This window comes from Amblyraja radiata, chromosome 1 (assembly GCF_010909765.2).
Source record: "Amblyraja radiata isolate CabotCenter1 chromosome 1, sAmbRad1.1.pri, whole genome shotgun sequence".
Taxonomy (NCBI): Eukaryota; Metazoa; Chordata; class Chondrichthyes; order Rajiformes; family Rajidae; genus Amblyraja; species Amblyraja radiata.
In genome coordinates, this window is record NC_045956.1 from 19,372,683 (window position 1) to 19,428,204 (window position 55,522).

General features: G+C 42.8%; 2 protein-coding genes across 3 annotated transcripts; one reads left to right on the forward strand and one right to left on the reverse strand.

Moving 5' to 3' along the window:
* Window positions 1–6,117: 6,117 nt before the first annotated feature.
* Window positions 6,118–42,225, reverse strand: etfdh (electron transfer flavoprotein dehydrogenase). The gene is made up of 13 exons (XM_033018405.1): window positions 41,979–42,225; window positions 36,227–36,373; window positions 28,278–28,507; window positions 27,021–27,102; window positions 26,690–26,808; window positions 22,266–22,343; window positions 20,372–20,518; window positions 17,976–18,116; window positions 16,624–16,767; window positions 15,978–16,146; window positions 15,602–15,784; window positions 12,773–12,994; window positions 6,118–7,155 (listed from the first exon to the last, which is right to left on the reverse strand). Exons 1-13 carry the CDS (start codon window positions 42,010–42,012, stop codon window positions 6,992–6,994), a joined length of 1,860 nt encoding a protein of 619 aa, XP_032874296.1. The 5' UTR covers window positions 42,013–42,225; the 3' UTR covers window positions 6,118–6,991.
* Window positions 42,226–46,522: 4,297 nt separating this feature from the next.
* On the forward strand, window positions 46,523–54,080 carry c1h4orf46 (chromosome 1 C4orf46 homolog). 2 transcript variants are annotated; one of them, XM_033018466.1, is made up of 3 exons: window positions 46,523–46,588; window positions 46,650–46,735; window positions 52,426–54,080. In XM_033018466.1, exons 2-3 carry the CDS (start codon window positions 46,670–46,672, stop codon window positions 52,579–52,581), a joined length of 222 nt encoding a protein of 73 aa, XP_032874357.1. In that variant the 5' UTR covers window positions 46,523–46,588; window positions 46,650–46,669; the 3' UTR covers window positions 52,582–54,080. The 2 variants fall into 2 exon arrangements, with proteins under 2 accessions (XP_032874357.1, XP_032874366.1); XM_033018475.1 differs by having other exon boundaries at window positions 46,531–46,555; window positions 46,620–46,735.
* The last annotated feature ends 1,442 nt before the right edge of the window (window positions 54,081–55,522 follow it).

Here is a 55,522-nt window from a genome sequence, read left to right on the forward strand (position 1 = left end):
TTGAACAAAAAAAAACACTTTTTTTTTTTAACAGGCACTACGTTTTATTTTTTCCTTTTCCCACACTTTTCATACAGTCTTAGTGTGGAAACAGGCCATTCAGCCCAACCTGCCCACACCGGCTAACACGTCCCATCTACATATGTCCCGCCTACTTCACTTGGTCCATATCCCTATAAACCTGTCTTATCCATGTACCTGTCTAAATGTTTCTTAAACCTTGCGATAGTACCTGCCTCAACTACCTCCTCCGGCAGCTTGTTTCATACACCTACCATTCTCTGTGTGAAAAAGTTACCTCTCAGGTTCCTATTAAATCTTTTCCCCTTCACCTTTAATCTATGGCCTTCTGGTTCACGATTCCCCTACTCTGGGCAAGAGTCATTGTGCGACTACCCGATCTATTCCTCTTAAGATTTTGCACACCCCTATCTTCTCTGCACCCTTTCCAGCATGATATGGGAAAATACCTAGGGAGGTGGTGGTTTGTTGTGGGAAGGGAAGAATTAACCAGTGAGTTGCGGAGGGAACGGTTTCTGCGGTAAATGGAAAGGGGCAGAAATGGGAAGATGTGGCTGGTGGGATCCCGTTGGAGGTGGCAAAAATGTTGGTGGATTATGTGCTGTATGTGACGGCTGATGGGGTGCAAGGTTTGTTCCTGTTGCAACTAGGGAAGGGGTAGCGGAGCTGTGGGATACCGAGGAGGCCATTGTGAGGGCCTCATCTATAATGGAAGAGGGGAACCCCCGTTCCCTAAACAATGAAGACATCTCAGATGTCCTAGTATGAAACACCTCATCGTGAACGCAGATGCGAGGTAGACAGAGGAATTGGGAGCAGGGAATAGAGTCTGCAGGAGGTAGTGTGGGAAGAAGTGTAGTCTAGGTAGCTGTGGGAGTCGGTAGGCAGTCGATAGTCTATCTCCTGTGATAGAGATGGACAGATCAAGAAATGGTAGAGGGATATGGAAGATGGTCCAAGTGAATTTGAGTGCAGGATGGAAATTTGTGGTGAAGTTGATGAAGCCCATGAGTTCTGCGTGGGTGTAGGAGGTAGCCCTGATGCAGTTGTCAATGTAGCGGAGATGGAGTTCGGGGATAGAGCTAGTGTACGACTGGAACAAGGATTGTTCGACGTACCCTACAAAGAGGCAGGCATGGCTGGGGCCCAAATTGCTGGATTTCAATTTAAGATAATGGAGCAGTATAGTCACTGGCACTAATTCCTCAATAGGGGAGAAAAAGAGAATGACCAATGCAAGTTGCAACAAGGATTACGCTTGTATTTACATGAATCAACATGCGCTTTGGCCAGCATTTTAGGGCTGCTGATGGCAAATCACTAACCTATTTTGCTGTACATTAAATGTTCACATTTTTTTATGGAAATGGGAGTAATGTGCTGAATAAAATGATGTTGAGATCACCTTTTGCCCAGTTAGCTTCACTAACAACAGAAACATTTTTTTAGTCTTTGGGACTGACAGCTAATATTGCTCTTTTATCATCAATACTTATGGAATAAATCCTTACCTTGACTCTAATACTTAAGTATTCATCTTTTCTTGAAATCAATATAGCTGATATAGATTGTTATTTAAATGGACCAGCTTGCGACTAATGTTATTCCATCAATTTTGGTGGCACGTCCCAGATCACAACACTCTCTAGATGCATAGGTTCTTCCTCGGATCGCCTTCAATCCTTTTACCCCTGATCCTAAATCTCTGCTCCCTAGTTTCATACTGTCTACATTCCCTCAAATTGTTGCATATAGATATCATTGCCTCCTCGGCCTCTTCCACAGCAAGGAAAACAATTCCCGGCCCATCCAATCTTTCCTCATAACTGAAATGCTCCAATTCAGGCAACATCCTGGAGAATATCCAATGCACCCTCTCCAGTCCAATCATGCCCATCTTTTAATGCAAAGACCAGAACTATACATCGTATTCCAGCGATGTCCAAACCAATGTTTTATAAATGTAGCATAACTTCCCTGATCTTATTATTCTGTGCTCTGGTTGATAAAACCAAGTATCCTGTATTCCTTCTTCACCACCTTATGTATTTCACTGCCATCTCAGAGGAAGGTTGTGTGCGAAAGATTTGTCCGAGATTCTAATAGTTAGGGGACAGATGTTTCTGATGACTTGATTCCAGATGCTATGATTTTATCTATCAATGAGCAGCTACAGAAAGTCCTGGAGGGAAAAGATGAACAGCCATATCTGTATCACAACATGGATTCGATAGAGTCGAGTGGTGGCGCCATAGAGTGTGGCAGCCTCGCCTGCAGCTGTTTGTTCTTCACCCTTTTTTTAGTTTGTTAAAAAGTTTTGTTCTGGAGGCCTTTTAGTCTTTTTATGTGGGGGAAGGGGGAAACCGTTTTTTCCAGTCCCTACCTGGGTGAGGATGCGTCCTTCCTCCGAGCCGCATCTTCGCCCCCTCCTCGCGGCCTACCATTTGGATTGGCACGGTCTTTCCTGTCAGAGTTGCAGCTTCAGCACTGAGGTACCATCGCGGAGCGGGACGATGCCTTACCCGGGTCGCCGTGTTGGAGCTCCGGAGTGCTGGCCCTGCGGACTTCAACATCGTGGAGCTGTGGTCTGCGGAACTTCCAGCCACGGCAACGCTGACTTTATCAACGCGGAACTTGGGATCTCTCGCCGAGGTCGGACGGTGGACTGTGGGAGCCACGGTCTCCGGGAGCGGCCGTTTCGGAACTCCAAACCGCTGAGTGTTCTTCTGTTCCGACGCCGGAGTTCCATCATCCTGGCGAGAGGGTCTGAAACATCGGGCTGCCGTAATGGCGACTGCAAAGGCCTCAATAGGCCCCGACCACGGGTGAACATCGAAGAAGTGGACTGAACTTTGCTGCCTTCCCTCACAGTGGGAAACGTTGATCCCGCTGTGGGGGGATGTTTTTTACGTTTAATGTTAAATTCTATAAAGTTGTGTTTATTTTATTTGTGTGCTGCAATGGCAACTCAAATTTTACTGCACCAATTGGTGTACATGACAATAAATGTCCTTTGTACTTTGTCAGGAGTGTTTTATTGTCATATGTCCGAGAGAGAACAATGAAATTCTTACTTGGATAACTTAAAGGACAAGGTCTTGCAGGCAGATGCAGGGAAGAAGCAGAGTTAGTAATCCCGTGTCATGCGCCAACAATCATCAGTATAGTTGAACAAAAGAAGAAAGGGGCAATCAGTGTGGGTAGTGCAGAGTGGCTCTCCAAACACAAGCTGGCAGTGAAGTGGGAGATTTATATTATCCTTATATTAAGAGATACAGTCAATATGAAAGGGAACGGGATTGCTAAATTGTGTTCAGAATAATATTAGTCAGTATATAGCAAGAAAAACAAGGAGTGCAAGTTTGTATTTAGTTTTAGGGAATGAAGCTGAACTGATGGAAGAAGTTTCAGTGGAGGAGCCAATTTTGGGACGAAGAATCCCATTACTGTTATGGAAAACAACAAAGACAAAATAGGAAGTAACTGCTCTGAGGTGAATTTTAATAATTCAGTAAATATGCAATGGAAATAGCTGGAAAATTAGGAAAGCAAAGGGAGGACATCAAATATTGGAATTGAAATCCAAATATATTTTATAAACATAACAAGCATGAGGTAATTAAGGGTAGGGCATATTGGGGAGGGGAAGATCGTCTGGGTACAAGTGAGGGTGTGGAGGCAGTGTGTGATTCTTAACAAATATTTTGTTACCACCTCATAAAAGGGGGAGATTATGTATATGATGTAGTTAAGGTGAATGGCATGAAATGGGATGTTAGTAAGTGTAGAGAAGCTTAGCTACACTAATTGGAGAAAGCAATAGCAGGAGAGACATAAATAATAGGATATGAACAAAATTCAATGGATTAGATATAAAAAATGATAAACAATCCATCACGCTAATAGATCGCTAAGCAGTGGAAGAGAACTGTAATACAAGAAACTTACAACATTCTTAAGGGGTTGTAGATGCAGGAAGATTGTTCCCGATGTTGGGGAAGTCCAGAACAAGGGGTCACAACTTAAGGATAAAGGGGAAATCTTTTAGGACCGAGATGAGAAAAACATTTTTCACACAGAGTAGGGAATCTCTGGAATTCTCTGCCACAGAATGTAGCTGAGGCCAGTTCATTGGCTATATTTAAGAGGCAGTTGGATGTGGCCCTTGTGGCTAAAGGGATCAGGGGGTATGGAGAGAAGGCAGGTACAGGATACTGAGTTGGAAGATCAGCCATGATCATATTGAATGGTGATGCAGGCTCGAAGGGCCGAATGGCCTACTCCTGCACCTATTTTCTATGTTTCTATGTGTACACAGATAAATAAGTAAAGGACTGACGATAAATATACTGGTGTCAGGAAACAAGCTTCAGGATCGCAACCCATAATTAAAGGCTGCTTAAGGTGTAGGCTTTGAGCTCAAATCCCATTTTATGTTTTCAACAATCAACTGGCTGATGTGGCACAATTGTAATAATTCACCAAACCCAACATCTGTGACTGTGAGGCTTGAACTTTTGATCTTACCGCTGCTGAAAGTGCAAGTCATGTGGACTCGATGACAGGGTGGTGAAGAAGGCCATTTGGTACGCTTGTCTTCATTGATAAAGGGATTTGAGAACAAAGGGTGGCACATCGTGATGGAGCTGCAAGCCATTGGTGAGACCACATTTGGAGTATTGTGTGCAGTTCTGGTCACCCGGCTGTAGGGAGGATGTCATTCATTTTGAACGGGTACAACAAAAATTCACCAGGATGTTACCTGGGTTTGAGCTCCAGGGAGAGGCTGGATAGTTGAGACTTTTTTCTCTGGAATGCAGGAAACCTGCAAACCTGTCCTATCGGGTGGCGCGGCAGCCTCGTAGCAGTCTGTCCGTCCTTTCACCCTTTTTGTTATTTTTAGCCTGTTTAACAGTATGATCCTGGAGGTTTCTTTATCGTTTTTATGTGGGGAGGTGGGGAGGGGAAGGGGGAAACCATTTCCCAGTCACTTCCTGGTTGGGATGCTTCCATTCTCCGAGTCGCATCTTCGCCCCCACCCCTCGCGGCCTACCATCTGGATTGGCGCAGCCTTTCCTACCAGTGACCAACCAGAGCTCCAGCGGCGGCGCAGCACTGAATTAACATCGCGGAGCCGGCGATGCCTTACCAGGGATCGCCGTGTGGAGCTCTGGGGTGTTGGGCCAGCTGACGTGGAGCTGTGGTTTGCGGAGCTTCCAGCCGCGGGCGGCACTGACTTTGCGGAGTCCTGGGATCCTTTGCCGGGGATCGCCAGTGTTGGAGCTTCTTCCAGCTTGGCCTGTGAACTTCAGGAGCTGCGGTCTCCGGTAGGGAGCGGCCAATTCGGAAACGCCAAGCTGCTGAGAGGGTTCTTCCGTTCCGACATCGGAATTCCGTCATCCCAGCGAGAGGGCCTGAACATCGGGCCGCCATAGCGGCGACTGCGGAGGGCTCAAAGGCCCCGACCACGGGTGAACAAGAGGAAGATGACTGAACTTTATTGCCTTCCCTCCCAGTGGGAAACGTTGATTCCGCTGTGGGGGATGTTTATGTTAAACTCTATCGTGTATTGTGTTCTTTTTATTGTATGGCTGTATGCTAGCTCAAATCTCACTTGAACTTGAAGAACTGAAGAAAGACCATGTCAAGATGTACAAGATCACAAGTGGCATGGATAACGTGAACTCTGTCTTTTTTCCAGAATACAGGATTCTAAAATTAGAGGCTATAGCCTTAAGGTGAGAGGGGAGAGATTTAAGAGAGACCTCATGGACAGCTTTTGACACTCGGAGGGTAGTCTGTAACTGGAATGAGGAACCTACAAAAACGATACGATTCCGACTTTCTAAAAACATTTGACAGATGATTAGGAGCTAAGAGGGATATGAGCCAAGTACATGCAAATGGGACTATCACAGAATGCATACTTGGTCAGCATGGATAAGTTGGGCCGAAGGACCCGTTTCCATGCTATATTGCTATTCTATATAACCCCTCTAACTGATCGTCTTGCAGAGAAACCTATATTTCAAAGGAGGGAATTTTCACTTTGAGCAAAAGGGCCAATCTAGAAAATAGATAATCCCAAAAATCTTGAACAGATGATTTTATTAGAAACTGAATATTTACAAGTTCATATTTACATTCTGATAACACAATACATATTTAACTCATTTGAATGGTGCAGTCAGCACAAAAAACTGCTATTATAATTACACTGGAGCAAATTTTATAATTAAAACATGTCTAATTATTATCTCCCCATACTATTAAAATGTTTGCATTGGTGTAAGTTGATATTCAGTCACATTTTACGAAAGCTCATTTTAAATAAAAATATTTTTGCTAAACAATATCGGTTTGTAATATATGAACGTAACAATCAGTTTGTCAAAGTTACTGACCATATTTGAAAGGTAACACTTTGGATATAAGGCACAATGGAACTGTTTTCTAGTTGTATTCCTTTTTTCCTTGATTGCAGTACTTAGTGTTGAAGTAGTTTTATGGTAGCATTTATTTTACAAGAATTATTTCTCGTATTAAACTAAATGACATCAAACAACTGCACAAAGCAATTTCAGCCAACACACTGCCAAAATTAAATCCAATGCGAAGCCAATTAATAATAAAAATAATTTTCACTCAATTACATTTGTGGATTAACTAAAATTAAAGGCTTCTCATTTTGAGGTAATGATTAATTGCCATCTGATGATGTTGATAAAAACAATCTAGCAAGGTTACAGAATAAATACTGGCCACTCTTTTATTTGTATCTGCTCGACTGACATTTCTCCCGAATGAAACCAGAATGAAGCATATATTAATTAGAAAAATGTAATTCTTCCATTTTTAATTTACATTTGAACAATTAATATGAACATTGAGTTCAGACCTAACAATTCCAGTAATATACAATAAGCCAGAACACAATACTGTAGCTAGGCTGTTGGATCAGGTTGAGTGTTTACATTCCATTATAAGCAGGGCCACCACCTCCTTCAGGCACCACCCAGTTGATATTTTGGCTGGGATCCTTAATATCACACGTCTTGCAGTGAACACAATTCTGAGCATTAATCTGCAATCTCATTCCGTTATCATTTTCCAAAGGAACATACTCATAAACACCTATGGGTGGGGAAAGAAATGATTCATGTAGTAAAGTATACGCAGGAACGAACATATGAAAGATAAATAGTAAAACTCATAGGCACCAAAATGCAAAGAAATCTCCAGAACTGACTGAACTGATCAGTAGAAGCAATTGGGAAGATAAATGATGGTGATGGGATTCACTCATGGAATCCTACATGCATTCCTTTCTATTGCTGAGAATGGGTGCACACAAAAATCAAATACAAATCAAATGTCCGTCTTCAAGAACACAGATGAATAGGTCAGAGAGAAGCGATTTTGACTAATGGTCATTGTGTAGACATAGTTGTATAGCACCTGAAGGAGAACCATGAAAACTATTCTCTTGTGCATAGATTGTTCCAATTGGAAAATGGATGTTGATTTGACCATCTTCCATTCAGATGCCCTATTCAATAGGGCCTCTGTCGAGCTGTGTTCTATCACAGTTTCTCCTCTCCTCGTGTCAGCAGTTTTCTGGAAATGGTGAGCTGTTAGTAAGACCCTGGAATCAGAGGAGGGAGCTCCATGTCTCTGTGTTCAAAAAGGAACTGCAGATGCTGGAAGATCTAAGGTACACAAAATTGCTGGAGAAACTCAGCGGGTGCAGCAGCATCTATGGAGCGAAGGAAATAGGCGACGTTTCGGGCCGAAACCCTTCTTCAGACATGTCTCTACCTGGTTTAAGGGGTCGGGGGAGCGGATATGTTGGAGAATACGTACGCAGGGGCAGTCAACCGGAATATTTGAACGCAAATGACTGAAAATAAGTCATGGAAATATACAAATGGAAATTGGACCTACATCTATAACTAGCGGGCATCCATCAGTATTAATCCCATCTTTCAGTACTTGGCTGATAGCCTTATATGCCGAGTTAAATGCTCGTTTTACATGCCGTCAGACACTCTTTTTCCAGCACAATCACCAGCAGAGCATTCCAGTTACTCACCACACTCTGGGTGAAAACTTCTGCGCACAGATCCCTATTCTTAGCTATGTGAAAACATTTAATGAATTTATTTGAAAATTATTTCATATATTTCAACTCAACGGACATCAAATATCTAATTGGCTGAAGCAGCATCATTTTACACACTTAGGACAAGTTTTAGAACTATCTGAGCAACCTCTGAAATGGAATACAAATTCACAGCCTTCAAACACAATAGAACAATTAATTGCATTTTACTGAAATGCAGGAGGAGGAGAGTGGAGATATTGTAGAGGCTACAGTACAGAACCAAATATCATGGTAGTTTGAGATTTTGAATGAGTCTTTAAAAGCTGAAAACAGCAGGCTGGTTTCAGTGAAAGTGATCGTGAAGCCGGTTCGCTAATGTTTATTTGGGAAGGTAAACTGCCGTGTTAACCTGGTCTGAGTCAATATGTGATTCAATATGCTGATGAGATTTACCAATTTCACAACTTGCTGTAAATAGATCTTTAAACAATCAGAAAATAAGTTTATTTGTCTGTACATGGGCAGAAATTGATAGACGGACTGGCCACCAATGGTCACCACCACAGCTGGGAGCTTTTGTAAACAATTAGGGGCAGCACGGTGGCGCAGCGGTAGAGTTGCTGCCTTATAGCACTAGCAGCACCAGAGACCCGTGTTCGATCCCGACTACGAGTGCTGTCTGTATGCTGTGCGTACGTTCTCCCTGTGACCGTGTGGGTTTTCTCCGAGATCTTCGCTTTCCTCCCACATTCCAAAGACGTACAGGTTTGTAGGTTAATTGGCTTGGTGTAATTATAAATTGTTCCTAGTGTGTGTAGAATGGTGTTAGTGTGTGGGGATCGCCGGACAGTGCGGACTCAGTGGGCCAAAGGACCTGTTTCCACGCTGTATCTCTAAACTAAATTAAAATATGTCGATATTAAATGTCTGGTTGCTCAAAAAGACAAATTATACTAAAAAAAAAAGTACTTGTGCTATAACTCCAGGATAAGCGATCAACTAAGAAAACCAGGCCAAAAGCCAGAATATTATCTAACTATCTAACTGAATATACCAACTTATGCAAAGGACAATAAATATCTCCGAAAGCAAAAAACAGCTACCTACATGTTAACTAGCTCTTTAAAAAAACTGATCATATAGATGCAAGTATATCATTGGGGTTATCAAGTGGGCACCTCCCTTCACTGGTGTTTCGTTGAGTTAGACCCACGACACCTCGAGAAGGCTCAACAGTTGGTTCTAGTGTCCCAGAACAAACCTCCTCAATACCTGCTCTCAACACCTATGTTACCAGTATCTACTAAATAAAGGAAGCACCAGCCAATTAGCTTACTCTAACAAATGCTAAATACCTGCATCTTATCTTCCATTAACCCTAGCTCATCATTAAACTTGTGACACCACAAATGTCACCTTTGCATCAGCCACTTCCCCAGACTACAATCACAAATAAATACACTTACTGCATGTCATTCGTTTTCTTTCTGTCCCCAACTGACACTATTTTTTCTCCACCAAATCCACCCACTGCCTTGCTCTGCTGCCTCTGACATCTGCTTTACGGCCTGATGTAAACTCTGTCCACATATTCCGAGCTCTCCAAATAGCTGTGAAACCTCTACAACCCACCTTTTGCTTACTCTTGCTCTTCATCCTCACTGCACAACTTCTGCCGCCACGTCTACATATCTAAAACCTTTTCCTTTCATAAGCCTCGTCCTCTAAGTTCTCCCAAGGCACCATCAGTTCTGTAAATATACTATCTGCTGACTAACTGACCATAACACTGCCTCAAACTAGTACTAATTATTTCCTATGGAACAACAAGCTTTCCTCCCAAATCTAGCTGCATCTCCCAAGCATTGGCTCCCCGTAACTGGCCTGACTCATACCTGCCCGAAAACTTTCCTCCTCTACTTTTCTCTCCCTCACGGACAAAATGAATCGCTGCACTCTCAGTCCTGATGTCTACTGAATTCACCTGTGCTCTCCTCCTCTCAACTGTTGCAGCTATGCACTACAAGATCTGGTTATGCTACCAAGTATAACCCTGAGAAAGATTAGTCCTACATCCTGACAAAATATGCCTTAATGTTGCCACCTCTGAACACAAGGGACATGCCGGGTCCCCACCTACCTATTGTTTGAGGTTTTGTGGTGATGGCAGCACATCATGAACAGCCCTTATAAGGAAACTTATTTGACCCTCCTCCATACACCACAGATCCCTCCAGCTAAACCTCCTCTGTTGTAAACTTTCCCAGTTCATCCACTGTCCTTGCTTTACCTGAGCTACTGCCCTTGTACATCTCACTGCTTCCTCCTGACACCATACCTGCTCTTCAACCAATTTCCTCCTCTCTGTTGGACCTGCCGTACTCCACACTGGTTTCCCTGTGCTGAGCCCTAAGCCTTAATTATGATTTGGATTACATTTCCTTTTTATTGGTTGTATTATTATTTTATGCTTAAATCAATCTAATAGAGGTGTGCTTTATCTACGGGCTAACCATTGTACTTCCTTTTATCAATGGACAATCCCTGCTCATATCAAACCTTTCACAACCTCAGGTTATTCAAAAGAGCTTAAGAGCTAATGAAATATTATTTGTGGTGCAGTCAAGTCCGGAAACAGAGGGCTTCAGATTGCACCTGAACTGGAACCAGTTTGGGAGGTTTGCAAGTGCTGATAAGAGAAGACTTGGTTTATTATTGTCATGTTTCAAGGTTTTAAGGTCAGTTTATTGTCACAAGTACCAATTAAGGTACAGTGAAAAACTTTGCTTTGCAAGCTGTCCAGGCAAATCAAAATGCTTATGAGTATAATCAAACTATACTTCAGTACACCAGGTAATACAGAACATTGCAAAGGGTAGGGGCTAGTTAAATACAGAAGGAAAACAAAGTTTGTCCAGTACAGATTGCAACTATTTTAATGCAAGATGCCATTGGACCTTGGGCAGATGAAGTGAGAATATTGATCAGCACAAAAGAGAATGATATTGTTGCTGTCACAGAGAAAAAGGGGCAGGAGTGGTAACTCAATGTTCCAGGGGAGAGAATTAGGGGAAAGAACTAGAAGGGGAGGAGGCATTCTAATACTGTTTCAGGGGTTCATCGCTGCAGCAATGAAGGAGGATCTCATAGAAATCTCTTCCTATGGAGCCATAATTATAGACCTTGGAAATAAAAGGGTGATTAATTTACTGGGGATTAACTACATTCCTCCTAACAGTCATTACAAAATACAGAGGCAGGAATGTAGGCAAACACTATGATAGTGTTTGAATAATATTAAAGTAGCATTGGATTTCGACTTACATATCATTAAGTAGAATCACCTCAGTATGAAAGCCTTAGAAGGGGTGTAATTTAAAAAAAAAAGTGTAATCATGAGAGCTTTATGAGCCAGTACATAGTTCTACTAAATAAGGCGCAGTAATATACCTGTTAATAGGGAATGCAGCCATACAAAAGGATGGAATGAATACAAAATGCTGGAGTAACTCAGCAGGTCACGGAGCATATCTGGAGAAAAGGAATAGGTGACGGTTCGGGTCGAAACCCTTCTTCATAAATTTATTTTTAGAATTAGAGATACAGCACGGAAGCAGGCCCTTCAACCCACCGATTCTGCACCGACCCCAGCAATCCTCGTACACTAGCACTAATACCTGCAGCATTATATGCAATTATGGTCTCCTAAGTTGAGGAAAGACATTATTGCTATTGAGGGAGTGCAGCGTAGGTTCACCAGGTTAATTCCCGGAATGGTAGAACTGACATAAGATGAAAGAATTGGTTGACTTATATTCACTGGAATTTAGATGGTTAAGAAGGGATCTTATAGAAACTTATAAAGGATTGGACAGGCTAGATGCAGGAAAAATGTTCCCGATGTTGGGGGAGTCCAGAACCAGGGGTCACAGTGTAAGAATAAGGGGTAGGCCATTTAGGATGGATGAGGAAAAGATTTTTCACTCAGAGAGTTGTGAATCTGTGGAATTCTCTGCCACAGAAGGCAATTCGCTGGATGTTTTCAAGAGAGTTAGATTTAGCTCTCTGGGCTAAAAGAATCAAGAGATATGGGGCAAAAGCCAGAACAGGATACTGATTTTAGATGATCAGACATGATCATATTGAATGGCAGTGCTGGCTCGAAGGGCCGAAAGGCCTACTCCTGCACTTATTTTTTTATGTTTCTATGTTGTTGAATGCTAAAGACTTATCAGGAATTGCCATGACGATATTAACCAAATAAAATTTAATTGCATAAATTAATTGCATAAACTCGTTAAGTGATGCAATCACCAAAAACCACAAGATTTTTGCTGTACCTGGCTCGAAGGGCCGAATGGCCTCCTCCTGCACCTATTTTCTATGTTTCTATGATTGAGTTCAATTTTGCTTGAGCTTGAGCTTTAGCATCTCTATCAGCCCTTGATTCCCAAAAAGGTAGGACAAATATACTTTAAAATATTAAGTGAACAGCACTGCAAAAAAAAATCTATAATAGTTTGTTTTTCAATGCATGTCAACTACATGAAATATAATTACTCCAAGTCATTGAGATTATGTTGCAAGGATTTACGCCACGACCTCATGTCTGAAAAGATGACGATAAAATATATTAGTTAAAAATACCTGCAGGACAGAATCTTTGTTCTGGTCCATCATACACAGCCAAGTTCCTCTTTACCGGTACACTGTCATCCAGAAGTGTTAAATGTGTTGGCTGATTATCTGCGTGATTGGTTCCACTAAGGGCCACAGAGGACAGAAGGTCAAAGCTGATATTTCCATCTGGCTTGGGGTATTCAATTGGCGTGCAGTCCTTGGCTGGCTTTAATTGAGAAAAATCTGCACCTGCAATTTGACAGATATGATTTTAGTCAAACCAGTGCAACATCAGCCGCTTGTCCCATTGAGAGTCAGAACTCTGGAATAATGAAGAACTATCAGTTATTCATCTGCTGAAGTATTTTCTTGGAATTGAATTCCTGGCTTAGAATGGGCGAGAATTAGTGCAAATTTATAAGCATCTAGTGGCTAAATAAAGATTATTTTAACCAGTGGCAGAGCAACTAAGATGGTTTGCTGGAGACACAAGAGACTGCAGATGCTGGAATCTTGAGTAACGCACACAGCGCTGTTCCTAAGTTATAGGAGCAGAATTAGACCATTCAGTCCGTTAAGTCTACTCTGCCATTCAATCATGGCTGATCTATCTTTCCCTCTCAACCCCATTCTCCTGTCTTCCACTCATAACCCCTGACACCCTCACCAATCAAGAATCTGTCAACCTCCATCTTAAAAATATCCATTGATTTGGCCTCTACAGCCTTCTGTGGCAATGAATTCCACAGACTCACCACCCTCTGACTAAAGAAATTCATCATCTACGTTGTAAAGATACATCCTTTTATTCTGACACTATGGCCTCTGGTCCCAGAGACAGCCAATATCCATGCAGGAAATGCATAGGTGATGTTTCATACCCAAGAACACAGTTTGCGTCTGTGGGGTTGGAGAAAAACTGAGTTAACCTTATAGGTTGATGATCCTACATCAGAACTGGTCAATCTTTATGTAATTTAAAATCTTGGTTATCTAAAAATGTTGAACTCTATGTTGAGTCTCGAGTGTTGTACTGTGCTTGGTTGGGATAGTCATGAAGAGATGCAGCACAAAATTAGGCCCTTTGATTGTAGTCCACTATCAACCACCAATCCTACATTAATTTTTTTAAATTCTCTCCACATTCTCATCAATTGCCACAGATTCTACAACTCACCTACACAAAAGAGGCATTTTACGGTGACCAATTAACCCACTAATTTGCATGCACTTGGTAAGTGTGAGGAAGCTAGCGCAGCTGGAGGAAGCCTCTGCTGTCAGAGAGAAACAAGCAAACTCTATGCAAGGTCAGGATTGAATATGGGACTCTGGCGCTGCAAAACAGCAGCTCCTCTAGCCCTATCATTATGTTACCCTAGACAAATGTGTCATTAATTGTCCATCTTATATTATATTTGGTCGTAAAAGACCATTGCTTGCATTTCAGTTCTCACACCTCTCCTCCTACCCAGAAGCAGGGGAGAATACCCCTTGTCCTTCCCTTCTGCCACATTAGCGGCTACACCCTTCATAATATCTGCTGCCTTCAACAAGATACTGCCACCAGGCACATCTATCCTGCCTTTTCCACATTCTGAATGGGCTTTTCCCCCATGATCATTTATGTTCACTAATCTCTTTCCCCTGGCACCTTCGCATACAACCACAGGAGATACAACATCTGCCTTTTTATGTCTTCCCTTCCTAATATCCAGGAATTCAAACATCCTTTCTAAGTGAAGACACAATTCATTTCTACAATATAGTATCATCTACACTGGCAAAGTCAATTGCAGATTAGGGGAAAGTTTTGCTGTATAACTGTGCTGTTTGCAAAAGTAACCTTGTACTTCCAGTTGCCTGTCTCTTTAATACTCTAGCTCACTCGGTCTTTGGCGTTTTACACTGTTCCAAAAGTCCCAGTGTAAACACGAGGAACAAACTCTCATCTTCTGACCACGCTCATGGCTTTGCAGCGCCACAGTCCTCAGGAGAGATTTGGATCCAACAGTTACAGATGACCAGTTTGTGCAAAACTGGCCCATTCTGATGAAGTGTTATTAACTTGCAATGTTGACTCCTGTACAAAGGAAGCTCAACCTGCTGGGCAGTTCCAGCATTCCCTTTCATTTGGCATTTCCAGCAACTGCGGTGCTCTATATATCATAGTTCCAGCACTGTTTTCTCCGCTGTCCTCTTCCCACCCCCTCAATTTACACTGCATCCAGTAGCTCAGCAGAGATTAACAAACCAGACTATCCTCTCGCTGTAAGCGGCAGCACAATGTACATCATTTAATCTCTCAGTCTCTACCTGATCACACACCTCTCTTCATTCTCTCCGTTCCTCCCCCTTCATTGCTACTTACGGCCTTAATTTACTAATTTTTCTCGCTTTGATAGAAGGACATGTATCCAAAGGATTAAGTATATCTCTTTACAATTGTCTGATTAATTGAACTTTCCGACGTTTGGTCTGAGCAATCATGGCTCATTTTCAGTTATTGATGTTAAAGCAATTGTACAGGAATCAAAATTGTCATTTATTTTAAAGAAAATCCAAACTAAAAACTACATGTGCTGGATCTTTGAAGTAAAAATGCTAAAAAGTCAGCATGTCGGGCAGCATCTACGGAAAGAGAAACAGTTAACATTTTTTCTGGTATTGATTTTCTAGATGTATTAATCACTACCTTTAAAAAAAAATCACGGTTTCTGCTCCAATTCATGGGGTCTTTATCCTGAAGAGATAAAATGACATTTCCCAAGTTAAATGTCACACTTCCGTTTCATCTTCACCATTTCTACTCAAATATCCCTATTGTTTATTTCACATTCTAACTCAGCGCTAAATCACCTTTGTGTTTCAGTGTCCAAGGTTCGAATCCTCGAAAGATCCAATAAAATATCCCAGTATAAATCATTCCTCCATAAACACCTAAAGGTCCATGGCAAGAGGGTCGGATATTCCTCACAGAATAAAGTTCTTTCCAAATCCAGGAGTTTCTTAGGTCCACATCGTACTCTGGTACATGAAGGCCTAAGTTCAGGTGAAAACAATATTTTACTTTTGGAAAAGGAAACAATTTCCCAATAAACAATGACTTAAAAATTATTAACAATGTGCGAAGAAGTTGGAATAAAAATCTAAAAATCAACATTACATGCCTTGGACCGCGAACTTTGAAGGATTGTTATCAGGAAAGTTTAATCAAAGGTTTCCAAATCCGTACCTTGAGTTACAGGTTTGTGATCATTTTGAAATAATTTCTTAAAGACAACATCTGCAGCAATCATGCCACTCTTCATCGCAGTATGTGTTCCTTTAATTTTTGGGACATTCATCAATCCCGGACTGCAGCCAACTAGCAGTCCTCCAGGGAAGGAGAGTCTAGGTACAGACTACAAGATAATATTGCTTAGGTTTCTTAAGTAATACATTATCCTGACAGATCTGTGACAGCATTCACTTTGCCAATGATTCTAAAACAATCAATATTGTTCAATCTAGCAGCTTTATAAAAGGTAAAAAAAAATCTCTAAAGGTTTTCATCATAACCAAAATACACATATTTAAATGATTTATGTTTCTTCATCATTTTCCATAGTCTGGCAGTGTTAGGGCAATGGGAGTACATAAAAACAGTGGAAAGGGTTTATTGTGAACTTAACTATGATTTGAATTTATTAATTTTGTATTGAGATAATTTAATTTAATGGAAGAGGCAGGCAGAGTAAAGGATTAGCTAAAGCCATTACTATAAGTAGCATTAGAAACAAATGACTAATAGGAACAACAAATTTCTATCTCTTCAGAAAAGTATCTGCATAGGCTAATATTGCACATAATCCAGGCACTGAACTGGCATTTTACCATACCTGCAAACCACCTTCATTTAATGCACGGGCTCCATAGGCGATCCTTTTGCCTCCTTCCAGAGTTGGTGCTATTGAAGGATGATGTTTCCACCGCTGGAATTCTTTAAATGGATTCAGATATGGATTTTGATAATCTAAACCTACCTAAGAGCAAAACAAACAACAAATATAAACTCCGATTTTGTAATCGAGAGAAGGAAAAAAATGAAATGCGAAATCACCAAGATATTGTGTGCCAACAATACTGAAGATGACAATGAAATAAACTTCACTACCAAAAAGAGTTTTCTTTTTGCTTTCTTGAACAAGGATTGCATTATAATCAGTCAGTACATGTAACAATACAAACATCATAGATTGACACCAAATGCTCGAATAACTCAGCAGGTCAGGCAGTATTTCTGGAGAACATGGATAGGTGACATTTCGGGTCGGGACCCAATAAAAACATCATGGTTGACCAGTTAACTGTATGAAATAATGTATCTTTGAGTTTTGAAGTATGACACACAAATTTTATTGACCAAATCAATTGTTTAAGAAAAACACATAGAGCTCTGAAAGTTTCCATCTTAATCAATATTTCATAAATAATCTGTGGGGTCTTGGTCATGGGGTAGGTATGAGGTGTCCGACAGCTGGCACCTGCCTGCCTCAGAATGATAGAGGTCAGTCTGCCAGATACATGAAGGAATTAAAAAACAGAAGGTGAGATGTTTTCATTTGGGGCTTTGCAGATCAACAATGGGGAATGGATGAACAGCATTAAAGAGGATAAAGAGAGCAGACATTTTGATTGGATCTATTTATGGGGTGTGGGCCAAGACTGCATGGTACCATTTAAGTAACACAACTTTCGATAACTTCAGCAGCAAAGAAACAGAGGCAGGGTATGAGACATGCAATATTACAGAGACTGGAGGGCTGGAAGCTCAAGAGAAGTTCAGATCAAATGCTCTATGAGTGACCTAACTGATTCATGTGTGCTTATACTTGTGAAACTTGTGATATTTGTGTCAAGGATAGGTATAGTCAGCTACAGAAAGAAATGTAACTATAGATGACACACTCCTCACTCCAAACATTACAACATCAAACCCGCACCATCATCTCCCACAGATGGACGTATGGCAACAAATCACACTTGTGAAACTATCCCACCATTTCACCAATTTGCTGAGATTTATTTTCCGGAAAAATATAGTAAAGCACTTGGAATAAACTAAGGTAGACACAGACTGCTGGAGTAACTCAGCGGGACAGCGGGACAAACGAAGACCATTTTATTCAGCCTATACAACAAATAAGTCAGCAAACAGTGATAGAAGTGCAGCAGTAATTAATACACTTACCACAAATCCTAAAGCCACCAAGGGTTCCCCTTCATTTAAATGATAGAGGAATGACCCACCATATGTGTGTCTGTCCAGGGGCCACCCCACAGTGTGCTCCACTCTACCAGGTCTCCATTTTGCTTCATCAATTACCCAAATCTGCCAGTAAAATGCAAATAAGAAATGCATTAAATATTACCGCAACGACTGCTTTAGCTGGGAGTTACAGTTGTATCCAAAAAATGAGACTTGATGAGTACTGTAAAACTAAAATTAAGAGTTAATCTGGCTTAAATCATTAAAATTGTTTAAAAAATTGCTAATATTTGCTAAATTAAATAAATGGCTTTTTGTGATTGCGAATGGGAAAAACTTCAGGAAGAGTTGGATAAATATGGCGAAAAAATAAAACATTTTTTGCCTCAAAGGTATATATAAAACTGAAATTAAACAAGTATAGGGGAAAATATTTAAAATAAAATACAGGTTGTTTAGTTTAGTTTAGAGATACAGCGCGGAAACAGGCCCTTCGGCCAACCAGGTTGGCATCGACCAGTAATCCCCGCACATTAACACACGAGGGGCAATTTACATTTATACCAAGCCAGTTAACTACAAACCTATAAGTCTTTGGAGTGTGGGAGAAAATCGAAGATCTCAGAGAAAACCCACGCGGTCACGGGGAGAACAAACAAACTCCGTACAGACAGCACCCGTAGTCAGGATTGAACCTGGGTCTCTGGCGCTGCAAGCTGTAAGGCAGCAACTCTGTTGCGCCACCATGCCGCTCAGGTCCACAGTATAAAATTGTGTAGCGAAACTTTGGCTATAAAAAGGTTCAACATGAATGGATCAGCAATTAAAACAATAAACATTTGGAATTATGCCCAGAGCCTTAAAATACAATAGCAAGGTGATGATGTTTAAATGTGCATGACGTTAGTTAATGTGCAATTAGGACTATCATATCTGGTTCTGAAACACCTATTGAAGGAGACCTATGATACAAGTAGAAATGATTTTGGTACAGATGATTTGGTATCAATTTTTGGTTATTCAAAGAGTTCAAACATTTTTTCCAATAAAACATGCTGGTGATCCATCTTCTTGAACTGTTGCATTTTTTTGATGATGGCATTCATATATTTTCAGGAAACTGGGACTTCCAGAATTCAATGTTAGCGACAATGAGGAAACAACAATAAATTTTCACATTTTATTCTGGGACAGAATTAATTGACACTTAACAGTCTGTTAAAGGAAAGTTATTTTTGACTAGATTGTTCTTTAAATAGTAGGTAGATAAATGAAATAGAGTTGATATAGTGAATGCTGATGTTCGAAGAGCTTTTGATAAAGTGTTACATAATAAACATTCGTGGAACTGAAGTCCTCAGAATTAAAAAGGCAGTGACTGCATGGAGTAATCAACCATGTTTTCTTCCGACTGGGTAGAAGTGTGAAATTATATTTGGGGGTAGGGGAAGAATGGTCAATAGTGGGATTATTTAACCTTTTCATGAATATTAGCAATATGGACTTTTATTATTTCCAACTCAATGTAAATGACATAAAACTCGGAAACATAATAAACAATTAGACGAATAAGACTGCAGAGTAGGGAGGCTGACGAAATAGGCAGACATAGCAGGTAAAAATTAATGCAGAGAATTGCAAATCAATTTGTTTTTATAGGATGAAAGAGGCAATAGAAACACAAGGGTATAACCTTAGATAGACACAAAATGCTGGAGTAACTCAGCGGGACAGGCAGCATCTCTGGAGAGAAGGACTGGGTGTCGTAATCTTATGGTGGACCCAGGAACAGAGAGATTTTGGAGATGTATTTGTGGAAGACTTATAAGATTTGATGCTGTTGCTCACATTTTATGCATCTCAGATTTTTACTGCAAGTAATCCTTTTAACATTGTTGTTTTTAAATATTGTTTCTCGTACTCAAATATACCCCATGTATTCAAATCCTTTCCACCTTTGTAACTTGCCTATGACACAATATGCTTCTAAGATTTCCATTATGTCCCCCCACCCCAACTCTGCTAAAAGATGGGACAGTGCAAAAGACCATCCTTCCATTTTGTCAGCTGTTTTCACATGGCCAGGCCACAAGTGGAGTTTTCCTGAATTCCCTCTCGACATCTCCCTGCCTCCCTTTCCTCCTCCAAGCCTATGAACATCTATGCTTAAAACGCCCAAATCAGGCTTTGCTCCACAATTCTCTAACCAAACCTTTTTATTAACATTAAGAAATATGCTTCTTTACTACACTTAATTTAAATACTTGTGATTCCACTTTGTGTTAATCAATATCTCATCATAATCCAAGTTGAAGCCATGATATGAATATACAAAGTGGCCAAAAATGCAATGGGAGAGGAATGCAAACCACATTTACCTCTTTCAAACCTATACCATAGGTCTGTGGTTCACAGGTCTCCCTTAGATTGAAATGTTTATACAATTGCTTAGCAAGGTGTCCATGGCAACCTTCACCAAATATTGTCACTTTAGCATGTAGTTCCATTCCTCTTTCAAATGTGTCCTTCAGAAAAAGCGTATAGAAAAGTATTTCTATTACTATAGGGAAAATCAGAATGCAGTTTTCAATTCAATTAATAAATGCCCACTTTACAACACAATTTACAACATCTATAACTCTACTTGATTTTAGCTAAATTATCTCCATACTATTTGAAAAAAATATATATTTAAAGACGAAAATTAATATAATGGGATAACAAAAAATTATCTTATTTACAAAATCACACAAAATGTAAATAAAGCTCAAATTTTAAGCGATATGTCTCCAGTTGCTGCTTTGGCAATATTTTCAAAGGAGCTTTATAATGTCACAACAAAGGAGAAAAATGGTTATCATGTTAAAAAAACATAAAAAACAATTCCAAATTGTACCCAGTGCTATTTTGTTGAAAGGGCCTCCAGAAGCTTCCAACCTTATTCAATTCTTTAATGGTCCTGTCCCACTTAGGCGACTCTATAGGCGACTGCCAGGGACTAGTTTTAATGGAATTGACCTACGACACCTGGCGGCAATCTATGACAGCACCTACGACAACACCTACGTCAACCTACGACAGAAAAAATCGTCACCACTGTCGCCAAAAAATGTTCAATGTGTTGAAAATGTTGTGGCAGTCGCCTGTGGTTGCCCCAAAAATCACCTAAGTGGAACAGGCCCATTATAGTGCAGCATGTAACCTGAAAATGAAATGACACTGAATACCTTTTATCCCCCTGTGATTACATGTTTCTAGTGTCATAGAGTGATACAGTGTGGAAACAGGCCCTTCTGCCCAACTTGCCCACACCGGCCAACATGTCCCAGCTACACTAGTTCATTCCATTCTCAACTGATCCTATTATGGTATCATACCCCATGACCTGGGCAATGCTCAAATATGAGCTATCAACCACTTTGTACTGATCATCTCCATTTAAGTAAGATCTATCAAATTAGGAGGTTTTGTTGAAATGTAATCAAAACACTTCTCACACGATACCGGATGAGTATTTCTAGTTCTCCGTTTGCAGGACCTTAAAAATACCTTTGTATTTCCCTTATAAAAAAGGGGTAAAAGCATATACGGAGATCTCAACAAAGGAACCAAAGAAACAGTGGAGAGTGTAGAAAAGGTTATTTCTCACATCTCAAATTCTCCCAATATTCTAAAAATCTTAAACCAGGAATAATATTGCTGGACTATTTGCATGGATAAATGCAGCTGCAAAAACTCCCATTGAGGCAACCTGTTGAGTGGCACCTCTGCTGCTGATCCCCAACATCAATTTCCTCTATCAATGATGCACTCTTTCTGCCATATGCCCAAATTACCAGTTGAAATGCAGCAACTCACATTGCTTACTTCCACAGCACATCTCAAACCCACAACTTTATCAAAAGATGAGCAACAAAACAATGGAAACACCCATCAACCCTTTATTACAACCTTCTAGCACTAGACATGTGACAAGTTAAATTTTGTTTGGTTAAAAACGTGGTAGGGCCTAACTAACACTTATCATAAGGACTACAGTGGCACACGTTGTTTGCTGCTGGCTTCCAAGGACAACTAGCAGCAGGCATTAAAGAAAATGGTGTTCTGTACATTCCAAGAAAACCTTTTTTTTGCAAAAGTTGTAAAAGAGAATGAAAATAAATATTTTGGAATAAAAAAGGAAACATTTCTTCTTGCAAAAAAATATATAAACTGGAATATTTTGTCCTTTTGAACAGTAGCATGATTTAATATATGATTTAGTAACCCTACCTTTGGTGAACCATCCTTATGAATACCAACATCATTGGTAGAAATTCCTTTTATACTCCCATCATCATGGAATAATAACTAGATTTAAAAAAAAAAAACTTTTAATAATGCAATCGTTTAAATCATAATCGATGAAACAAGAAATAAAGTAGGTCTGGTCACCATTTATTGTGATCATATAACCATATAACCATATAACAATTACAGCACGGAAACAGGCCATCTCGGCCCTACAAGTCCGTGCCGAACAATTTTTTTCCCTTAGTCCCACCTGCCTGCACTCATACCATAACCCTCCATTCCCTTCTCATCCATATGCCTATCCAATTTATTCTTAAATGATACCAACGAACCTGCCGCCACCACTTCCACTGGAAGCTCATTCCACACCGCTACCACTCTCTGAGTAAAGAAGTTCCCCCTCATGTTACCCCTAAACTTCTGTCCCTTAATTCTGAAGTCATGTCCTCTTGTTTGAATCTTCCCTATTCTCAAAGGGAAAAGCTTGATCACATCAACTCTGTCTATCCCTCTCATCATTTTAAAGACCTCTATCAAGTCCCCCCTTAACCTTCTGCGCTCCAGAGAATAAAGACCTAACTTATTCAACCTATCTCTGTAACTTAGTTGTTGAAATCCAGGCAACATTCTAGTAAATCTCCTCTGTACTCTCTCTATTTTGTTGACATCCTTCCTATAATTGGGCGACCAAAATTGTACACCATACTCCAGATTTGGTCTCACCAATGCCTTGTACAATTTTAACATTACATCCCAGCTTCTATACTCAATGCTCTGATTTATAAAGGCTAGCATACCAAAAGCTTTCTTTACCACCCTATCTATATGAGATTCCACCTTCAAGGAACTATGCACGGTTATTCCCAGATCCCTCTGTTCAACTGTATTCTTCAATTCCCTGCCATTTATCATGTACGTCCTATTTTGATTTGTCCTGCCAAGGTGTAACACCTCACATTTATCAGCATTAAACTCCATCTGCCATCTTTCAGCCCATTTTTCCCAAATGGCCTAAATCACTCTGTAGACTTTGGAAATCCTCTTCATTATCCACAACACCCCCTATCTTGGTATCATCTGCATACTTACTAATCCAATTTACCACCCCTTCATCCAGATCATTGATGTACATGACAAACAACAAAGGACCCAACACAGATCCCTGAGGCACCCCACTAGTCACCTGCCTCCAACCCGACAAACAGCCATCCACCATTACCCTCTGGCTTCTCCCATTCAGCCACTGCTGAATCCATCTTGCTATTCCTGCATTTATACCCAACAGTTTAACCTTCTTAACCAACCTTCCATGAGGAACCTTGTCAAAAGCCTTACTAAAGTCCATATAGACAACATCCACTGCTTTACCCTCGTCAATTTCTCTAGTAACCTCTTCAAAAAATTCAAGAAGATTAGTCAAACATGACCTTCCAGGCACAAATCCATGTTGACTGTTCCTAATCAGACCCTGTTTATCCAGATGCTTATATGCTTCACTATGAAGTTCCACATCAACTCCACACCCTAACCTACAATTCCCTAGATTCCTTGACTATTCGTAAAATCTACTGATGCAAATTGAAATATACCCAATGATTGAGTTAATATAGTCATTACCTTGTTCTGAGAACATGCCCTTTGGTCCTTGACTCTCCCATGAAAGGACACATCCTCTCAGTTCCTTCCTACACCTCGCTACCCCATACCCCTCCCTCCACGAAATCTACATGTTTCAACCTTTTAAATACCAACGAGTAGAAGCCCAACTTGTTTAACGTTTCCTTGTAGGGCAACCATCTATAACCATAGATCATTCTAGTGAACCTTCGCTGAACTGCCTCCAATCTAACAATCTCTGTTTCTAGGGGGACCAAAATTGTTCAAAGTACTCTTTATCTAGTCTTATTATTGCTTAGTTGTAACAGTTGCAGTGAGGCTTCTCTACTTTTATTTTCAAATCCCATGAAAAAAGGCCCAAAATGTCATTAGCTTTCCGTAAACTAGGTACTAGGGGTGAATAGAATGTTGATCCTTATTTCTCTCCCAGATTTCCATGCTCTGTACACAAGGACCACCAAATCTGTTTTCTGCAGTTATTCTCCATTTACATAATATTTTGCAATTCGCCTTTCCATTGATCCTTGTGTTATCCACAAATTTGTCTAACGTACATTTGTTCGTTCTTCCAAGTTGTTAATCTATATTATTAAATCTCTGATCTTGGCTGCTTTTGGCCGACTATGCTGCGATTTCCGAGAGAACGCTGCCACCTACGGCCGTCATTCTTGGCCACCTCGCTCAGAGCCCCCCTCCGCCGTATGAGTGCGGAGGATATTTTCCGTCGATGAAAAATGAGAGATATATTAATGTTTTTACAAAATTCCCCATTCTCTCTGCTGCCCCCACTGGCGGCAGGGGGAGGGACTATAAAACCAGGAAGTGTCGTGTCTCACTCAGTCTCTGCCAGAACCAGGAAGCGAGAGGGTCACGGCTCACGGCTCTCTGAGCTGCGAATAACACTGAAGGCACGTCTACTCCACGGTGAGTCCCCTCGATGCGGCTGTAAAGTGGTTGCAGCCCTTTTTAAAAAGTTTGTGTTCACAAAGTGAATTTTGGTTGTCGGATGTCTGCAGCCCAATTGTTTGCCTCGCCTTTTTTTTAACAGGTTTGTGTTCACAAAGTGAATTTTGGTTGTCGGGTGTCTGCAGCCCAATTGTTTGACTCGCCTTTTTTTTTTTAACAACTTTGTGTTCACAAAGTGAATTTTGGTTGTCGGGTGGCTGCAGCCCAATTGTTTGCCTTGGCTTGGCTTTTAAAATCGTTGCAACAGTTGGATGCCTGCCCAAGCATCCATACGGCCCACAATGTCTATACTAGCCCTCTGGAAACCAGTACCTTCGGCCCGCAACACCCATACTAGCGCAACAGACAGCCCAGCCCCCCCCTCCCCACTGGCTAACAGTATTGGTGACCAGCCCTCCCGTGTGATGCTGGGACCCAACGGGTCCCACTTAGTCTAGTATATACTGTAAACAGTTGTGATTCCAGTGTTGATTCCTGTGATATACCTCTGGTCATCAGTAACCATCCAGAAAATCACCTCTCGCCCCCTCTTGCCGCTACCTGTCTTCTCTTAACGAATCCTAAAACCATGTCAGTACAACAGCTCCAGCAGCATGAAATCTTATGGATTAATCATTTTTTTGAGGCACTTAGTTAAATAGTTTAGACTTAATAAACTAGTTTAAGGCATAAACTATGTTCTTACAATCCACTCTGGTTGAGACATCGTGAAAATATTCTAATAAATTAATTAGACATGATTTCCCCTTTATGAAGGCTCTGCTTGATTATATTATATTTTCAAAATGTGCCTCTATTACTTTCTTAATTATTAATTCTGACATTTGGGCAGTCTAATTCTGGCAGTCATGGTGGCACAGCGGTAGAGTTGCTGCCTTACAGCAAAAATGCAGTGCCAGAGACCCGGGTTAGATCCCGACTACGGGTGCTGTCTGTATGGAGTTTGCACGTTCTCCCCCTGATCTGCGTGGGTTTTCTCCGAGAACTTCGGTTTCCTCCCACACTCCAAAGGACAATTTAACATTGGCTCCAAATTGGCTTGATAAAATGTTAAATTGTCCAAGTTGGCGATATGCCTAGAGTACTGCCCTGCCGACTACAAAATTCAGAAGGTACAGAAGGTTTTTCCAAACAGTAGACTTTAGGCTAATTGGCCTAATAATATCAGTATAATATTTAGAGTACTATTACTGCGACTAACCATGAAAATAAAGCACCCGTGTACATTGGCCCATTGCTACCTCAGACTGGACTTCGACACAAATCAAATTAGAGAAATGAACCTTCGGTATGCTGTCTAATTCCATAAAATATTTTGGACAGTTCAAGTAGTCCATCAGGAAAACACATCAACAATTCAGTTTCGTTTTTTTAAAGTTTAAAGATACAGCGCGGAAACAGCCCTTCAGCCCACTGAGTCCGTACCAGCAATCCCTTAACATTAACACTACCCTACACACTAGGGACAATTTACACTTATACCAAGCCAATTAACCTACAAACTTGTACATCTTTGTAGTGTAGGAGGAAACCGAAAAGTTTGGTGAAAACCCACGCAGGTCACGGGGAGAACGTGCAAGTTCTGTACAGACAGCACCCGTGGTCAGGATTGGACAGGGGACCCATGTTTCTGGCGCTGTAAGGCAGCAACTCTGCCACTGCGCCAGTGTGCCTCCCCCCACCCCCAGTTATATTGTAAAACACCTTAGGGCATCCAAATCCTAATGTAGCATGATACTAAACAATACGTATTATTACATAAAATATGTTCACAATATATTTTTAATAAGTACATATTTTAAACTTTAATTGCTACTCACCTCAGAAGCTGCATATCCTGGATATAATTCCACACCAAGTTCTTCTGCTTGCTCTCCTAACCATCTGACCATGTGACCCAAACGGACAATATAATTTCCATGATTCCTCATGGGAAGACCTACAAGAATTGGGAGACAAATCAATATTTTAACCAAAGAAAGTTATTTTCAAATGCATACATTGCGAGGTGGTGCAGGAAGGAACATTTGAGATGTACAATATCTGACCAATAAATACATGCTTCCAGATTTACAAACAATATGAAATATTTTAAAAACCCTTGTTCCACTCTGCAAATTGACGTAAAAAGGTTACAAACGTTTACTATACCTGGTAGCAATGGAACAGGAATTCTGTATTTTTCTGTCAAAATACCAAATACATCCTCCTTTACTGGAGTGTTCAGAGGGGCCTGTTAGGTGCATGCACATTAAAAAATCAATATGTTTCATTATAAATCTAAAGATATAACCTTTAAATAACAATTATGATTCTTAGGTATTTCTGAGCTGAATAACAATGATAATATTGATTTTGAGATTTCAAAACCAGCAGCAAGATATGCTCAAATATTTTTTCATAAATCATATTCAATTTAACTTACTGGTGATTGTTGTTAAGGAATTAAAACATTTTATTGACCCAACCAAACTTTATGGGGGAAAGAGTGTAGAAAATTAATAATTACAAAAAATTCTGGTTGGCCACAACAAATCAGCATGTTCAGAAAGTTAACTTCATTTGCTATCACTACTCAGCATTACCAAATCATGTTAATCTCTACAGAGAGAAAATGTTCCTACATGATTTGCAGCATTACCGTCTGTGTACAAAAATGTGCTCTTCAGATTCCCATTAAATCTTTCCCCTCCTATGTTAAACCCATGTCCACTGGTTCTTGATTCCCCATTACAGATTAAAAGACTCTGTACATTTACCCCGTCTATTCCCCTCATGATTTTATAGACTTCTAGAAGATCACCTCTCATCCACTTCCAGCGCTCCAAGTCCTTGCCCACCCAATCTCTCCCTATATATATCTCAGGCCCACAAATCCTGGCAATATCCCTGCAATGTCCACCGGCTGGCACCAGTAATGTCTGCCACGCCAACTGTCTGACCTTTCCTTCTTTGTGTCTGTTTTGATGTGCTAAATGTATGTTTTTTAGTATTCTTTAGCTTGTTTTATGTGGGGGGTAGGGGAGGGGGAGTTGGAGGAAACTTTTTCTCATTGTTTACCTCGACGGAGATGCGATTTATTCCGTATCGTATCTCCGTCCTCACTGCAGCCTAACATTGAGGAGTTGGAGGCCTTTGCTGGAGATTGACCGAGAGCTCCATCACGGGATCCTGCGGACTTACAATCACGAAGTTCTAACTACTGAGTTGCCTCAAAATTGCAGTACCAAAATCAAATATATTATCTGTCATATTATACCATATAGAAACTGTACCCAACCGCTCTATTACAAGTAAACCTTTGATATTTTCCACATCAAATCGATTAGTATTGCAGCATAATCTAGAAATTGTAATTTTTCAATAAGCCAATAAAAAACTTGCAATAAATATAAACAATTTCCTCACCCCTCTGTCCCTCCAATCAGGGAACAACTCGTCCAGAGCTTTTGGATCCAGACATGCACCTGAAAGGATATGTTCACCAAGCTGTGCAGACTTCTCCACCACACACACTCGTATTTCCTTGCCATGTTTGTCAGCCAGCTGCTTCAGGTGGATTGCTGCAGATAGGCCAGCGGGACCTCCACCAATTATTACTACATCAGCTTCATCAGCGAATCGCTCCATGCTGACCCCTTAGAAAAAAGATGCAATACTAGAATAAGAAATATGAAATCATCCTTATTTTGAATATTTGCAAAAATATGACGAAACAAACATGGCAAAAAAAAAGATAGATACAATAGACTATCAACTCTGTAGAGAAGGAATGGTCGATGTTTTGGGTCGAGATCCGGGTCGGGTCATTCCTTCTCTCCAGAAATGCTGTGTGTTCAGCTGAGTTACTCCAGCATTTTGTGTCTATCTTCAGAGTAAACCAACATCTGAATTTCTTCCTACACTGACTGCTGTCTTTGTTAAATATTGTTTCTCTCTACGGGATGCAGCTTATCTCTATTACTAAAAGACTGATCTTGACCGCTTTTGGCTCGCTGTGGTGTGATTTCCGAGAGAACGCTGCCATTTTTGGCCACAACGCTCACAGCCCCCCTCCGCCTTCTGGGACTGGAGGATTTTTCCCATCGATGAAAAATCAGAGAGATATTAATGTTTAAAAAAAACTCCCCATTCTCTCTGCTGCCCTTGCTGGCGGCAGGGGGGCGGGACTACAAAACCCGGAAGTGTAGTCCCTCATTCAGTCTCTGCCAGACCCAGGAAGCGAGAGGGTCACGGATCTCTGAGCTGCGAATAACACTGAACGCAAGTCTACTCCACGGTGAGTCCCCTCGATGCAGCTGTAAGGTGCCTGCTGCCCGATTGTTTGCCTCGTCTTTTTAACAAGTTTGTGTTCACAAAATGAATTTTGGTTGTCGGGTGGCTGCTGCCCAATTGTTTGCCTCGCCTTTTTAACAAGTTTGTGTTCACAAAATTAATTTTGGTTGTCGGGTGGCTGCAGCCAAATTGTTTGCCTTGGCTTGGGTTTAAAATCGCTGCAACAGTTGGCTGCCAGCCCAAGAATCCATTCGGCCCACAATGTCTATACTAGCCCTCTGGAAAAACCAGTACCTTCGGCCCACAACACCCATACTAGCGCAACAGACAGCCCCCCCCCACACTGGCGAGTAATATTGGAATTGGTGGAGAGGTGGAATATTGCGTTGTTGACCAGCCCTCCCGTGTGATGCTGGTACCCAACGGGTCCCACTTAGTCTAGTACTTATTAAATATGTTCTGCTGATAAACAATCAAGCTATAGCTATTATTGTTTCTGCATTCATGAAAGAATCTTCTCAGTTAAATAAAAAGTTGAATATTGAAAGTAAATTAGAATTAGCAGAATTTTGTAACTGCAACCAAATGAGATCTCATTAAAGAAAAATAAACTTGCCATTACATTTTCTTATGACATAGAAGGCTCTTCAGCCTAAGGAGTCTATGCTGGCTCATAAAGCAATTCCCTTCCCACATTAATTTTCCCTGTAACCTATTCTCCCAATGTATCCCCCTAATTACACGCCCCCCCCCCCCCCCTCCCAACTTGAAAATAATCCTATCACTCAACTACACACTAGGGATCCTCAACAGGTTTGCCCCAGTCGCTGAACCAACCATCATCCCTCAACAAGCTGGATTCCGACCTGGCAAATCGACAACAAGTCAACTTCTGAATCTCACACAGCACATTGAAGACGGGTTCCAGAAAGGACTGGTGACAGGAGCCGTCTTTGTTGATCTGTCTGCCGCGTATGACACTGTGAACCACCGCCTCCTCCTAAAAAAGATCTTGGAGAATACCAAAGACCTGGCACTCACGGACCTCATCGGAGCCCTCCTGAAAGATAGGCGCTTCTATGTTGTCCTTAACAACAAGCAAAGTCGCTGGCGACGACAACGGAATGGCTTGCCTCAAGGTAGTGTGCTGGCTCCACTACTATATAACATCTACACCAATGACCAGCCAATGGACCAGAACACTGAGCGGTTCAGCTACGCCGACGACCTCTGTGTAACATCCCAAGAGAGTACGTTTGAAGCTGTAGAAGCGAATCTCACCTCAGCCCTAGATGAGCTACACCTCTACTACGAGCGCAACCACCTACACGCAAACCCTGCGAAGACCCAAGCCTGCTCGTTCCATCTCAGGAACTGGGAAGCAAACAGACCCCTTAACATCACATGGTCTGGAACACCTCTTGGGCACTGCACCAACCCTGTCTACCTCGGTGTAACACTGGATCGCACTCTCTCCTATAAAGAACACGTCAAAAACACCAAACTGAAAGTTAACTCCCGAAATAACATCCTCCGGAAGCTGACCAACTCCAAATGGGGAGCCACAGCACACACATTAAGATCTACTGCTCTGGCCCTGTGCTACTCCTCTGCGGAGTATGCGTGTCCTGTTTGGGAGAGATCATCCCATACCAAGAAATTAGACCCAGCGTTGAATAACACCTGCCGCTCAATCACTGGCTGCTTGAAGCCCACCAACATAAACAACCTGCACCTCCTCGCTGGCATTGCCCCTGCTGATGTGAGACGGGAAGTCGCCAGCCGAGTAGAGATGACCAAGGCCACCAGTGATGAACGCCACCTCCTCTACGGACGTGTACCCCCGGCCCAACGGCTGAAGTCCAGGAGAAGCTTTCTCAGCCATGTCCAGCCCCTAATAACATCACGGGAAGAAACCAGATTCCAACTATGGACAAAAAGGCTTGAGGACGACCCCCCTCCTACTGACATGGGTATCCCTCCTTCTGAAGCCCTCCCTCCGGGCTCAGAAGCACCATGGGTCCAGTGGAAGACGCTCAACCACCTGAGAACAGGAACAGGGCGATCAAAAGCTGCCATGGCCAGATGGGGCTATGAAACTGGCCAAACCACCTGTGAATGTGGAGAAGAGGACCATACAATGCAGCACTGCCTTGTCTGCCCCCTACTACCCAACCAGTGCAGCTCAAAGGATCTTGCAGTGTTCAACAAAAACGCAAAGGACTGTGTAAAGGAATGGGAAACTGTCATATAGTCAACCAGCTTCAAAGACACGAAAAGAAGAAGACTAGGGATAATTTACATTGGTCAATTGATCTGCTAACCAGCCCACCCCTTGATATGGAGAAGATGTGACGGGTGGGGTGCCGCCAGGTTCGGTGCTGGGACCCCAGTTATTTAGAATATATATTAACGATTTAGACGAGGGAATTAAATGTAACATCTCCAGGTTTGCGGGTGACACAAAGCTGCATGGCAGTGTAAGCTGCGAGACGAATGCTATGAAGCTGCAGGGAATCTTGGATAGGTTGGGTGAGTGGGCAGATGCAGTATAATGTGGATAAATGTGAGGCTACCCACTTTGGTGGCAAGTAGGAAACGATTTAGACGAGGGAATTAAATATAACATCTTTATGTTTGCGGATGGCACAAAGCTGGGTGGCAGTGTGAGCTGCAAGGAAGATGCTATGAGGCTGCAGGGTGACTTGGATAGGTTGCGTGATTTGGCTGATGCAGTATAATGTGGATAAATGTGAGGTTATCCACTTTGGTGGCAAGAATAGGAAAGGCAGATTATTATCTGAATGGTGTCAGATAAGGAAAAGGGGAGGCGCAATGAGACCTGGGTGTGCTTGTACATCAGTCACTGAAAGTAAGCATGCAGGTACAGCAGGCATTTAAGAAAGCTAATGGCATGTTGGCCTTCATTGCGAGAGGATTTGAGTTGAGGAGCAAGGAAGTCCTACTGCAGTTGTACAGGGCCCTGGTGAGACTGCACCTGGAGTATTATACACAATTATGGTCTCCTAATTTGAGGAAAGACATTACTGCTTTTGAGGGAGTGCAGCATAGATTCACCAGGTTAATTCCCGGTGATTTTAGATGATCAACCATAATCATATTGAATTACAGTGCTGGCTCAAAGGGCTGAATGGCCTACTCCAGCACTCACTTTTCTATGTTTCAATGTTTCTATGTGAGACTCAGAGGAAAATCACCCAGAGAGAACACATAAATTCCACACAGGTGGCACCCAAGGTCAGGATTGAATCCAGATTACTGGCATTGTGAAACAGGAGCTCGACTATCCAAGCCATTGTTAACCAATCAACATAGGGTGCAAGTCACAGACAGTTGAGACTGGCTTGGCTTCACAGAATCAAGAAAGCAAATTCTCTGGTGAACACAGATCATGGCCATCGCATTGGATGATTCAGTGAAGTTAGAAAAACTTTACAATGTCCCCAAAATGGGGTTGATCATGGGCAGTCTCGTGTTATTATTCAGAGGTAAAAGATTCAGCACAGAATGAAGCAACATGGAGTTATTGTATCAGTGATCATGAGGTATCCTGGTGATGATTACGGGCAGGAAATTAAAAATCACTAGGTTTATGGATTACCATATTGCTTACCTTCATGTTATGTGTTGCCTTCAATACTGCTGTCATTTTCCAGGAATTTAAAAATATGATATATAAATTTAAAAGGAACCAGGCAGAAATGTGGGGTAAAGAATGCCTGTTTGGTGATGAAAGAAGCTGTCAAGCAAACTTAACAAGTGGACCACTCATTATACATCTTTTAGGATTTTAAAGTTATATTTAAGTTGTAGAAACAATAGTAGCAGCGACAGCAATAAAAATGACTCCATCTGGGCACTGAAGATGTGGGAGATGTTATGCACGACCCAGGAGGGTGTCCTCATCAGAAGTTGGAAGATTGACCTCAATTATATAAATAATAATAAAAACTAATTGACGTAGTAGCATTAATGTTCTAGATTCCTAGAAAGGTGTATTGGTGTGAATAAGGGTCCTGACCCAAAACATCACATCCATATTCTCCAGGAACGCTGCCTCAACTGCTGAGTCACTGCAGCACTTTGTGTCCTTTTGTGTAAACCAGCATCTCAGTTCCTTGTTTCTACAAGGTGTATTGGACTGTTTGCTTAGGCAATACTTGGGTATAAGCACATTAAAAAGTTTGCATGTGTGTTCTATATTAAATCACCATTATGCTGACAGCTGAATGCTATTAATACCTAGCCGTCTTTCTGTTGTATGAGATTCATTTCTGTTTCTCATATCGTGTTCCTCTCACCTTAAACAAATATTGTTTGGTTTTTGATTCGCCTATCCCGGGTAAGACTATGCATTTACCCCATCTAATCCCCTCATGGTATCTTGTTTACAAATAAATCTAAAGGAATAAAGATTAAGTGAGGATGCACTCATCTGCCCTTTTGACAAATAATCTCTCAAAAACACATTATTTCAGCTGGAATTAAAAGCAGCTACAACACGTTGATGTAAGATGCAAAATCTAAAGTGTCAATGTTAAGGAGGAAATACTGCATTGCTTCCTTCGAAAGCTGTGACCATTATGGTTATTGGATATACAATTAAATTTCGATACGTTGTATTTTGACAACCAAAACCGGTCATAGGATGGAAAACTCTTCCGGCAATTGCTACACATAAACAACCGTACAAATGTAAAATGCCACAGTCTAAAACTGAACTACTCATTACCCGAGAACCTTAATTAATTAAAGACATGTCTCCCAATAACATGACCACACTGTAGACTAAGGGAGTTCTATTAAACTAAATACAACTCTAGAAATAGCTGGCATACTGGTGGGACAGAAGGTTAAATATAAAATATACGTTGCATTTTAGAATAATTTACACAAATTGGATATAAACCCATTTATTTGTTTTAAGCTCCTGATGTGCCAAACAAAGCTCAATTATATTTCACGGGAAATAAGGAAACATGGAAGGTATCCTTATAGAAAACCATAGGATGAGATATTCACATACAAAGTGCCTCATCCATATAGACAATTGTAGGAGGCAGCCTGAACCAATCGTGCATTGCTATGAATGTATTAGCTTAAGTACTATATAGAATACAAACAGGAAATATTGGAAGCATTCAGCAGATCAGGCAGCATTTGCGGGAACAAAAAACAAAGTTAACATATTAACATGTTAACAAAACCCTTAGTCAGAACTATGAATGGAAATAAGAGAGACAACAAGTTAATTTGAAGCTGGTGAAGAATGGATAGGATAAGCGTATATCTTGATAGGGCCAGTATCTCTGATAAGACCGGCAAATTGTAGAGGTCATCCACTTGATGGGTTAATTGGGGCAGTGAAAAGAAAAGTGGAACAAAATGCTATCAGACAAAGGACGATTAGAGAGTATGAATACAAACATTTAAAAAGGGGTGAAATGTATGTCTGCAGGTCATGCTTCGCAAGTCAGGCTGTGCTAGTGAAGCGAGAAAAACTGGGTCAATATAGACAACTTGCCGATGAGATGATGCTGTGAGAAAAAGTGAGTTAACTGAAGTTATAGAATTCAACATTGGGTCCAGAAGGCTGCAATGTACCCAATCAAAGGATAGGTACTATTCCTTAAACTTACTGCAGCCCTTGTTTTGCGAATGAGACTGAGAATTAAAATGGCAGAGAGCAGAGAGATCCGAGTCACCCCCTCAGACAAATAGCACATTCTCCCCAAAGTGATCGTCCAATCTGCATTTGGTTTCTCCAATGTACAAGATACCACATTGTGAATGCTGAATGCAGTTCCCAAGATTGGAGGAAGTGCAAGCGAATCGCTGCTTTTGCAAGGGCTGCTTGAATCCACGGACGGTGGCAAGGAAGTAAGTTAGACAGGCGTGGCAGTTGCAGTTAAATGGGAAAGGGCTGTAAGAAGGGGAGTGGTTGGTGATACAGAAGAACAGAACAGGGAGTCAATGGAAACATTCCCTTTTGAAATACTGAAAGGAGAGGGGTGACAAGATCTTTTAGGTGATGGAACCCTGATGGAGGTGGCATGAGTGCAAAGAATGATCCATTGAATGTGTAGGCAGGTGGGTAGAAGACAAGGACCAGGGGTACGCCATCCTTACGCGGTCCAGAAGACCAAAAGTATAGGAAATAGTTGAAATATGGTCAAGAGTAATGTCAACTGGAGAAGTCACGACTTAAGAGAATGAAGACATCTCAGGCATCAATGTGAAAAGTTTTGTCAATAGACCAAAACTGACAAGGGTGGAGAGATATTCTTATCAGAAGTTAGGGTGGAAGATAGTTGAGATATTGTGAGAGTTTATAAACTTATAACCAATGTTTATTGTTAGCCAATCTCCTGCAGTTGAGATGGAGAGAAAGGGAAGAGTCTGAGATTGGGTACCTGAAGGGAAGACTAAGCCAAGGGGTGCTTTTTTTGTGCGACTAAAGTTACTTTGGGTAGTTGTTGTGGTATTTGTCTTACTGGCTCTCCATTTCTGTCCAAAACGGAAACAATTGTAGAAACATCAGGCAAAATGCAATACAAATAATTCAGTTTATAAATAGTGACTCCATCTTATAGATACATTATTTATTTGATGATATGGGTATTTTTATGATTATGAAGAAAATGGAAAATAAATCTTTGTACATCAAATCAGTTGTATAACTATATTCAGCCAGTTATGGTGTTGTATTCCTGTAGTAACAAATATAAGAAAACAAATTCGCACTGTAGATGCTCATTGTTAGTTATTCTTCATGTTTGTTCTCATGGTGACATGATCTGCTGACTGGATGATGCACAACAAATAACTTTTCACTGTACCTCAGTACACATGACAATACACCAAACCAAACAAGAATCTATATCCTGAATGAAGGCAAGGATTCACTGTTCTTTTACTATCATCTGTTTAAATATTAGGAAAGCAAGCTTAATTTTGCATTGCAGAGGGATACAAAATAAATTTAAAATCATAAATCCTCAAAGCTAGCATGAAACCGGACTAATTTTCCCAGCATACAATTCAAACTCCATGACAATTACCTTTCCATCGTGGATCTTTATCCCGTGGATGGATTGTGTAGTGTGTCGTGACATGGGAAACTGAAGAGGAAACATATCTTTCCGCATGAACCAAGGACAGAAGAGATCCTCTCTGTACTGTGTTGACAGAACATAGACATCTGTGTACTGCAGAAGAAAAACACATTAACATACAGATTTTCAAAAGTACACATTCAAGATATTCAACATGAGACTCTGCCACGGCTGATTTAAGTATGCCATGTAAAGAATTTGATCTTTAGGTCCATTACAAATCATATTATACTAATGCCAACCATCGTTCTCTAAAATTACTCTGTCCAAATGCAAATATGCATCGCACAAAGTAAGTATTTGTTTACAGCTCAGATTTGGTGAGAATGCTTATATGCATATTGAGATCAACTCTAAAGCTAAACTTTGACTGGATTCATTTTTCATCCAAAACATTTCAAGATGTTTATCCCCACTATCAGTCCCAGTGTGAATTATTGTATTAACATAAGATTGATTTTATTTAAACCTGAAAGGAGTTTAGAACTCAAGATCTTAGGTAGATTCTCAGGATTGAGAATGGCTTATTTCCATGTCGGTTTTGTGGATTGAGGTAGCTGATGGAGCCAATATGGGATTCACAGACTCTTGCAGATGGAGCAGATTGCAATTGTGTTTTATCTTGTGGGATGATGCACTCCTTCTGCAATGCCTTGTGTGTGTCTGACACATGGCCTCATGGTTTCCAACATCATGCTCCACATTATGCAATTGGTCATGAGCCAGAGATTCCCAGGAGTCGATGAGGATGTTCAGTTCAGTTTTGTTTATTGTCACGTGTACCGAGGTACAGTCAACAGCTTTTGTTGCATGCTAACCAGTAAACAGAAAGACAATACACGATTACAATCGATCCATTTACAGTGGAAAGATAAGCAGATCATAGTTAAAGTGGGAAATCTTGCTGTATGAATACAGATTTAAGAGTGTGGAGCGATTGTAATGTGAGTTTGTGGATCCGCATCTGCAGCTAGCACGCAAATAGTAGCCTGTGTTGGGCGCCCTCTCAAGGATACTTCAGGTACATCTTCAAATCTTTTGTTTAAGAAGGAACTGCAGATGCTGGAAAATCGAAATAGACAAAAATGTTGGATAAACTCAGCGTTCGAGGCAGCATCTACGGAGCCAAGGAAATAGGCAACGTTTCGGGTCGAAACCATTCTTCAGACCCGAAACGTTGCCTATTTCCTTCGCTCCATAGATGCTGCTTCAACCGCTGAGTTTCTCCAGCATTTTTGTCTATCTTCAAATCTTTTCCGCTTTCCACCTGATAATCTCCTTCCATGGCAGATCTCAGAAGAGGGCATCATTTTCGGAAGTCTGATTTGGGACACGTGATAGATGTGACATATCCACTGCAGCCAACTGAATGTAATCACGCTTAAAATACAGGAGAAATAGGTTTTGAAAGGAAACTTCCCATAAATTTGGGGGATTTTGTAGAGGCAACATTGGTGAGTTTATCAACTGTCTTGGGATGCCTGTGATAGGTACTGCAGGTTTCAGTTCATGACGGTAGGGTTCTCTGCTGCCCTTGAACCATGTATTTTATGCTGGATCTGAGATTGTGGTCTTCAAATACTCTTTTGCCCTATAGAGAAATGTCCTAACGATTGTCCTTGCACATTGAAGACAGTTTCCACATGTAACAAGGACATTGAAGGCGAGTTTCATTATAAATGCCTCGCTTTGCCGAGAAGTGCATCCCAAGATATTGAATGTAGTCTCACTTTTTTCAGATTCTCACTACACTTTTATTGTCAGTGAGAAGTGTGATGCAATAACAGGAAAATGAAAGACCACTTTTATATTGCAGATTTCGGGTTTAAAGCCCATCCTCAGGCTTTTGTGAAAATGTCAGTGATAGCTTAGAAGTTGGCCTCTATGCTCAAACGCAAGCGTTTGTCTGCATACTGCATCTTAACTATTGAAATGTGAGTATCCTTGATCTTTGAGTGTTTTCACCACAGGCTAAATAGCTTCTCCTCCATAGTCGCCGACATCTTCCAAGATGGAGCTTCTCAGCGACTCAGGTGGATAAGGCGGCGTTGGAGGGTGAGGGGAGGCGGAGTGGACAAAGTGATGGGAAAAAGAGGAGGCAGCGGTGGAGGAAGGAGCGGCGGAGTGAACAAAGTGACAGGAGAAGGAGGCAGCGGGGGAAGGGGGGGGGGGGGGGAAGAGGCCAAGTGGACAAAGCGATGGCCAACAGAAAGAAGCCTGAGCAAAGGAGGGGAGGGAACCCCATGGTGACCAAGTGCGTCCTGTCAGCTACAGCGGCCTGAAGTAAGCACAGTTCCTGGGTGTTACAACACGAGTCACAACAACAGCCATATCAACTGGACGGTGCAGTGGGTGAAGGGCTTACTGGTGCATCTTACAAGCTCGGAGTAGTGTTGGAATGCGGAGCTGGGGAGACAGTGCAAGCAGGGGGTGGGTCAGCAGGTCTGCCCGTTATAACCAAAATCCATTATAAAAGAGTCCGTTAAAACGAGGGTCCCCGCCCGAAACATCATCTATCCATGCTCTGCATAGGTGCTGCCTGACCTGCTGAGTTACTCCAACACTTTGTATCTTTTAAAGCAAGGGCTAATTTGTACAAGATTACAATGCGAAGGGAGGCAGCATGTCCACTATGCAGCAGTGAATGAATTTGCTGCTGGTTTAGCTTAGATAGTTAGAGAGGGAAATATTGTGCCAAAGGAATTCAATGTGGATGAGAGTCATGAGTCTGCATTATATTGGAAATGTATTCCTCAACGTACACATATTACAAGAGAGGAACAGACAGCTCCAGTGCATAAACCAGCAAGAGACAACCCTATTGCTTGGTGGAAATACTGTCGGAGATTTTAAACTTGAACTTTGTTTTATCCATCCAAGAATCTTTGGACTCTGAATGGAATTTGGAAGCAATCTCTTCTGGTCTAGATGGGTGACTTTGCCCTTATTTCAAGACTATTTTGTTCCTGATGTGGAGCGATGCGTTTCCTGATGTGTTTCCATGAATTTGACATTCAGGATTTTATTGATTCTTAATAATACCCCACAGCGTCCTACATATTTGGATTATGTTCATCCAAATGTCAAAGTTTGTATACTGCCACAAATGCAGCAGCTCTGAGTTAAGGTATAATTGTATCTTTTAAAGATTACCTACAAAAGACATTTTCTCAAGCTAGTCAAGTAACCGATGCAGCAGAAGGGAATTTTGGAAGTCACACATCTACAATGCCATGAATATCGCAGATACTTTGGATAAGATAAAGCATGCAAGAAAGGTTTCGACCCGAAGCGTCACCCATTCCTTCTCTCCAGAGATGCTGCTGTCCCGCTGAGTTACTCCAGCATTTTGTGTCTATCTTCAGTTTAGACCAGCATCTGCAGTTCCTTCCTATACATTTATGAATGTTGCATGGAACAAACTTTGCTCTAATTTTGTTCATGAATTCTCAGCTTTTCCCAAGATGATAGAAAAATGTGATGGCGAAGATAGATACAAAACAAGAGACACAGCAGGAGAGGCAGTATCTCTGGAGAGAAGGAATGGGTGCCGTTTCGGGCCAAGACCCTTCTTCAAACTAATTTTGATACATTTTGGTTTCACCATGTAGAAATTACAGCAGTGTTTATACATAGTCCCCTCATTTCAGGGCACCATAATGTTTGGGACACAGCAATGTCATGTGAATGAAAGTAGTTATGTTTAGTATTTTGTTGCATATCCTTTGCATGCAACGACTGCTCAAAGTCTGTGATTCATGGACATCACCACTTGCTGGGTGTCTTCTCTGCTGATGCTCTGCCAGGCCTGTATTGCAGCCATCTTTAGCTTATGCTTGTTTTGGAGGCTTGTCCCCTTCAATTTTCTCTTCAGCAGGGGCAGAAAACCCAGGGGGGCCAGAGGGGACACGCCCCCCCCCCCCCCCCATGTTTTGAGAGGTGGGGGACATCCCCCCCCCAAGGTTTTGTAATCTGGATTTTAAAACCCGGTGAAATCTCCACTTTCCGCGAGTCAGTGGGGGTGGGACTGATGATCGAGGGCGCCGATTGGACGAGAGAGACGTCGGTCAGCAGGCAATAGGGGCGGGACATGGTGATTCAGTGCGATGATTGGAGGAGGGAGGAGTGGGGGGGTGGGACTGAGGATAGAGTGCGGTGATTGGAGGAGGGAGACGTCACACAGACCTGCACCTCATCCGCAGCCAGGATCGATCCCGGCCGGGTCTCCGGCGCTGTCCCGAGTGCCCCCCCTCCCGCCCCCACGGGTGGCCAGAGAGGTCGGCAGCAAAGATCCTCCGCTATAGGATCTTTGGTCGGGAGTCAGACGGGCGAGGTGCTCCCAGGCCCACAGTCAACCCAGCTCAACTCTGCCTGTTCCGCCAGGTGAGCCTACAGCCCTTCCTGGAATTGCGGGAAATATGGCCAGCGCGGAGAAGCAGCACTGGTGTTCCGTCAGTCCAGACAGGGCTGTAGTTAACCCGGTGAGACAGGCAAAGTTGAGCTGCATTTAGCGTTGGATTGAGCCTCCAAAGCTGTGTGTGTGTGTGTGGCTGTGTGTGTGTGTGGCTGTGGCTGTGTGTGTGTGTGTGTGTGTGTGTGTGTGTGTGTGTGTGTGTGTGTGTGTGTGTGTGTGTGTGTGTGTGTGTGTATGTATGTGAGAGAGTGTGCGCATGCGCGCGTGGCTACCAAAAAATTGTGTCCCTCGGTCCCCTCCATGTTTTGATAACTCTTCAGCATATAAAAGGCATGCTCAATTGGGTTCAGATCGGGTGATTGACTTGGCCACTCAAGAATTGACCATTTTTAGCTTTGAAATGCTCACTCCAATTATCTTTTCACCTTAAAATCTGTTTATTTCCTTTTTTTCCAAGTGCTGATGGCAAGTTTGGTCTGAAAGTGTTATTTTTTTTCCTACCATTATCCGTTTAATTCATTTTTTTAATGCGTAGGATTTAAAACTGGACAGATTTTAAAGGGGCTGGCAAACATGTACTTCAGGTTACACTGTGAACCTGCAAATACATACCCACATTACGTTAAACTTTTTTTTAGGATGATGACAGTGCTCTTCTTCGCTGTTCTCCCACCTCATTTTGCAAACCTCAGTATTGAAAAAGCAAGGCAGCCTTCAACTGCGCAAATATTTCACTGGAGTATATCAAATCAATAAAATCCAGACCAATTAAAAATACCTGATTATTCTTAAACGTGGTGTTGAGTCACACACCTACACCCAGCAATTCAATTTTAATTAGAAACCTTGTAATTGATAAGTCTGTTTATGGCATTAACCTTTGACACACTTCCAACGTGGGCTTTCCCATATTACACAACGCGTACACATTTTACAAAACGTGTAAATATATGTATTATAGAAACAATACTGTTATGATTTCAATGAAATGTCTCAAAGCTTTCAATCCATATGACATTTGGAAACCTACAGGTAAAAAGCATTTTGTAAATAGGGTGGAGACATTGGGTTGTTTATCATGGGTAAACATTCGTTGACATTGGACGATCTCTAAGGGAGTTTCATCTTTAGCCACTTCACTCTCGTTCATTCTTCTTATTCTTTATGAACTGGCTAAGTTATTCGTGCTTTTTAAAACAAAACGGGCAATGATTGTATTGACAGTCGTGCCTGTGCTGCCCAGAGGCCGTTTACTTTAGAGGAAATGAAGGGATTGTTACTTACCTCGCGTTGTCAACCTGCAAGCTGTAGACCACATGCCGGAGATCCCCCGTTACAAACTAACAACACAGTGCACGCCTCTCCGACCGACCGACGAAGCAGCGACCCGGTCCGGCTGCCACAACTCAACCTTCGCTCTCACGTTACGAACCGAAGGGCCCCCACTGGACCCGCCCGCTGCGCCTGCGCAGAGACTGCCAATGCACTCTGGGGATTGTAGTCTCACACTGAAGGCCAGGAACATGCGCATGCTCACCGGCTGCAGTGTCGTCAACAATGGGTGACAACGTCATCAGCGGTGACGTCAGCGCCGTCATTGTGGCTGCAGCTGCGACCAGTTGATTTGTGCAAAATCTGTCCCATTTCTCCTCCATCACCAGTGCAAACTTTATACTGTCCCGTCTGCTCAGCTGGGTATCAGGTGTGCAGGAAGGAACTGCAGATGCTGGTTTAAACCGAAGGTAGACACAAAATGCGGGAGTAACTCAGCGGGACAGGCGGCATCTCTGGAGAGAAGGAATGGGTCGAGACCCTTCTTCAGACTGAGAGTCAGAGGAAAGGGAAACGAGAGATAGAACAACATGGCACCCTCACCATCAGCCTGTCTCGTCCCTTTCTTTTAGTCTGTTTTTACTTGTATGTTTTAGTGTATCTTTAGGTTTTGTTGGGATGACTCGCTAATGGCAGGTAAGCACGGGAAGACTCGTGAAGATTTTTCAACATGATGAAAAATGTCCGCGAGAGCCCAGAGTACCGACGAGTGGCCATTACCGTAAATCTCCGAGTTCGAATCAGGGGAAACTCGGGAGAACTCTTGGAATGAACTCGTACCGTGGGACAGGGGTTTAATTTATTGGCACATTTTCTATTATCTGAATGGTGGCTGATTAGGAAAAGGGGAGATGCAACGAGATCTGGGTGTCATGGTACACCAGTCATTAAAAGTAGGCATGCAGGTGCAGCAGGCAGTGAAGAAGGCGAATGGTATGTTAGCATTCATAGCAAAAGGATTTGAGTATAGGAGCAGGGAGGTTCTACTGCAGTTGTACAGGGTCTTGGTGAGACCACACCTGGAGTATTGCGTACAGTTTTGGTCTCCTAATCTGAGGGAAGACATTCTTGCCATAGAGGGAGTACAGAGAAGGTTCACCAGACTGATTCCTGGGATGTCAGGACTTTCATATGAAGAAAGACTGGATAGACTCAGTTTGTACTCGCTAGAATTTAGAAGATTGAGGGGGGATCTTATAGAAACTTACAAAATTCTTAAGGGGTTGGACAGGCTAGATGCAGGAAGATTGTTCCCGATGTTGGGGATGTCCAGAACAAGGGGTCACAGTTTAAGGATAAGGGGGAAATCTTTTAGGACCGAGATGAGGAAAACATTTTTCACACAGAGAGTGGTGAATCTCTGGAATTCTCTGCCACAGAAGGTAGTTGAGGCCAGTTCATTGGCTATATTTAAGTTAGATGTGGCCCTTGTGGCTAAAGGGATCAGGGGGTATGGAGAGAAGGCAGGTACAGGATACTGAGTTGGATGATCAGCCGTGATCATATTGAATGGCGGTGCAGGCTCGAAGGGCCGAATGGCCTACTCCTGCATCTATTTTCTATGTTTCTATGTTTCCTACGTATAGTGAAAAACTTTTGTTGCGTGCTAACCAGTCAGCGGAAAGACAATACATAATTACAATCGAGCCATTCACAGTGTACAGACACATGATAAGGGAATAAGGTTTAGTGCAAGATAAAAGAGAAATCAATACTGCTGGGTTGTAAGCTGCCCAAGTGAAATATAGGGTGCTGTTCATCAAATTTACATTTGGCCTCCCTCTGATAATGGAAGAAGCCCAGGACAGAAAGGTCAGAATGGGAATGGGAAGGTAAGTTAAAGTGCTATCAGGTTTAGCTTGACAGTTCTCTGATGAAGCACTGAAAATGTTTGTTAAAATACCTCCCCAACATCCAAGGGATTGACAGGAGTCGCTGCCTTGAAAAAGGCAGCATCATCAGACACCCACACATCCCTGGCCACAGCCTCATTTTACTCCTGCCATGTGAAGAAGATATAGGAGCTAACATCCAGGTTCAGGAATGGCTTCTTCCTTACAACCATCAGGTTATAATCTCCAAATAAACTCTGAAGAACTTAGACTTGGGTACATTTGTTTTGTCTTTTTTGCACTATTATTTTTTGTTTTATATGCATGTATACATTGAACATTTTTTATTTTATCATATTGTTTACATTATATTATGTTTATATATTCTTGTTATGCTGCTGTAAATAAGAATGTCATTGTTCTATTTGGGACATATTTTTCCATACAAAGGGAGGTGGGTGTATGGAACAAGCTGCCAGAGGAAGTAGTTGAGGCTGGGACTGTCCCAACGTTTAAGAAGCAGTTGGTAGACAAAAATGCTGGAGAAACTCAGCGGGTGAGGCAGCAACTATGGAGCGAAGGAATAGGTGACATTTCGGGTCGCGACCCTACTTCAGACTGTTAGTCAGGTACATGGATAGGACAGGTTTGGAGGGATATGGACCAAACGCAAGCAAGTGGGACTGGTGTAGATGGGACATGTTGGCTGGTGTGGGCAAGTTGGGCTGAAGGGCCTGTTTCCACACTGTATCACTCTATGACTCAAATAAAACTGTTCTTGACTCTGAAAGTTCTTTCCCACCCTTGCCTTGCTCCACAAAAGAATCGAGCAATGGGGGAGGACTCGGGCTGGTAAACTTGGTGCAGCCTTCATCTAATATAGACACAAAATGCGGGAATAGGAGCGGGACAGGCAGCATATCTGGAGAAAAGGAATGGGTGACGTTTCGGGTCGAGACCGTATTTCAGACTGAGTGTCAGGGGAAAGGGAAACGAGAGATATGGAACAAATGAATGCAAGGCGCTATGCAAAAAAAATAATCGTATCGCCCTGTTCACTTTCCCCTGTTGTTGCACCTCGAAATTAAATGCCTGCAAATATCAGGCCGCCCCAAGAATCGCCCGAAAGGGAGCTGATTGTAATTTGATCTCAGTCCCCCTCGGTTTATCTATATTACTAAAACTCTGTTCTTGACCGGTTTTGGCTTTCTGTGCTGCGGTTTCCGAGAGTACGCCGCCACCTACATCCGTCATTTTTGGCCACCTCGCTCAGAGCCCCCCTTCGCCGCGTGTGTGCCGAGGATTTTTCCCGTCGATGAAAATTGACAGAGATATTAATGTTTTTACAACATTCCCCATTCTCTCTGCTGCCCCTGCTGGAGGGAGGGACAGGGACTATAAAACCAGGAAGTGGTGTGCCTCAATCAGTCTCTGCAAGTGGTGTGCCTCAATCAGAGCTTTGAATGACACTGACAAATGTCTACAGCACTGTGAGTACCCTTAATTTGGTTTGAAAATGAAAATATGGTTAGAGGTTAAAAAAAAGCACTGCCTGCAAATGGTTGTTTGGGTTGAAGTAAAAAGGCACTCTCTCTCCCCCCCCCCCTCCCTCTCCCCCCCCCCCCCCTCCCTCTCCTCCCCCCCCCTCCCTCTCCTCTCCCCCTACCTCTCCTCTTCGCCCCCCTCTCCTCTTCCCCCCCTTTCCTCTCCTCCCCTCCTCCTCTAATCTATCCCCCTCTCTCCTCCCCTCCCCCCTCCTCTCTCCTCCCCCCCTCTCTCCTCCCCCCCCCTCTCTCCTCCCCTCCCCTCCCCTAATCTCTCCCCCTCTTCTCCTCTCTCCCCCCCTCTCCCCCCCCCTCTCTCTCTCCCCTCCATTAGCGTGTGTGGGGGGGGGGGGGGGGGGGGTAGTTAGTGTGTGACGCTGCATGCCGCCTCCCCCCCCCAACCGCACGTTGGGGGTACAGACCCAACGGGTCTGCACTTGGTCTAGTATTAAATAAAGTTGAATGATTGCGGGGGGATGTTGGTTTAAATGTGGACTGTTGTGGTGTGGGTGGGGGGCTGGGTTTGTGTGGGGATGTGTGCGGCTCCGGCCCAGGCACGGCTGTGGGCAGTGTAAGCGGGGTCCTCGTTGGGCGCGAGCTTTGACAGTTGCAGCGGCGGGTGGGGGGGGGGGGGGAGCGCGCGGGGAGACAGAGGGAGCGGGAGCGGCAAACGGCCCACAGTGGAGTGGAGTGGAGCAGCGCCGCGGGACGGGCACGGGGAGTGAGGAGCAGGCAGAGAGAGACGGGGAACAGGGGCGTGTGGAGCAGCACCACAGTAGCAGGCGGCAAACTCTGCCCACTGTACTCCAGTACCACAGTAGCAGGCGACAAGCTGCTCACTGTACTCCAGTACCACAGTAGCAGGCGACAAACTCTGCCCATTGTACTCCAGTACCACAGTAGCAGGCGACAAACTCTGCCCACTGTACTCCAGTACCACAGTAGCAGGCTGCCCACTGTACTCCAGTACCACAGTAGCAGGCGACAAACTCTGCCCACTGTACTTCAGTACCACGGTGACAAGCTGCCCACTGTACTCCAGTACCACAGTAGCAGGCTGCCCACTGTACTTCAGTACCACGGTGACAAGCTGCCCACTACTCCAGTACCACAGTAGCAGGCTGCCCACTGTACTCCAGTACCACGGCAACAAGCTGCTCACAGTGCTCCAGTACCACGGTGACAAGCTGCTCACTACTCCAGTACCACGGTAGCAGGCTGCCCACTGTACTCCAGTACCACGGTAGCAGGTGGCGGAGCGGGGACCATGTCGGGCGAGGACGTGGCGGCGGACGCGCAGCAACTGCAGGATCTGGAACTACAGATCGACCAGGTGGGTGAAGGCTGCTCGGCCCGGACCCGGTCCCGGTGATGATTGACCGATGAGGAACCGAGACCCGAGGCCGAGGGATGGTCCCCTCCTATCTGAGGTCCGGTCAGAGCTCCGATTCCATCCCCCTTTCTTTACCGGGGCCTGGTCCAGATGTCTTCTCCACCTTTCAGCTTCCCAAACACCTTCTCCTTAGTAATAGCCACTCCACTAACTTCTACCCCCTAATACTCGCCTGAATTTTAGGCACATTTTTGATGTCTTTTACAGTGTAGTCTGACGCTAAAGAATTATTCCATTTCATCTGCCATTTCTTTATTCCCCATTATTGGCTCTCACCACGGCCATCGTAGAGTCTGTCTTCACCTTCTCCATCATGGTCTGGTTTGGCTCAGCCACCAAGCACGACACCCGGAGGCTGCAGCGAATCGTCCGATCAGTTGAGAAGGTCTATCCCGTAGCTCCGCTCTTACTCCCCCTCCCCCCTCTCGTAACAAGGACATAGTTCCCCTTGTCCTCACCTTCCACCCTACCAGCCGTCACATACAACAGATAATCCTCCGACATTTTCGCCACCTCCAACGGGATCGCACCACTGGCCACATCTTCCCATCTCCTTCCCTTTCAGCTTTCCGCAGATACCGTTCCCTCCGTAACACTCTGGTCAATTTGCCCCTTCCCACCCAAACCACCCCCTCCCCTGGTACTTTCCCTTGCAACTGTAGGAAATGTTGTTTTACCTCCTCCCCTCGACTCTATCCAAGGAGCCAAGCAGTCTTTCCAGGTGAGGCAGAGGTTCACCTGCACCTCCTCCAACCTCATCTATTGCATCCGCTGCTCTAGGTGTCAACTGCTCTACATTGGTGAGACCAAGCACAGTTTGCATTAACCAACCCGATCCCCCGGTAGGTCAGCACTTCAGCTCCCCCTCCCATTCCGTATCCGACCTTTCTGACCTGGGCCTCCTACATGGCCAGAGTGAGTCCCACTGCAAATTGGAGGAGCAGCACCTCATATTTCACTTGGGTAGTTTACACCCCAGCGGTATGAACATTGACTTCTCCAATTTCAGGGAGTCCTTGTTTTCTCCCTCCTTCCCCTCCCCTTCCCAGCTTTCCTACAGACCACTGTCTCCACCTTTCTTCTTCCCGCCTCCCCACCCCCACATCAGTCTTAAAAAGGGTCTCGACCCGAAACGTCGCCTATTCTTTTGCTCCATAGATGCTGCCTCACCCGCTGAGTTTCTCCAGCATTTTTGTCTACCCTCATCACTTCTCCATCATCATTTTCCAGCGGTCCAACGTCCACTCTTGGCTTCCTCTTACTTTATATATCTGAAGAAACCTTTGCTATCCTCTTTTATATTATTGACTAGCTTACCATCTTTTCTCCCCTTATTGTCTTTTTAGCTATCTTCTGTTGGTTTTTGAAAGCTTCCCAATCCTCTGGCTTCCCACTTTTCAACATTATATACCTTCTCTTTTAGTTTTATGCTGTTTTTCACTTCCCTTGTCAGCCTCATTCTACCCTTAGAATCTTTCTTCCTTTTTGGGATGTAAAGATGTTGCATCTTCTGAATGATTCCCTGAAATTCCTGCGATTTAAAAATAAATAAATAAATAAATCAAAATAGACTTTATTCGTAATAAATATATACAAAATTCATCCGACATTCTCGGAAGCTATAATCACAATCACAATTACAATCATTACAATCATAATCACAATTACAATCATAATCACAATAATACTTTGTTAGCCAAGTATGTTTTGCAACATACGAGGAATTTCATTTGCCAAGTCATAGAAACATAGAAAATAGGTGCAGAAGTAGGCCATTTGGCCCTTCGAGCCTGCACCGCCATTCAATATGATCATGGCTGATCATCTAACTCAGTATCCTGTACCTGCCTTCTCTCCATACCCCCTGATCCCTTTAGCCACAAGGGCCACATCTAACTCCCTCTTAAATATAGCCAATGAACTGGCCTCAACTACCTTCTGTGGCAGAGAATTCCAGAGATTCACCACTGTGAAAAATGTTTTTCTCATCTCGGTCCTAAAAGATTTCCCCCTTATCCTTAAACTGTGACCCCTTGTTCTGGACTTCTCCAACATCGGGAACAATCTTCCTGCATCTAGCCTGTCCAACCCCTTAAGAATTTTGTAAGTTTCTATAAGATCCCCCCTCAATCTTCTAAATTCTAGCGAGTACAAGCCGAGTTTATCCAGTCTTTCTTCATATGAAAGTCCTGACATCCCAGGAATCAGTCTGGTGAACCTTCTCTGTACTCCTTCTATCGCAAGAATGTCTTTCCTCAGATTAGGAGACCAAAACTGTATGCAATACTCCAGGTGTGGTCTCACCAAGACCCTGTACAACTGCAGTAGAACCTCCCTGCTCCTATACTCAAATCCTTTTGCTATGAATGCTAACATACCATTCGCTTTCTTCACTGCCTGCTGCACCTGCATGCCTACTTTCAATGACTGGTGTACCATGACACCCAGGTCTCGTTGCCTCCCCTTTTCTTAATCGGCCACCATTCAGATAATAGTCTACTTTCCTGTTTTTGCCACCAATGTGGATAACTTTGGTTCATACAACTTCAGTCATACAAATAAAAAGCAATGGAACACACAAAATACATTTTAACATAAACATCCACCACAGTGACTCTTCCACATTCCTCACTATGACGGAAGGGGGAAAAAAGTTCAAATTTCTTCCCTTCTTTGCTCTCCCGCGGTGGGGGGCCTCGAGCCCTCTGTTGACAGGACGATCTTGACTCCCGTAGCCGGCGGCGTTTGAGCCCTCCGCATCGGGCGATCAGCTCCTGCATCGGGGGGATGTCAGCTCCCCCGTGTCGGCGTTGGAGCTTCCCGACTCGGCCTATCCCGAGACTGTGAACTCTTGATGATAAGTCCGCAGGTCGCGGTTGGAGTGATCCCAGGCAAACAATCAGCTCCGATGTTGTCCACGCCCAGCGGTGGGGCTCAAGTCAGTCCAAGGAGGCCTCCAGCTCCATTGATCGTAGGCCCAAGAGCGTCCGGAGATGCGATCTGGGAAAAAAATGCATCTCCGGCAAGGTAAGAAACTGAAAAAAAAGTTTCCCCGACCCCCTCCCCCTCTCCCAACCCCCACATAAAACAAACCGGACAACATTTACTCACACTTTTAACACACACAAACATTCAATGCTGTTTACCCAAATCACACTCCCCCCCCCCCCCCCCCACCCCCACCCTTGCCACTCATGTGGCCCACTGGCGCGGAATCGCTTCCTTATTGCTGCTACACTGGCATTCCCGCTTGGGTCCTTTTCCAATCAACATTAGCCTGCATCTGTAGTCACCTTTACTCAACAGTAATTCCAACACATCTGATTTCATTTTCTCTTTCTCAGACTGCAAATCTGTGGCGTGGAATGTCTCTGAATTCTTCCATTAGTCACATAAGGAATTCTTTTCGTTACCTGATAATGCCAAGAGCACATTTGGCACTGAAACTGTCATTTTACAAAGGCAGTTTGATAGCAACGGTTAATTAGAGGTCAACAATTTGCCTTCCGGTAGACCCAAACTTGATTTACAAGGTTCACTGTGGAAGTTATTGTCATAACATTGTAGTGAAATGTGAGTTTATTACTGCAGTTCATCTGCTATGTTCTGTGCTTATTTTGTAATATAATTGTGCTAAATCAAAGGATTTAACCAGTTGCCAACGTTTAGTCTGTTGTTACTGCTCACTCACGCCTGAACGCAGAATGATGCACAGGCTGACTCATTCCCTTGCTCAAAACACAGAAGCCAAGATGCCCTTTAACATGATTAAAGTCCTGGGTGGAGCCCACCATCCTGCTAAATCTGTTGATGTTGAAATAACTGATAATCAGAACATTTAAACTGTTCATGTTCTAAATAATGTTAAAGGTGTTAAATGTTAAAGGTGTAATGTTAAAGATTAAACATTATAAAACACCATGAAAATAAACTTTAAACTTAAAGCAAACAAAAAGCTAAATGTGCCTTTCCCATTTAATCAACAGATCAGGCATTTTCATTCAAAACATAGGTGTGGGTGTAGCTATGTGTCTGACAGGTCTTGCTGTGTAGAACAAATTCCTGCGCCACACTGGTGAATCCCAGCACAACTGCGCTCTGCCATTAGACTTCATCTGAATCCAGCAAAGGAGTGGTTTGATGGATTTTCTGTTATCTACCATGCAGTATGTCCAGAGAGTACACACAATTTTTATTTTTTTTTCCTTTGGTGGCTTAATGCTGATTTAGCCCTTCAGAGCTGAAAGATGCATCCAATTCAGTTCAGCCTATTTTTATACTGGACTATGTAACTGTTTTCAGTAAATCCTGAATCTTTGCTAATAATTAGGCTATTGAAACATGGCAAATGCAATAAAACTAAAGTTTGAGCAAAACACAAAAATGCTGGAGTAACCCATTTGTTCAGGCAGCATCTATGAAGATTTTTAGTTGGGAAATGTTGCCTATTCTTTCTGTCCAGAGATGCTGCCTGACCCGCTGAGTTACTCCAGCACTTAGTGTTTCACTCAAGATTAAGACATCTGTAGTTTTTTGTGTCTTAATATTAGGTTCAAAGGTTGATTTATTGTCACATACACCTAGATGTAGTGAAATTCTTTTTGCCAATGCAGCACATAAAAAAGAATACAAACATAACAATAATAAATAGCTTTAACATAAAAAAAACCATCCCCCCACAATGGTTCTCATTATGGGGGAAGGCACAAAGTCTAGTCCCATCCCCAATGTCCACCCATAGTCGGGCCTATTGAGGCCTCCACAGTTGCCTCTACGGAGGCCCGATGTTCCAGGCCGTCCTCGCCGGGTGATGATGTTCCGGCGTCGGGAGAGTCCTCTCAGTGGCATGGAAACCCTGGAACGGCCGCCTCCCTACTCGAGACCGTGGCTTCCGGAGCCGACAAGGCCGCGCCGAATGGAGCTCAACTGGCGATCTCATCGAGAGATCCCAGGCTCCCGATGTAAAGTTCAGCGCCGCAGCTGGCCGCTCCACAGACCCGCAGCTCCGCAACGGACCCAGCTCACCGGAGTTCCAGCTCAGCGACCCAGGCAAGGCACCGCCCGCCCCGCAATGGCGCTCCAGCGCTGCACCGCCGTCCTCACACCCGCAGCTCCGATGCCGGTGCCACCACCGCCGATGCCGGTGCCGCCGCCGCCGATGCCGGTGCCGCGGCCGAGGCTCCGGGCGGTCCCCTCGCTCCTCGGACCCGCAGCTCCGCAGCCGCCGATGCCGAGGCTCCGGGCGGTCCCCTCAGGAAATGCCGCTCCAGGCCCGCTGGTAGGCCGCGAGGACGGGTCGAAAGTGCAGCCCGGAGAAAAGCTGCATCTCCGACCAGGTAGGGACCCTGAAAATTAGTTTCCCCCTCCCCCCCCTCCCCACACATAAAAAAGCTAGAACTCCTTAAAAAACAAAACACTAAACTAACTAAAAATAAGAAAAAAGAAATGAAAAACAGACAGCTGCAGGCTAGGCAGCCATACCCCCTACAGGTCGGCACCAAAGTTTTGATGCTTGTGTATAGGTATGTTGCTACAGGTAATAGTTTCAGATAACATGGCATGGTAAGCTGTGGTTTTCAGTTTGAGTTTGTTTATTATTTTTACTTGTTTGTTGCTTTGTTTCATTTCAGACTGCTTTCTATTTAACAAAAGTTTGGGAAGTCACATCATCTCTTTCAGCTCAAGTGGAAGACCTAACTGCAAAATGTTCAGCAAATGCTCAGTTTCTGAAAGCATGGAGGGATCTACTCAAAGAGGGGTATGAATCCCTGAAGCCAGACAACTGATCAGAAAGATGAGCAATATTATTCTTTGAAGAACATCATGTTTGATGTTGGAAGCCTAATGACTCACTTTTAAAGTCAAGAAAGCCATCATCACTAGTAAACCAAATGAATATATAGCTATCTAAAGAAGAGAAGAATGGGAAATAATGGTAAATATAGTGTACATAAGTACATTCTAGAAGATATTTATGTTGGATATTAATTTGGTCCAAAGTGTATCTTGCCAATAAATTGAAAGTTTTTAGCTCCTTGGGTCTAAGAAGAACAGCTGAAATGAGCTGAATCAAGAAAATTATCATTTGAAACAGAAGTAATTCTTCAAAGTTAAAATGTACATTTGTTTAGGCCTTGTCCACAAGTAGTTATGTTACATTTTGATTCTTTCTAATTGTCTTAGTTAAATGAGAGGGAGACTTGTATATTTCCTTTGCCATTAACCACAACTCTGACTTTTCTCCACTCCAGTCTTTGGAATGCTCGAACTACATTTTTTGAATATTATTCTGCAAATGGATCTTCATGTCTTGATTCTGACTGATATAAAAACATGGGCAGTGAACCCTAAAGTTGTTTACTATCTCGATAAATGTGCCTCCCCTTAGTTACTTTAATGTAATCAGAAGCATTGGTGAAATATTTTATTTCTTACTGTGTGCTTTGCATATGGTAAGAAATTATTAGCAGAAGAAGGATTATACCTGGAAGCATACCGAATTCTGTGGCTGTTTTTTTCCCCTTTTAAGATCTAAATCATCTATAGTTTATTGACCATTCCAGTCATAGCGATGATTATATTTTTGAGGGTTTTCTATACATTAGCATTAAAATGGCCGTACGTTTAAGAAAAGTGCATTGCAGCAGCAAGTTTTGATTATAGTTATTTGATATTCTTGATATTGAAATGTTTTTAAAATTATCAAGTCTTTTGGGCATAGTGGACAGTTTACTACTTAGCTTGATTTTAATTTTAGAATTATTAAAAATAAAATATATACACAATACAACCATTTAGTTTTTTCCTAAAATATAAAACACAATACTAGTAATAATCAGGTCAAGCAACAATGTGGAGAGAAATAAACGTAGCATGTCAATGATCGTTCATCTTAATCTTCAATTGAAATATTAACTCATTGTCTCTGTAGATGGTTAACTTATTGAACATTTCCATAATTTTCTGCAGCATCTTCAATTTCTTTGGTGTTTTTTTTTCTCTGAATTGTTAATCTTTTTATGTAGATCCTCTATGACTCATTACATTTCTTTGATACAGTATATTGTACTGTCACAGGGAGGGGGTACCGATTTTCATTATATAAGTTCCATCTTTTGCTATCCTTTTCTATCCTTTGTATTCAGTGTTTGTTTGGAGCAGATGTCTTGTGTATTTGATGTATATCCATTAAACGGAACACTTTCAGAAAAATGTTATTTAGGTATTCATATGCTGTAGTGACATTGCCAAATTATTAAATAAAATTTCATATTATGCAGTCAAATTGATGTAAAATGTGAACCTCTGCCTAACCTGAAAGGACTGTCGGGTTCCCTTGACAGAGTCGAAGGTGGAGGTATAGGGACAGACATTGGATCTCCTGCGGTTGCAGGGGAAGGTACCTGGGGAGTGGGTGGCTTGAGTGGGAAGGGATGAGTTAACCAGGGAGTTGCGGAGGGAACGGTCTCTACGGAAGGCAGAAAGGGATGGAGATGAGAAGATGTGACTAGTGGTGGAATCATGTAGGAAGTGGTGAAAATGTTGGAGGATTATGTGCTGTTGTGGCGGCTGATGGGGGTGAAAGGTAAGGACGAGGAGGACACTCCCAGTTGGGAGGGGGAGTAAGAGCGGAGCTGTGGGATACCGAGAAGACATGTGAGGGCCTCATCCATGATGGAAGAGGGGAACCCCAGTTCCCTAATGAATGAGGACATCTCGGATGTCATGATATGGAACATCTCATCTTGGGTGCAGATGTGGCATAGACGGAGGAGTTGGGAGTAGGTGGATATTCTTAGCAGGAAGCAGGGTGGGAAGAAGTGTCTAGTTGTGAAAGTCAGGTTTGTAATAGACGTCAGTCGATCGTCTACCTCCTGTGATGGAGACTGAAGATCAATAAAGGGGAGGGAGATGTCAGAGATTGTCCAAGTGAATTTGAGTGCATGATGAAAATTGGTGGTGAAGTTATGAAGTCCATGAGTTCTGCATTGGTGCAGGTGGTAGCACTAATGCAGTCGTCAATGTAATGGAGATAGAGTTTGAGGATAGGGCCAGTGTATGCCTGGAACAGAGATTGATCAACATACCCTACAAAGAAGCAGGTATAGCTGGGACCCTGCGTGCCCATAGCTACACCTTTGATTTGGAGGAAGTGGGAGGAGTTAAAAGAAGTTGATAAGAGTGAGGACCAGCTCTGCTAGGTGGAGAAGAGTGTTAGTAGAGGGAAATTGGCTGGTTTTACGGTCGAGGAAAAAACAGAGCTTTAAGGTCTTCCTGGTGGGGGGATGGAGGTGTACTGAACGGCCATAGTAAAGATGAGGGTGTGGGGGCTTGGAAAGCTGAAGTTATTAAAGAGACGAAGGGCATGTGAGGTATCTCGGACATAGGTCGGGAGGGATTGGACCAGGGAATCGGGGTACGTAGAAGTGATTTCAGTGAGAAAGGGGCCCCATAGCTGAAGCGTCCACGTCACGGGGCTGGAAACTGGAAGTATCCTGAGCTAATTCTGCTACCACCATCATCCATTGCAACAAGTGATGGCTTCTACTGATTGTCGCCGGAAGCTTGCGTCTTTTTCAGGACGGCCAATGACAGCGAGGCCAACATTTGTAACAAGATGGACATGAAAAAGAGAAGTGAGATAGGAGCAGGCAGAAACGATGGGTCTGCTAGGGCAGTTGGGTTTATGGATTTTGGGGAGAAGGTAAAACCGGGCTGTGCGGGGCT

Bases quoted from the DNA above. Each gene is read 5' to 3' on its own strand.
- etfdh (XM_033018405.1), bottom strand. From the start codon at position 42,012: ATGTGGTCTACAGCTTGCAGGTTGACAACGCGAG. The intron at 20,519-22,265 runs GTAGGGTTACTA...CTTTTTCTGAAG, and splicing joins ATAAGGATGGTTCACCAAAG to GACACATTTGAAAGAGGAAT. The intron at 16,147-16,623 runs GTATGGTAAAAT...ATTATCTTGTAG, and splicing joins TAAATGAAGGTGGTTTGCAG to TCTGTACCTAGACTCTCCTT.
- c1h4orf46 (XM_033018466.1), top strand. From the start codon at position 46,670: ATGTCGGGCGAGGACGTGGCGGCGGACGCGCAGCAACTGCAGGATCTG. The intron at 46,736-52,425 runs GTGGGTGAAGGC...GTTTCATTTCAG, and splicing joins TGGAACTACAGATCGACCAG to ACTGCTTTCTATTTAACAAA.